Source organism: Orcinus orca, chromosome 13 (assembly GCF_937001465.1).
Source record: "Orcinus orca chromosome 13, mOrcOrc1.1, whole genome shotgun sequence".
NCBI classification, from domain to species: Eukaryota; Metazoa; Chordata; class Mammalia; order Artiodactyla; family Delphinidae; genus Orcinus; species Orcinus orca.
In genome coordinates, this window is record NC_064571.1 from 52,804,644 (window position 1) to 52,875,861 (window position 71,218).

At 50.2% G+C, this 71,218-nt stretch overlaps 1 protein-coding gene across 1 annotated transcript; it reads left to right on the plus strand.

Annotated features, from left to right (window-relative positions):
* Positions 1-1,389: 1,389 nt before the first annotated feature.
* On the plus strand, positions 1,390-54,440 carry KCNK12 (potassium two pore domain channel subfamily K member 12). The gene is made up of 2 exons (XM_004264975.4): positions 1,390-3,065; positions 53,404-54,440. Exons 1-2 carry the CDS (start codon positions 2,675-2,677, stop codon positions 54,303-54,305), a joined length of 1,293 nt encoding a protein of 430 aa, XP_004265023.1. The 5' UTR covers positions 1,390-2,674; the 3' UTR covers positions 54,306-54,440.
* Positions 54,441-71,218: the final 16,778 nt, after the last annotated feature.

Genomic DNA, 71,218 nt, shown 5'->3' on the forward strand with positions numbered 1-71,218 from the left:
CCCTTCAGCTGCATCTGGAGACTCCAGGGCCAACTCCAGGAGTGACACTTCTGCCAGAGCTGACCAGTCAAGTGGAATCCAGCCCTGGAGGCCCACAGCTAGGCTGTCCTCCCCGCCTGCAGAAGCTTGTAGAGATGGGGGTATGGTAGGGATGGGGGAACAGGCTGGGGTGACACCAGTGGTGAGCCCACGGGAGGCAAAGGCTTGAAGAGAGTAGTTGAAGTGCATTTTGCCAATAGTAAAAATAGTCTGCAATGGCAAAAATGTGTGTTTACATAAGGCTCCCACTGTGCTCCAGAAAAAGGAGGAGAGGGCTCTATATTCTCAGTGGATGAGATGTTCTCCCCCTCACACAAAGGTTCCCCTTGCCCCTTTCTCAGAAGACCACTGCGAAGTTAACCACATGCCATCCAGTACCAGTAAGGCTGGTTCTGACTATGCTAGTGGTGGATCCTCTCCCATTGGCCCCTCCCCTAACACAAAGGGGAGTATAGTTGGCTCCACCCATAAACTGGAGGAGAACTTCTAGGAAGATCCAAGCCTCCGATGTGCCCTGGTTTGGGTAAAGCAACATCTGAAGTCAGATGCCTTTCAGCTTCTGGACAGCTCTCTTGCCCAAACCCCACCCCTACCCCCTGCCTGTGGACGACTTTGAGTCCCTTGACGCTTAGGGGACTGACAATGCCACTACTTTGGGCCGGCCTTAGCTTGAGTGTTTTCTGCTGTGGAGACCAGACCGCCCGAGACTTGGGGTGGGGGGCTAGTTCTGTATTTAGTCACGGTTCACCCACCTAGGGTAGCTAAGCACAGCCTCCATAATTATCTTCATTTTCTGTTATCTGTATCGTCTCATCATCATCAGGGTCCCCCTCTCCCGTGGAAGCGGGACGGACGGAGAAGGGGCTGGCTGCCAGAAGAGGACGGTTTTCTATCCGTACCAAGGACGTTCCTCGACACAGAACTTAGAGATCCCGGCAAAGGCGGCCCGCGGAGGGCGGAGAAGCTCCCACGCTGGGGCCGAGCCCCCCGCCGTGTTTCCCTGTTGCCACGCGGCGGAGGGGGCGACGATGTACCCCCACACACACACCCTCCTCAGCGCTCAAGAACCCAGCCTTCCCGCCGCCGGCCTCGGGGCAGGCGGCTAGTGGGCTCTCCCTGCACCTCCTCTACCCACCCTGCCGCAGCCAGGTTCTTATCCAGCGTTCCCCGCCCTGGACCGGAGGGTCAGAGGGTTGGGGTGACGAAGGGAGATCCAGCAGCCGGTGGGCCCGAAGGCCTCCTCCTCCCGTGGCACCTTGGTCCTCTACTCGCTCTTGACTCCTCCCCCGTCTCTATTCCGCAGCGTCCCCTCCCTGTCAGCTCTCCGCTTCCGCGACCGCACCTGCCTTAGGGGTTGAGGGGACACAAGGGAGGTAGAAAGGGAAACCGGGGGTTTGGGGAAGCACAGCGCATCAGGGTGACCGGCTCGTCCCGCGCCGCGGGTCCCCACAGCCCCAGAGCCGCCCGCCCGGCGGCTGCGGCACCGATGCGCTGTCCGCGGTGCTGACGCCGGCCACCCGCTCGGTCGGGAGGGGGAGGAGACGCCCTCATTCTCCGGTCGCCCCGAGTCGAGTGGCCCTTTCTCCGCTCCTAAGCGGAATCTTTTCCCCAAAGGAACCCTCCGAGACCTGGCGCTGTGGATGGATGCAGGAAGAAGACGCGAGCGACAGGGAACTTAAACTTCGGACTGGAGCTGGAGAGCCCAGTGTCAGGGCATTACCGTCTTTCGGCCTCCAGCACCTGAGACCACAGGACAACATCAAGTTGAGCAAAGTTTGACGACGGCTTGGACAGAAGGGAGGGATTCCGGAGCCGAAGCGCAGGGAGGGGCTGGACGGTATTCCCTGGCGGCGTGGTAGCCAGCACCGCAGTCCGGACACCTGCTTCGGTGCCCCGCATTAGTGCAGCCAGAACGACAGGGAGGCGTCGCATCAGCCCAACTCCCCACCCCTTCTCTCCCTTCCTTACTCCCCACCCCCCAACACCCCGCCCCGGGCGCCGGTGACTCCGCCTCTCCGTGCCGGGCGGCTCTCCGGCTGGAGCTGGAAAGGGAGCGCTTCCCCGGACTCAGCTCGGTTCCGAGGCTCCGAAGCCGACGCCGCCAGCTCAAGCCCGGGGGCGGGAGCTGGACTGCCCACGGAGCCTGCGCTGGGGAGCCGCTGAGCCGGGGACGTCTCATGGGACGCGCCCGGGGTCTCTCTTCGTGCCCTGCTCTCCCGTCCCTGTCCTAGGCGCCCGGGCTCTACAGCCCGCCCCGCCCGCAGCCCGCGGCCTGTCTGGAGAGGAGTATGAGGCCCGGGGCCCCGTGGACGCCGGCCACAAGGCGGCAGGGGCCTACCTTGAGACCCCCGCGCCCGAGGGCGGTGGGTGAGGAGCCGCGGCAGCCGGCCAGGCGTCGGGGCGCAGAAAGGAGCGCCCCAGCTCCGGCGCCCGAAGGGCCGCGGGACCCGTGTGCGGCCTGAGCGCCGAGGAGGAGGCGGAGGCGCCCCGCCGTCCGGGCTCTGGAGGAGGCGGCGAGGGGCTCCGCGGCGGCCCCCGACCCCTGGTCACCATCCTCACGTTTCTGCTCCCGCGGGGGGGATGTCGCGGCCCGGGCCCCGAGCGCCGCCCCGGCCCCGGGGCTGAGCTCCGGACCATGTCCTCCCGCAGCCCCCGGCCCCCGCCCCGCCGCTGCCGCCGCCGCCTGCCGCGCCCCTCCTGCTGCTGCTGCTGCTGCCGCCGCTCGCACCTCAACGAGGACACGGGTCGCTTCGTGCTGCTGGCAGCGCTCATCGGCCTCTACCTGGTGGCTGGCGCCACAGTCTTCTCGGCGCTCGAGAGCCCGGGCGAGGCGGAGGCGCGGGCGCGCTGGGGCGCCACGCTGCGCAACTTCAGCGCGGCGCACGGAGTGGCCGAGCCGGAGCTGCGCGCCTTCCTCCGGCACTACGAGGCCGCGCTGGCAGCCGGCGTCCGAGCCGACGCGCTGCGCCCGCGCTGGGACTTCCCCGGCGCCTTCTACTTCGTGGGCACCGTGGTGTCGACCATAGGTGAGCGGCGCGCCCAGCGGGCGACTTTCCTCTCCGCGTCTTTCACGTGCCGCCCTTTCCACTGCTCGGGGCTCGAGCTGCGTCCCTCGGCTCCCTCTTCCCTTCTGAGGCCCCGCTGCCTACTTTCATTTCGCCCTCTCCTCCCCACCCGTCCCCCTCCTCCTGCTCGGTCTCCCTCTTTACTGGCTTTCGGCGCGGGAGGTGGCCTGAGAGGCCCATCTCTGGCGCGCACCCAGCGGTGACTGCCTGGCAAAGAGGCCAAACGGGGAGAACCCTCACCCGGGCGCTGGGCAGACGGGGGGCCGCCCGCGCTCCAGCACTTGCCAACTGCGTGACCTAACCGCTTGTGCCTCAGTTTCGGCTTCTAAAAAAGGACTTGGGAGAACATGTATCAGGGGCCTGCTGCTTCCTTCTTATTTCTCACGCCCCCTAGTCCTCGGTTTCCTCATCCAGGTGATTTGGAAAACCCTTCCTCTCTCCACTCACAGCGTTGTTACCTCCCTTCTCTTCTCCTTTCTTCTTTTACACGCGTTTTCCCTCAGAGTCCTCCAGCCCTTTTACCCTGGGGAAGGCGACCATTTCCCCAGACGAATCCCTAGATCTCCTTCGCCTTTTTTTTATTTATTTATTTATTTTTTTTACAGTCTACACCACCCCATTAGACTTGGAGAATAGGACTGCAGCCGCTCTGGTTCTGGTTTTCTCCTCTTGCTTCCCCCCTCCCCTCTTCCAGCTTCCCCTCCAATTTCTTGACCTCTCTTCTTTGTTACCTTGCTATCTTTTCCAACCAATAGTGGCACCAAGGGGGTAGCTTGGGTGCAGGGGGTAGTTTCTCTATACTTTCCATCATCCCTTCCTCTTATTTTTGGTAAAATAGTTCATGATTTTGCAACTGTACAAAAAATGCTGTGTAACTATTCCTCGAAGCCCCCCTGTTTCTTTCGCCCCTCCTCTGAGCCTCTCTTGTAGAGATTGTGGAGCCATCACTGCTCCCCACTCCACCCTGTCCCTCTCTTTATTCTCCTCTCACCCACTTTCCCCATCCCTCCCCCTTTCCCTGGGCCCTGGGTGTCACGTGAAACAGACCTCTTCCCGTCACTGTATAGAGTGCAGAATAAATACAAGATTTTCACTTTGGCAAGACTTTGTGTCTCATCTCCTCCTGCTTCCAGTCCCAGGGTGGAAGAAGGCCCTTGGCTGGTCATGCCTCTAGTCACCCCAAAGCACTATCCCCCGGTGGTAGTTTTGGAGGAGGGGACTGGATTCACTGGGCTGAGAGGTGAGGGATTGCACCGGCCCGCCTTCTGTGGGTGGGTTCTGGGCTGGATTGGTATGCCAGCTTAGAGACGGGGGAATGGACTAACTGGCCAGCGTAAGCCATTGTAGGTGGCTGCTGGGAGGCAGAGAGAAAGACTGCGTCCATGTGCAGGATATGAGCAGCTAGAGATGGCTCTCTGAGTGTATATGTATAGTCTACGAAAGGGCTTCCTTTCAATGAATTTTCATGTGTCATGTTTGATCTGATGACTTTAAATAGAAAAGGCAAATGTGGCCCAAGTCCAAAGTACACACAAATTGGATAAAAATACCATTTAAAAGCTATATCATGTTGTTATGGTGATTGAAGATATAAAATGACCCCCTTAAAAAAAATCCCCTTTTAAGAGCTGCATCAAGTTGCTATAGCAACTAGAGTTTTTTTTTCTTTTTTTTTTTTAAGTGCTTTAAAAGTACTAAAGATGCTTAGTCCTGGAAGATGACATCATGTGTTCATAGCTCATTATTGATTTATGCTCTTCCTCTTGTAAACACACCCTGTTGCTTTCACCTAGAGGCAACCTGTGCACAAGTTGGGCAGCCACAGCCTTTCTTTCCCAGCGGTGTGCTCTGACCTTGGCTTCCTAATGGAGCCCACAGGTTAAGGGAAAGGTGGGAGCAGTGTCCCCTTCCCCTACAGGCCATGAGTCTATCCAAATGGGGCCTCATTCCAGTGACCTGTGGTCTCTGTGCCTTTCTGATGAGCTCCCATCAATGCCTTCATTCACCGCCCAGCCATGGCTTCTACAGCTTCTGTCAGTTCTTTGCACAAAATCAAGTCAGCGTGTTGGTAAATTGTTCCAAGCCCGAGCCCTTAATCTACGAGCAGGATTGGCTGTTCTTTAGTCAAGCAGAAAGAAACTATGTTCTCTTTCTTGATTTGTGTTTGGGGATGCAGGCAAGCATTGTAGGAGGCTATGCTGAAGCTGGTGGCTATGTTACAAATGACCCAGCACATTGTTTCCAAAATCTGCTGCAGGGAGATATTTATCTCTGAGAAGAGCTGCACTCAGGACCAGAACCAGCCACTGGACAGCTCGGCATTGAACTAGCCCCTTTGCAGAGGTGCCAAGAAAGCCACACAAGTAGCAGGGTCTCTATCAGTTATCCACCTGCTGACGTGGTCTGGGGCAGTGGTTCAAATTGGTCACTTCTGTCACATAAGTTCTGCTGAATCCTGAAGTAGCATGATTTTTATTTCAGGCTTCTCTTGCAAAATGTACTTGGATGAGATTTAAGTAAAGACCTACCTACGTCAGTTTCACTTCTGTTTATGTAGTTCCTTTCCCTTAAATGCCCTGAGTCTTCAGAGACAATTATTATTACTGGTGCTTTTATGGATTCTGCAGCTCAGGGAACCAAAGCCGAATCCAAAATGGGCAGTCAGTATTCTCTATCTGACACCTCATCCAGCGAAGAGGAAAATTAGCATGCACTCGGTTTTATTTGAATATCACAGTGTGTATGGTCCAGGCAGCAGTGTGGACATTTTCTTGTATTGTATAGACCCAACTAAATGATTCATCTAGACTTTAGTGTAGAAAACCCTTTCTTCATTCATCCCATAAATATGATATATTGTGTATATCAGGCCCCAAGTGCTAATATGTTGAAAGGTTAAAGCTTATTCTACAAGACAAAGGTTGAAGCATATTCCAACATGGGCAGTTGGATTGCAGTGTTCATGGGCGCCACATCTTGGCTAGCCTCACTAATGATGATTGGAACAAGGAGGGGTCCTTTGGTCCAATCCCGTGTGGCTCAGAGTGTTAAGGGACGTGTCTCAGGTCACAGTTAATTACGTATTCAGCTGGGTCCAGAATCCAAGTTATGCAGTGTTTATTCTACCAGTTTCATTGATACAATTGGTGGGCACATTCCTGTTTGAGGCTGAAGTATTTAATAACGTGTGTGTGTGTGTGTTTGTGTATGTGTGTGTATCTGTATCTGTGTGTGTGTCTGACAGACACTACAGCAGGGCTGAGCAAAAGGACTGGTCTGTTGGTCAGGCCAACAGTTGATTAAGTCCAGAGAAAACTTGAAGGATCAGACACATCTTAGAGCTCAGATAGACTAGAAGCATCTGATAAGTCTTAGACAGCTGGGAAGGCAAGAGCCAGTACCAAGAAGGTTAGAGACAGAAATGCTAGCAAGTAGGAGACATTCGGGTAAATTCTGGTCCAAGGACAGCAGCCACTTTCTCTCTGCCTTCTCTTGCACGTGTGTGTGTGTGTGTGTGTGTGTGTGTGTGTGTGTGTGTGTGTGTGTGTGTAGGGGAGGGGAAGAAGGGGCAGGAATGGGCCTTCAGCTAGAGGGAGACACAGAAGAAAAATTCAGGTGTGGTTGTGTGTACTCATGTTAGATGAAACACCATGATGAGGTAGAATACTTGTCCTGACATTTGGCTTGAACAAGGCCCATATCCGGAGCTAGGTAATTTGCAACTGTCCATACAACATAGACCCAGTGGGAAGATTTGCCAGTGGCTGTTCAGTGGTAGTTGAGGCTGAATAGAAAGTCAGTCTGAATAGCTTAAGCAAAATGAAAATCCACTTTGTGGTCTAAATTATTCATATTGATTCCTTACACTGAACTGAAATCCTGGGCAGTTATTATTTCTGCCATTTATGCTCTATGACATATTCCCAGGGGATTGAAATCAAGTTTGTTTTAATGTAAATACATCCATTTATTCATCCCTCCATTTAACAAAATCCAAGACAAGCAGAACTCATAACCATGCATGTGTCGCCTTTGGCATGTCATCTGCATCTCCCGTGATCACATGAACTCCTAAAGAGAAAGACACTGGCTGGTGTTCTTTTAGTACTAAATAGTATTCTTGGAGTCAGGCCCTAGCTCAAAGATATTCAAGCAATCCAAAGAGTATTAATCCATCATTTCACATCCTAAAGGATGTTTTATTGGTTTACTTTGAAAAGATTAAAAGGAAACTCTCCACTGGGGTTTTAATTATGCAACTGCTGTCAGATTTACACATAGAGAAGAACATATTTCAAAGTCTCTCTCAAATGGCAGCTTGATATAAACAGAAATATTTTTGCTTCCTTTTATTAGGTTTTCTGGCAGCATATTTTAGCTATAAAGCTAAAACCATGCCGCTGTAGCCGGGATGGTGTAGGTATAAGAGATGTCACTTTTGGCACTGCATAATTTAGCTTGCTACTTTCAGAATTAGGCATACTTAATTATTCAAGTCCTAACTTTTTACTTCTTTTTTAACATGGAGTTTTTAAAATGTTTTTGCTTCAAAGGAAACTAAGACATTATGAGTCCGAAATGTCACTACCACATTTACACTCGGTTTTCTTCTGACATGTATGTAATCCAGCTGGAGGCGGCTCTGATGCCGGGAATGAAATACATTACCCAGAAGGAGAGGAGTACCTTTCCTCTCTTATTTCTCTCATCAGCTATTTGTTATTGGAAGATGATGCTATGGCAACTCTGAAGGACATTTAGGGGAAAAAAAATCCATCATTAGATTTGAAGCTGTAGATGGAGAGCAAGGAAATACATTCTAATTCACTGCTCTGTCCTCAGCACCCAGCACTGAACCCAGCACATTGTAAATAGTCAATAATTATAATAACTCCTAATACTCTGCCCTAACATAACTGTTTTCATTTTTGCAAGTTCCCCTGCAGTTCTTTGTCACCTTTTGTAGGAAAAGGAAAGGGAACTACTTGACAAGTGCTGAGCTGCTTTTGGTAACATTTTTTTATCAGTGTTGTTTCCATGTTTCTACATACTAAGTTTAATGGGTGCGTAATATTCTATGTAACTGATGTTCTGTAATTTACTACCCCTATTGCTGTGTAGCTGGGTGTGGTTCCCAATTTGGGGGCTGTTGTGAGTAATGCCACAGTCATCATCTTTATGAAGATGGCCTTTTCTTTATGCAATATCTCCTTCAGTTGAATTCCCAGCAGTGAAATTGATAGTCAGGGCACACTACCATCTTCATGGCTCCTGGGGCCAGTCCCTCTGGAGTGAAGGACTGTCTCATCTCTCCTGAGCTGAGCCTACAACCTCTACAAAGCCTAGAAGAGACTGGACAGTTACCCAGCAAATTGCCCCATGGAAACAGGCCACAGATTCACTTGGTTTACTCCAGGATTGCACTCACTCCCAGGAGCTGAGCTGACCCCTGAACAAGTCAGTGACTAAAGCATCTTCAGCCTCCCTTGCTTTAATGAGAGCCACTTCCTCTGGGACATTCTGGGTGGGTGGAGAAGGGCAGGAAGGAGAACAGGAGCAGCTGCCCGGCCATCAAAGACAGAGACGGGGTACCTGGACCTTCTTCCTTCCTGTCCCCTGCATTCCCGGGATGTCTGCCACCACTCCTGGGCCAAGCCAGTTGAGGGAGAGGGTTCTTCCCTTTGGTCCTGACTGTGCCCAAGGACCCCAGCCTGGACTGGCCCAGAATTGTGCCACATGGAGCAGACACCTACCTCTAGAGTATTCCAGCTGGAAAGCACCATAGAAATCTCCAGAACTTTCCCCAGGCATTTATACCATTTTGTCAACAAAAGCCAACAAGCAGCCTGTTACAGAAAACAGGGGAGCTGGAGCCCCACCCGTCAGGCCTCCCCTTAGGTGCCAGGTACTCCCTGAAAGCTTCTCTGAGGAGCCCTGGTGCTCCTCCAAGACCAACCTGAAGAGGGTTAAGTTAGCCTTGTTCCTCATTTTACGTAGGTTCAGAGAAGGAGAGAGGGTGTTCAAGGTTGCACAGCAAGTCAGAGGGGCATTTGCTGAGAGCTGGTGCTGACCCAGGACCTGCCTATGTGGACTCTGAGGTCCTTGAGCTCTCATGCCGCCTTGGAAAAGTTTCCTGAATACTGCTGAAGATCTCTCTGTCTGTCTCTGTCTGTCTCTCTCCCTCTCTCTCTCTCTCTCTCTCTTTCTCTCTCTCTCACACACACACACACACACACACACACACACACACACACACACACACACACACACACACACACACACACACACCCTGCAAATGATGGGACAAGTACAGAACCAGATCCCGCCATGGCTCTTCTGAGCAGATACCAGTCTTCCCAGAAGGGGTGAAAGTTGAACAGTACATCAAAGACAAAGGGGAAGAGCTTGGAGGGAGGCGGGTAGGGCATCTGAGGAGCAGCAAAGTAAGTCGAGTGCCTTGGAGGGTCCTCCAGGGAGAAGCTCCTGCTGCATCTGAAGGCTGTGGGGGAGCCTTAGGTCTGTGTTCGAAGGTGGAGTTCAGGGCTCCCACCCCCGTCAGCTACAGTGGGACTCTCCGTGCCCTTGCGTGGTGGCCTCAGATTCAGAGGAGGTGAGACGGAGCAAAAAGCCACTGTGTTTCTGTTCACAGCCCCAGCCCAGGGTCTTCCCTAGTCTCCTAGCCCTCCCCTTGCTTCTGCCCAGCTCCACTGACCTTCCCAGGATCCAGGGCTTGGCCAGGGGCTGCCAGCCAGCCAACCAGAATGTGGGGCTGAGGTGGGCGTGCTGGGCAGTCTCAGGCTCTGATCTCACCTGGGGTCAGTGGCAGGGTTTCTACGAGGTGAAGTTTGGGGAGGCATAGGGTCTTGAGGCTCTGAGGACAAAGGACTTTCCATGGGACTGAGACGGTACAGGAGAGGTGCTGGTAGAGAGTGAGAGAGAACCGAGGCCCCCCGGCTCACCCCAAGCCAGCTCTAGGCAGCTGCCACCACGGCTGTCAGGCTCTGGCCCCAGGAAGTTCTGTCCTAAACCAGGCCATTCCCTAGCCAACCGCCAGCTCTAATTCTTGGGGGACCGTAGCAGCCAGTGGCTCTGGTGACGATGCTCTGGACCATCTGTGAGTGTCACCTCCTCCCTGGGCTCGGGCAAGCCCAGCTCAGGACTAAGCTCCCAAGCTCACTAGCAGGATGGGTGTGCAGGGCCCTGTGGAGGATTAAGCTCTGGGGCACCCACTCTGTCACTTCCGCCAGATCCCAGGTGACTCCAGGATGGAGCTTCCGGTATCTTGCAATTTGAAGTTTTACAGTGTCTGGATACAATGTCATTATTCTCACAGTAACAGATATTGCCGACCAGGAAGGCAGGGTAGCATAGAGCAGTGCCTCTCAATCAGTAAAGTGCATGCAAATCACCAGGCTCTCGTCAAAGTGCAAGAGCACTTTCTGTTCAGTAGGTCTGGGTGGGACCTGAGACTGCATTCCTCATTAGCTCCCAGTGACGCCCATATTCTTGGTTCCCAGACTGCACTGGGCATAGCATGGGAAGAGAGAAGCAGCAGTGAGTCAGGAACTGGCAGCTTGGACCCACTCTGCCCCTCACTGGCTGCACGGCTGTGGGCAGGACACGACACCACGCAGGGCCTCAGTGGCTTCATTCCTAAAAGTAGGGAGTGCCGGGGTCACGTGGGTCCCTTCCAGCTCTGATGTTCTCCTATCTGGGAAGGCTATTCGCTCACATCCTCTGGTGCAGTTTAGTGCAGACTAAATGCACCAACTCTGCAGACTGGGTCCCAGTCCCAGTTCTGCCACTGACAAGCCATGTGCTCCCAGTGAGAGGATGTGCCTCTTCTTACCTCAGTTCCCTCCTCTGTAAAGTGAGGATAACAATGTTCCCTACCCCACGGGCACCTCCAAGGGTTGAATGAGCTAATCCACGTGTGCAGTGCCTGGCAAACCCTTGGAAAGCATCAGCTCCTCAGAACTGGGCAGGTCTCCTGGGTGAGCCCTGGGCTGCCACCCTGCACGGGGGGAAACCGAGGCCCAGTTCATCGCCGACCCAGCACTCTGCGTACAGCCCTCTGGGTCTCAGCCGCCCCTGCACTGTGGCATCTGCCGCCCTCTCATCGGCCGCTGTCTCTGGGGCATGTTGCTGTCCTGCGCCGTTACATAACTGGCCTGGGAGGGTGCTTTTTAAAATGCATTTTCTTTGGTTCCTCAACTAGAATGTCTTAATAATTCCTCACGTGTGTGCTCTTTGATCTTTTTAAAGAAGCTGTTTGGTGAATAACTGAACAAGTGACTGAGCGGTGGTTTAGACCATTGTCCCCCGGTACGTCTCTGCTTCTCACCCCCAGAGCAGAGCCCTGGGGAGCCACACCCCTGCCCACCATCCTGGTTTAGTGGGCTGAGGCCTCCTGGCAGTGCTTGGGCTTAGGGGGAGGTCATGGAGCTGAGACCAGCAGAGAGGCCAGATGGGGCTGAGGCCAGGCCTCGCTACGCTTCTCTGAGGCGACTCTGGTGTTGGGACTGCGGGTGGAGGAGGCTGCAGGACGGCACCGAGGTGAACAGCCCCACTTTGGGTGGGAGCCAGGGTGCTGCTTCAGGTCCCCAGGCCCAAACCTTACTCTGTACCCTTCACCCTGGGGCTACTCAGCTCCCCTGCTGGGTAGAAAAAGCATTCCCTGTCCTAGGGCAGGACAGGGGAGGCTGCCGGGCCTGCCAGCATCTTCCCTCTCCAGACTCCACCATGCCAGCAGCCAGGGCCTTTGTTCCGGGGAGAAAGAGGGTAACCGCAACATCGCTGGTCTCACTGATTGTCACCACCCCCCCCCCACACACACACACGTCGTGCTTGCCCGTTCACTGTGTTTTTACCCATGTTTATTCAGGAACCTCCCCCAAAGCCTAGGACAGCAAAGAGGATGCTATTATCTCATTTCACAGACGAAGAGACAGGCTCAGAGAGGTTAAGCGATTTGCCTGGGTTCACACAGCAGGGAGTCAATGGCAGGATAGAGGATTCAGGCCTCCTGACTGTATAGCATCCTTTCTGTTGCCCCTGAGCCATGCACGACCACAGAGAGAGAAGAGTCACAGCCCAGTCTGGGGTCCGGGGGCGGTGGGGGCAGAAGAGGTGAATATGAGGTGGTGCCAGCAAGGGCTCAAGCACAGTTTAGGGGTTTGGATTTGGCTGTGCTATGCTCCTTGTAGCCCCAATGGCTACACTGAGCTTTCCATCCTCACAACGCTGCGCCCTTTTTGAGGGAGGCTGCAGGCAGGCAAAGCATGGTGCTTCACGCAGAGCTCACTATAACTCTGGGAGCCGTTGATGGGAACTTTGGGGGCCAACTACACCAAGCTCTTGCCCAGAGAAAGGACCTCATGAGCTGAGGGCCCTCAGCCTTGCACCTGGGATAGCAGCAGTGGCCACAGAGCGGCGGGACCAGAAAAGCAAATAACCGGAAGGTCCGCACTTGAGCACATCAGCCAGGAACGTCTGGGCACACGGCCAGCTCAGGACTGTCCAAGGTCATGTCCTGGAGGCAAACCCACCCAGACATTGAGGGAAGGCATGAAACCAAGCACCTGCTGGTGCCTCCCCAGCTCTAGCCACTCTTAACTTCTGGCCATCCCTCCTGCACCCCACCCTGAACCCCAGGCACATTCCGCCTCCAGGCCATCGCTCAGGCTGTTTTCTCCACCGGGAATGTTTTCCCCTTTCTCTCCATTTTCCACCAAGTGAACTTGGACTTCAAGGCGCAGCTCAAACGAGGCCACTAAAGCGGGACCTTCTTGGAGCCCCTCTCACTGCCCCCAGACGCGTGGTCATTACCTCTTTCTATGCCAGTTTCCCTGGCAATAATACCAGCCTCTGTTCGGTGGGGTAAGGTATGGTAAAGGCTGGCACCGGACCCAGAACATCGTAGGTATCCTTTCTCCTTCCTCCAGGTCAGGAGCTCTGTCTTAGTAGTGCTTGTCACTGCTACAGTTAATGACAGTAATAGCCATATGGCAGCAGCCATGCATTGGATGACTACTGTAAAGTGGGCACCGTGTCTGGAGATGGGGATCATTGAAAAGCAAAGAGGTAGTTTCTGCAAATCATGGAGCAGAGTGCTTGGCACAAAGTAGGTGATTAATCAATGTTGAATGGATGGAATGAATAAATGAGTGTGAGTAACTGAAAACCTTGGACTGCTGGAAATAATAAAAAGAGAGTAGAAAAACCTGGGCCCAGGCTGGGCTCCAGGAACCTCCCAGCACCCCCGTCTCCCTCCCCGCCTGGCAGGTGTGCAGGAGACAGCTAGCTCATTCTGGCTGGGGCTCCCCTGGCGGACAGTGCTGTCTCCGTGGCTCTCTGAGTCAGCTGGGTCCTTGTCCTACCCTGCCTGGGGCCCGGCAGGATCACTGGATTGATACCAAACCAGACAGTTCTGAGCCTCAGCCCCCAGGGCCCCAGGAGTGGTGGGAAAAGTTCAATTCTGAACAAGGAGGCCAGGCTTCTTGGCCCCAGCTCTCCCACCAACCCAGATGCCCCATCTGGCCCTGGCCTTGGCCGCAGCTTCCAGCCACAAGGAAGCCCTGCTGAGTTCTGCCTCTCGGCTCAATAGTTCTACCTTTTCCATCACCGGCCCATGGCACACCCCTTAGAAACCAGATGTTGGCTCACAAATTGGACAGAAGTGTTATCAGTAACTAAATGCAATTCCACAAATCCGGAAAACCACCCCTATCCACACAGCCCAGCACCATCACAATGCCTCTAAAAATACTTGGGGAAGCTTTTATTGGAATGGGGTGTCCCAGCTTTCTGGAAAGTTACAGTTGAGATAAACACAAGCCCCAAATCGCACTCCGCGTGACTCTTCCCTAATGCTTTCCAAATGGCCACGACCTCATTCCCTTGCTGCCAAGTGTGCGGAATTCTGAGCACCTCGTGGTGAGCTGCTCACACCAGGACCTGCCAGAGAAGCTTCAGGGACAGCCCAGGCCGGAGAGGGAAAGGAAAACACAAAACTCTCCCCACGTTGAGTGAAACTGCGGGGCCTGATCCCCCCAGCACCCAGGAGCCTGTCTCTCCTGTTCTCTGCTCCATCACCCAGTGCCTAGCACCAGGCTTGGCACATGGGAGGGGCTCCACGAATATTTGTGGAAAGAACATAAATTTGAATAATTGGCCGTTTCCAAGATTCTCAACTCTACCTAGGCACCAGTTGAAGGAAAAGTAAAATACGAAAATCTCCACTTACAAATCAGACGATGATTCACTTTGTAAAAGAAAGCTTCAATTTGCAAAGGTCTTCACTCCGGGGCTTCTCGAGGCACACCAGTGCATTTACAGTGAGATGCAACGTGCAGCCAGTATGTCAGGAACCCAGAGCCACACCAAGTCCCCTTTACTGCCATTGCCACCTTCACACAAACCCCAAATCCCTGAGGCAGCCCAGTGGCTAAAGTCAAGGGCTTCTGGTCGAATTAGTGAGCAATACACGTGACCCAGTGGGCAATTCAGAAGTGTGTGTCTCAAGAGCTAATGCGGGTAGTGTGTCTTGTACTGACGAGCTGCCCAGGTCCACTGGAGCCGTCCAGCCGACGGAGCATATGCCCAACGGACGCAAAGTGCCTTATAAACCTCCTCGATGTGCATTGTTCAGTCAGGCAGGTGGGCATTGTACGTGTCTCCATGTTAAGAATGAAGATATCTGCAACACCAAGAGACGGTTTGCAGTGCAGTGTAGTGGCTAGGCGCAGGTGCTGAGGGCCCTGGCCTGGGTTAGGATTTCAGCTCTGTCATTCACTGGTGGGGTTGCCAGGGAACATCTCCTCCTCATTCACTGAACAAGTCTGGCTCACTGCCTTCCTCTCCGGTCTCCCAGGCATGATCCTTCCAAGACCTGGGCCTCACATTCCTTGACCATCTCACCTACAGCAATGTTTTTCTCTGTCCCACTCTGGCAGGTACTCTGTTCTACCCATGTCCTTGCTACGACCAGTGAACTGAACTGCCTTCAAAGCTCACCTTCTGATCACCACCTCCCATCCTTCCAGCTCTCATCCACTGTTGCCCCAATATAGTATTCCTTGGGCCCCAAACGGGCAGTCCCCTACTATGTTTCCATCATCTTTTCTGGGCCCTCATTTCTTCTCTAATCCAACTTAGATTCAGAGGTGCTCCCTCTGCAAGCACCCTTAACTTCCTTGCCTCTCTCTTTCTCCCTGCATTGTGTCCCTGTCTCCAACTTGGTACCATCAAAATGCCAGCTTTCCACCTATTCCTTACCTGTACCCAAGCCGCTACACATGGCTGGAGAAAACCATGCAAACATGCTGACTGGTCCAACTTTAAATTAGTGACCCTGGGGACCAGCCGGACACTGCATGCTGGCAGACCCTCCTACTACCTTCCTGTTGTGTCAGTTCACCACTTATCCCTCTTCTTCCCACCTCCAGCCTCCCATAGCCCTCACTCTCTGCTCACACTTCCCTGAGAAAATACAAGTCATCAGACAGGGACTCTCATCTTTACAACCGCTAATCCATTCATCATTCATGTGGAGCTGCTTCTTCCTTATGATAGCAGACAGATGGTCCACTTTCAAATGCCTGCTTCACTGGGTCTCATCCCCTCCAACTTTCTCAAAGACTTGTTTCTGCCATGACCGGCCCCATACATGGTCAGTGTGTCCTCCATTGGCATGCAAAAATGCTGTCTTGTCTTCCTTCTTAATAGACCCCTCCCTTGACCCCTGCATCACCTTCCAGCTACCTCCCCATTTCTCTGCTCCTCTTTACGGGAAAGCTTCTCCAAAGAGTAGTGAACATCTCCCTTCCTCCCTGGATCCACATCGATCCAGAATCTACCCCATATTTCCACTGAGTCTGCTCTTATAAGATCCCCCATGGCCTCCTTTCTGCTAATCCAGTGATGACTTCCCTGTCTTCATCTTACTCAGCCACTCGGCAATAGTTGACACCACTGGCCATTCCTCCTTGAAATCCTCTTTTCTCTCGGCTTCTGAGACATCGTGCTCTCCTTGACCCTCACTGGCTGCTATCCTGTCTCCTTCACTGAATCCCCTCCTTTGTGTGATCTCTCATTGTTAGAGGACCCCACATTCAGTCCTTAGACCTTTCTCCCTGGATTCTCTCTCCAGACAATGTCACTTAACCTGTAGGGGAAGCAAGCTTTTTTCCTCTATGCCCTTAGGTTTTATACCTGGAGTACTGCAAATTAAACTGACAAAAGACAGATTAACATGAGAAAAGTCTTATGATGTATGCATATGGAGGGCTTCATAGAAAAGAACTGAGATCCAAAGAAGCAGTTAAGCCTGAGGCTTATATACCATTTTAACAAAGAGCAGTAAATTGTGGAGAAGTGATAAGGCAAAGGCAAAAGGGTCTGGGCTTCTAGGAGTGGTAACTTGTGAGAAGGTAAATATATGGGGGAAAGGAAGGTAAGGGTTATTTTAGTAAGGTTTGTTGTGCAGACTCCAATTTGTGCAGTCTTGGGGTGAGAAGTGTCTCTGGTTATTAAGAGTTGTTCTTCTTTCCTGGTATAGTTGAGGAGGGGGGGGACACCTTCACGAAGGAAAATTTATACCCTACCTTTGGGCAGATAGGGGAAGGTTAGAGAGCTTTTCCTGAGTCTGCTGTTTCTCTATGGCCTCCAGCTCAAAATAATCCTTATGCCCAAGTTGCATATTTTGGGGTCACATCCTCTGATCCCCTTCACACCCCATGGCTTTAAAGCCCACCTATCTGCTGATGACTTCCAGAAGAATAACCCCAATCTTCCACACTATGCTTCAAGACCACAGGTCCAAGGGCCAGCTTGACATTTCCACGTGGAAGTCTAATATGTATTAAAACTTAAAAAAGACCAAACTAGAACTGTTGATTTCTGCTTTATTCCAGTCTTCCTCACCTCAATAAATGGTACCATCAGGAAGAGCTGTCCTGACGCCTCTTTCTCTCTAATTTTCCATATTCATCATCAAATCCTGTCAGCTCAATCTGTAAAATACATTCCAATTTCATCCCCTGTCTCTGTGCCCATCACTACTGGTCTACTCTGATCACAACCACTGTATGTTGCTGGGGCAACTAAATCAGTCTCCTAACCAATCCTCCAGCTTCCTTTCTGCTTCTTGACAACCTCTTCTCCACACAGCAGCCAAAGAGGCCGTTAAAAGTATACATCAGTCAAGCTCTTCCCTTATTTGAAACCCGCCAGTGATTCCCCATTGCAGGAAATCTGACTCCTCACCAGGACATGCAAGGCCCTGTGTGACCCGGCCCTGCCTCCTCTCAGCCTCACTGGTACTGCTCTCCCCTTTGCTCAACTCATTATGGTGTCCAGACTGGACTTATTAGACCTCAGGGCATTTGCATTTGCTGTTCCTGCTCCTGGGAGTCCAGCTCCCTGGGTCTTGGTATGGCTGACTTCTCAACCACATTCAAGCCTCAATATCTAAAACTAAAATGTCACCCCTTGAGGAGCCTTCTTTAACTACCTGACTATAATAGTGTCCCCCACTCACCCCCAGCCTCTGTCCATCACACTACGGTCTTATTAGAGCATGTACCACATTCCTAAATCATCCAGTTCCTGTATTTACTTGTTTGTTGCCTGACCTCTAGCCACTCCCTGCTCCACGAGAACAGGGGTCTCGTCTCCTTACCCACTGTTATATTCCCAGCGCACAGCACAGCACTTGGTGTTTGTTGAACAAATGAACAAACTTCCAAACTTCTGTTTTAACATCTATAAAATGGGAATAAAGCTGTGCCTATCTCACACGGTTGTTGGGAGAATTGTACGAGACCATGGATGTAGGCGCTTCATCTGGCCATGGCATTTAATAAGCGCTCTAATATGAGCTAGTGTTTTTATTAATAATTTGGCTGTGGTCACACAGTGAGCGGTAAAGCTGGACCCCAAATCCTTTGCTCATTCCAGCGTGTCTGAGGCCACCTCTCAGGTTGCAGGGTAGGCCTGGGGGAGCAGTGTGAGTGAGGTCAGGACCAGCCTGCCTTAGGACCAACAACAGGTAAAACTGCTTTAATAGGTTTAGGTTATATCAGAGGGTCTTGAAAGCTGGGCAGAAACGTCTTAGACTTGGCCTGGGGAGCAATAAGGAGCCATTACATGTTCTTGACGATGCTAAGTGTCTGAGAAGAGGATTCTGGCTGATTAGTCACTATACAGTTATGCCATTAAATCAGGCAATCTAGTTAGCGTAAATTGCCGGCCTCTAGACTGCCTGGAAACAACCAGCTAATTTGAAGTCCCCTGTTTTGGCTGTTCACTTTGAACATTTAAATCAACCCACTACGAGCTGTCCCCCTTCATTTTATGGGGAGCTTATGTATCTCTACAGGTGGCAAATCCTTGAGTTTGTAACAGCATCTCTGAACCGCTGTGTGATTCCAAACTCATTCAAAAGATTGCCAATGCATACTGTTTCTTCATGAGCTCTGAGCAGCTCATGGTATTTGACAGCTCTAATTTTACAGCCAGTGGTGTAGACACTTTGAACAAAGAGCAGAATTTGGCACACTTGACTTAGCAGCCGTGTACAAATCTTTCTCGCAATGATGTCTGCCTCATGGGGCTGTGGGGAGGACCCCACATAATAGGCCAAGGGTCAGTGAATGTTTGTTGTTTTGTTTACGTGTGTTTATGCTGAATATTTGTGTGCAGAGTGATTTGGGTGGAGAGGGCTAGGGATAGGGGCCGGGGATCCTGTGGCCTTTGGAAAGGAGAAGAGAAGGTACGAGAGATGTTCTCAGGAGCCGAACGGCAGGATCTAGTGACCAGCGCTCAACATGACTCAATATGACCCCCACTAATCTTGGTTCTCACTCTCTGTTCCTCCCCCATTTCCTGACATCAAGATCACACACGAAGATACAGGGAAAGGGGCTGACCATGGGCCTGGGCATCTCTATGATGCGTCCAGAGATTTGTGTGCACGTCTAATGATGGGAGGAAGGGGGATGAGGATGCTGCAGGTGCACAGGAGGTGGGAAGTGAAGTCAGGCTGAGGCTGGGGAGAAAGCCCCTCCTCTAAAGCTGGGTTCAGCAGGGAAGCCCTCCCCTCCCTGCTCAGAGGTTGCTGAGGGCAGCCCCCTGTGCTCCGCAGGTGAGAAAGACACTGGGGGAGGATGGCCTGAATGCAGTGGAGGTTGGGGTGTAGCAATGACCTTAATTCATGTCGTCTTTGTCCCTAGAAATCACCTTCACCTTCTTCTAAATCCCTGGTTTATATCTTTTTTAATGTTTTCCATAAAACTGTTTCTTCTTTTATAGCTGTTTATGGCCGAAGGGCACTCTAGCTTCAACTTGGTGCTGAGTACTCTGATTAAATCTATCCCAGCTCCTGACCCTCCCCTCGCCCCAGGGCTGAGCAGAGAGGAAAGAGCTGATGCAGACCCAGCAGAGAGAGGCCCAATTCTCTGTGTGAATGAATGAGCCAGCATCTGCAAGGCCCTGGCTGTTCTCCCTTGTACTTTTTCCAGGGTTTCCAGCCACAGAGTGGTGCTACTGAAGTGACACACATGTCATTTAGAGCTCCTCCCAGCCCCTTTGAGCTATGTGCAGGGCAGCCTGTGGTTAGAGTTGAACTTTCAACCCGTGGCTTGCCTTCCCCTGAACTGGCACCAAAATGTTTTTATGCATCAAGGAGTCTAGAACAAACTTGAGGTATGGCTGCAGTGCGTGTGTGTATATGTGTGTGTCACTGATTTCACATTTTGTGTACAACAGTGAATAAGTAGACAAAGTCCCTGCTATATGGAGCTAACATTGTAGTTGGGGAAGGCAGTCAGTCAACAAATAAGTGTCAGACAGTGATAAATGCTACTGAAAGAAAAAGGTAACAGAATGAAGAGTGATGGAAGACGGGGTGCTTTTTTTGATAGGGTAATCTAAAAGGGTCTCTGATGACATGACTCTTGAGCAAAGACATGGAGTGAAGCAAGGGAGCAAGCCATGTGGCTCCTTGGAGGAAGAGTATTCCAGCAAGTGCAAGGTCCTTAAGTAGGAGCTTGCATGGTTTACTGGAGGAGCAGCAAGGAGTCCAGTGTGGCTGGAGTAGTGTTTGAAGGAAGGTCAAGTGGGAGAGTGTTAGAATGTGAAGTCAGAACAATAGTCAAGGACTACATCACGTAGGGTCTGTGGTCCATGGCCAGGCCTTCAGATTTTACTCTGAGTAAAATGGGAGCCATTAGAAGGTTGTGAGAAGAGGAGTAAGATGACCTTATATGTGTAGGGGAGCAAGTGTAGAAGCATGTAAACAAGTTAGGAGGCTTGAAATATTTCAGGTGAGACATCATGGTGACTTGGACAAGAGTGTGATGAGCAGTGTCAGAGAAAAGTGATTAGATCTTTCAGAATATCTTTCAGAAAACATATATTCACTGGGTATAGAAATCTAGGTGGAATGGCTGTTTTGTTTTTTTTGTTTTGTTTTGGGGTTTTTTTGGCCGTGCTGCATGGCATGCAGGATCTTAGTTCCCCGACCAGGGATCAAACCATGCCCCCTGCAGTGAAAGCACGGAGTCTTAACCACTGGACTGCCAGGGATGTCCCTTGTTTTTTTGTTTTAATTACAGCATTTAGAAGGTTGTTTCCTGGCTTGCACAGTTTCTGACAAGAAGTCTGTGATTTTTATCTTTGTTTACGTTAAGTAACATGCCTTTTTTCCTCTGGCTGCTTTTAAGATTTTCTCTTCATTCACTGATTTTCAGCAATCTGGTTTGGGGTTTTTTTGTTTGTTTTTTTTCCTTTTAAAAATATTTATTCATTTATTTAGCCATGCAGCATGGCTTGTGGGATCTTAGTTCCCCAACCAGGGATCAAACCTGCACCCCCTTGCGGTAGAAGAGTGGAGTCCTAACCACTGGACCTCCAGGTAGTTCCCTCGGCAATTTGATTTTGATGTGCCTCAGTACAGTTTTTGTGCATGTGTTTATCCTACTTGGGGCTAATTGAACTTCTTGGAGCTGTGTGTTTATAAATTTTATTAACTTTGAAAAAATTTTGACCATTATTTCTTCAAATAGTCTTTTTTTTTTTTTACCCCTCACCATCTCTTGTTCGGACTCCAGTTACACATATGTTAGACCACCGATATTGTTTCACAGGTAACTGAGGCTCTTATCTTTGATTTCTTTTTTGTTTTTCAGTCTTTTTCCCCCTCACTGTGCTTCATTTTGAATAGTTTTTATTGCTAGGTCTTCAAGTTCAATCTTTTTTTTCTGCAATGTCTCATCTACTGTAAATCCTATCCAGTGAAATTTTTATTTCACATATATTCTTTATCTCTAGAAGTTGCACTTAGTTCTTTTAAACTTTTTTTCCATTTCTATCCTCGCTATGTTCATCTTTTTCTTCAAATCTTTGAGCATAGTTAATATATTTATAACAGCTGTTTAAATATCTTTGCTCATTCCCTAATCTCTGCCATTCCTGGTTCTGTTGACACATTTTTCTCTTGTTTGTGGATTACATGTTCCTTCTTCTTTGCATGTCTGATACTTTTTTATTAGAGACCAGAACATTGTGAGTTTTTGATGCTTGATTATGTTGTCTTCCTTTAAACAGGGCTGGACTCTGTTATGGCAGACAGTTAAGCTTCTTATAGATAAGTATGATCTTTTCCAGACTTGTTTTTAAGCTTTTTAAAGTCAGATCTAAAAGAGCCTTTTCTCTGGGACTAATTTAGCCACAGCATGACCTTTCTGGGGCTCTCTGGAATGCTCTGTGTATTCACTGAAACCTCTCCACCCTGGCTGATGGGAACTCAGGTGATTCCTGGCTCTGTGAGAATTCTGGGAATTATTTGGGTTACAGCTCTTTGGCAATTGTTCTTTCCTGGAAATTGTGTTTTTTTTTTTCTCCCTTGGTTTCACCCTATACGTGCACAGACTGTTATTCAGCCGAATACTCAGGGGAACCCCTGCACAGATTTCTGGAGCTCTTTCTCTTGGTAGTTCCTTCCGCTCCCGTATGCTACCCTGCAAGTCTGCCTTTTTTTGAAGCTGCCTTGTCCTCCTTGAACTCAAATCTCTGTTTCCTCAATTGCAGAGACTGCTGGGTTCTGGGTCTCCCCTTCCTCTACTGTTGTCTGAAAATTGCCTCCAGGCAGAAAACCAGGGCAATCAAAGGTCTCACCTTGTTTGTTTCCCTCTCTCAGGAACCACAACCTTGTACTACCTCTTTTCCAGTGTCTGAAAATACTTATGTCATAAATTTAGTTTCCTAGTTGTTTATGTTGGGAAAGAAATCTGGATCCAGTTATTCCCTCATGGCCTGAAGCAAAAACCAGTGATTCTGGATATATTCTGAAGGTAGAGCAGTAGGATTTGCTAATGGATGAGATGTACAGTATGAGATAAAGAAAAGAATCAAAAAGGACTCTAAGATTTTTGACCTTAACAACTGGAAGGATGGACTTGTCATTTACTGAGATAAGGGAAGCTTTAATAGAACTAAGGAGGGGGTGGTTGGGAGGGAGATGAGAAGAGCTCAGTTTTAAAAATATTTGAGATGTCTCTCAGACTTCAAATTGGATGTCAGTTAGGCAGTTGGGACTGATGCAGATTTAGGATTTGTGAGTCTATCTATGGACCAGCGGTTCTTAACGCTGCCTGCAGCAATATTAAAGTCACTTAAGAAACTTTAAAAAAAAAAATCAATGTTCAGACCTGACCTTAGGCCAATTCAATCAGAATCTCTGGGGTCAGGCCTGGGAATTGATATTTTTAAAAGTTCTTCAAGTGATTCTAATGTACAGGCGGGGATGAGAATCACTCTTCTAAGTGTTATTTAAAGCCCTACCAAATATCAACTAGGACAGTGTTCGCGACCCTGGCTGCATATTAAAATTACCTGGGGAGCTTTTAAAAGGCTGGATCATGCGCCACACACACCCCGCCAATTCAACTGCATCATACTCTCCAGGGGTGGGGCTTAGGAATTCATAGTTTGTTAAACTCCTCAGGTAACTCCAATATACAGCCAGGGATGGAACCACGGAGTCCTAGGGCATGCTCGTGGGACCCAGAAGAGAAGATGGAGGCTTACTGGTCTTGAAGGCGAAGGAAGGACTGAGCTAGAGGGAGAGGTCCCAGGCTCTCCTCAGATGTCAGAACTGTGGCTGTCCACTCACATTTAAGAATTAGAATCAAAACTCTGACTGGAAACTCACTGTGCACAGGTGGGGCTTGTGGACTCCAGCCTCTCTATAGGTCAGAGGGTGAGCAGCCAGCCATTATCGGTGTGGTGTTGCCCAGACCCAAGTCTCCCCAGGGCTCTTTGGGACAGTTCATCTCCCTCCCCTCCTTGGCTATCGTCCTCTCTGAGCTGCAGTCACCTTCACCGGTCACCATTCTCACCTGCCGTGCACCTTCCCGAACAAAGTCTGTTTAAATTCCTCATCCACTGGAAATCTCCCTCCCCCTTCTCAGTGTTTGAGCCTTTACATCCCTTTACCATCATTTGCACAGATTCTTGGGAGGGAGAGTAGATACGATCAGGTGATTAGATGATCATTTTAAATCAGAAGTCTCCCAGCCTTTTGAAGTGTGAGGATCACTTTGAAAGCTAGAGATATTTTTACAGAACCTGTCTGACAGGAGTCACATATACTTCCAGTATCCATTCATTAATAGGGAAAATATTGACACACAAATTCCTCTGAAGTAATTCAATACCACTTTTAAATGCATCTTTTCGTCATCGTAAAACCATTTACATATGTTTGGACAGCACGAGGATGTAGAAAGTTATGACAGCTGAGAACAAGACTCACTTGAACAAATCAATCCAGACGCCTTTGCCATAATTGCAGAGACATAGGCATCCAAGTCAGATGGCTGGGACCCATGGCTCTAGGCCCTGGGAAGCCACTGGAAGTTTTTGAATGGGGGAGGGGCTGTTCCGGGGGCCCTTCAGTGCTACTTGTTTTACAGCTTTTCCCCATCTGGTCTGGTCTGTAGTTGTCTCTTTCTCTGGGAGATTAACGTGGGGGTGGATTCTTCCCCAAAAGAGCACATAGGTAATGCCAGCTGGCCTCCTGAACAAATTAATTCCCCAAAGAGAACAAAAGGAGCTTAGTGAAATTCAGTCTGGGGTTGTACTCATTTCCCCACCTTCCTCTTCTCTATTCTTCCTGACACCCTATCTTTAGAAACTCTGTTCCTTGTTCTCTAACAGCGCAAATGGTCAACATTTCTAAGGCCCGTGCTAAGTGCTTTTCACACTTTATCTCCTGCAATCCTCATCACCTCCTGTGGAAGTAGGTACCATTCATGCCCACACTTTACAGAAGAAACCGAGGCCAAGAGAAGTCAAATGGCTTTCTCAGACCAAAGAGCTAGCAAGTGACCAAACTGAGATCCTAACCCAGGTGGCCCTACCACCTCTGCCATCCCACCCCGCCCTGCGCGGCAAAGTTGGTGCTGCTTGAATGATGAGGAATTAAGAGACATGAAAGGTACTTAATAAATGACTGAGGGACTTCCCTGATGGTCCAGTGGAACCCGGGTTCAATCCCTGGTGGGGGAACTAAGATCCTGCAAGCTGTGTGGCATGGCAAAAAAAAAAAAAAAAGGACTGAATTGGGGAAAGACATTGGTCTGTATCCAGACCTCCCAAAGGGTCCATCCTCTGGCAGCAGCCTCCCTGGTTTCCTCCAGGGAAACCTCCTTGACAGTTCAGGGTTCTACAAACTGGCCCAACCCCTCCAAGCCCAAGGGAGTTAATGTTCCCCTTGCTGCACTAGCTGTAGCCAAGCTAGACTAGGTACCGCATACCTCCGGGTCCTCATTACAACGTTACCTCTGCCCAGAATACCCTCTCCCATCCATCCCACTGCACTTCCCCCAAGTCCACATGCTATCCGAGGGCCACCTCCTCTGCAGAGCCCACCCTAGTAATGCAGGCTTCACCAACCCTCTTTCTTCACTTCACTTCTGCCTATGATCATCTGACCACCCGCCCGACCCCTCACTGCCTTATCCTCTCACAGCTGTGTGACTTCCCGCCCCACCATGCTGTCCAACCCTGACTTTAAAAAATAATGACATGTAAAGCAATTATACTCCAATAAAGATGTAAAAAAATATATATATATATATGTTCATTGAGCAAATTTTTGAAAACAATGAACAACTCATTGAAGGAAATAAAAGCCACCTCTGCATGTACACACACACACACACACACACACACACACACACCCCAAAATGAGCTGTCTGTAATTCATTAAGATAATACATGTTCATTAGAATTCTTGAAAAAGAAGTGAAAGGGGGAAAAAAATCCCCACATTTTCACCACTAAAATAGAATCACTACAAGCCTTTTTCTAGACAAAAATTTGGGGTCCTGCTTTTTATATACTGATATAGGACGTAGAAATAAACTTTTCAAGCATCCCTCTTGTTGGATACGTAGGGTTGCTTGGAGAGGATGTGCTGTAGTTTGTCAGAAGCATGACTGCATCCACCCACCCCCGCCCAGGACCTAGCCAGGGACCCCCAGGAGGGCCCTGCTGAAGACACTGTGAGTGAGTAATTGGGTCGTCTGGGGCGGGGTGGAAAGCGGGTGAGTTATGTTCGATGCGTGGTACATGTTAGCTACAGGGGGGCCATTTAGGAGGCTGGAAAATTACAGAGAACTCCTGCTGAGCCCACATCTGCCAGCAAAGGGCATTTAAAACAGATCCCAGGAAATTACAGTTTTTGCAACCTATGAGTTACTCAGACAGGAAAGCACACAGGGGTGATGCATTTTAGTAAGAACATGGAGAACAATGGTGCTAGCCATCCTGAAGGCCTGGGAAGGTAGGGTTTGAAAGAGAGAGGCTTTCCTAGGTGCTGCTGTCCGTAAGCAAGCCCTGTCCTTTGGAGCGGACGTGGCGAGCACTCCACACTGAGAGATGCGGGGCTCCCCTGAGCTATGAGGCCTTGAGAGACAGGCTGAGACTGCACTAAGAACTGATACGATGAGAACTCCTTTGGTCTGTTTTATCCCTGAGACACCATGTGTATGTCAAGGGGGAGGCAGGGGATGGGGCAGCAAAGGGGGGGGTTCGGGCATGTCTGTGCCTCCAGCGTCAGGGTCAAGGTCGGTTTCCTCTGAGATAGTGGAGTCAGTCTGAAAAGAAGAGGTGAAATTGGGGGTTTCAAGAATGTTACTTGGCCTTTTGCTGCCACCAAGAGCCGAGGGAGGGCAGGCCCTGGGGACTCAGCACCACATCTGCTCCTAGGAGCAGTGATGGGGCATCCTCCTGGCTCCTTGCTGGAAAGAATCTCTGCCCTCCTCCCATCAGTGGCAGAATAGCTATGAGAACTGAAGCCGGTGTACCATGCCTCACTCCTTGGCAGAGGGATGGGAAACAGAGACTTTAAAAATGTGGAACATCCTTCTCTAGATCAACAGAATCACAGCGGCAGGGGGAGAGGAGGGATGAGCCATTCCCCACCCCAGCTTGCTGGCCCAGCTCCCAGAAGACCAGTCCGGGAGCAGCGTCCAGGACCTCCTGACCATCCTTTCTGTCAAAGAGCCAACAGGGCACACGCCTGGGGGAATGCACCCTATTGCCTTCTGGGGTATCTGTCCAGCCAGGTGGCAGGAGTACCCAGAGGAACAGCTGAGCTTCCCACGGGTTTCTGCTCTGAAAGCCCCAGACAGTGTTGTCACAGACCCGCAAGGGGAGGGCCAGCCACCGTGGGGTCACTGACCCGATTTCTGACACCACCTCCACCACTTACTTGCCTTAGACCATGCCTTTCTGAGCCTCAGATTGTGCGTCTGAAAACAGAAGAGTTACAGATGCTTGTATATGCCATGTATAGGTGTATATGCCACATCATAGATGCTTGAGGGAAAGGTACATAAACTGTGGGAAAATGACCTCTAAAACCGTAAACCCCGCAGAAGCCTCGTAAGGAAAGTGATGCAGTGCAGTGATAAGAGCTAAAAAAAAAAGCGGTTGTCACGCATGCTGTTGTAGTGGGGTTGTAGCTATTTGTGGTGGTGACGGGGTCTGCTGCGTAAGGCCCTGGCGGATCTTTCTTTCATAGTTCCATGGACACCCCTGCTCAAGGAAACTAAAGTTCCCACCTCAGATAATTCCTTTAAAGAGCACGCATTCACATGTCGGCACATAGACTGACCCATGTATTTATCCACCAGGAGTAGAAAGTGTTTCCATAGCCAGCACTGAAAACCCATAAGCTTCTCCCTGCCTCTTCTTGCCTGTCCCTGCGGCATCCTGGCTTCCTGAAGGCTTGAGCTCTCCACAGCAGCAGCAGCCTGGGCGCCTCCCCCTGGCTTTGGTACTCTCACCTCACGCCATCCCTGAGGACCTCAAGGGTCCCAGTGCAGCAGCGATTTCTCTGATAAAACAAGAACCTATACAATGTGGCCAGGGTCCAGCTGAAACCTCCTGCAGGCTCCTGGCTGGCCGCAGGAGCCCAAAACAGCCCAGGGTTGCTGGGACCCACTCCCAGGAGACCATCCCCTCAGAGCTCCCAGGAGGACAGGTGGCAGAAGCGCTTTACAGTTTATGAAGGTATGAATCTAGACTAAATTTTTTAAACAAAACAAAACCCCACTTTTTATTCTGGTTTTTGAGCACCTACTAAGTACCTGGTATTGTGGTGAATCTAAGTGAGATTAGCGTCTTCGGAGGGGCCAGTGGTGCAACGGATAGAACCTTCTGATCTGTAGTCAAATGGGTTAAGTGAGATTAGCATCAGGACTTGTTTGCAAAAGCACCAGTCCTCGGTCTGGGCACGTTCTGGAGAGGCTGTGAGAGCAGTCCTCCTCCTCACAATCCGTGTGTGCCAGGTAGACTAGACTCTGGCCTGGGACCCCGAGCCCCATGGAGGGGTTAGGAGAGCCAGGCATCAAAGAGAGCTTGAAGGGAGGAGGAAGCTGGGAAGCGTGGGGCCTGAGCGTGTGGGCCCTGCTAGAGGAACCCAGCCGGTCGACAGAGGCAGCTGTTTCCTTGGATGCCCCCATCTCCCCGGGGAGGTTATTGCTCTGGGTAGAAACAGTCCCCTGCAGTTAGCAGGATAAATATAAACACAGCCTCCTTCCCGATCTGGGCTTAGAAACTGAGCTTTGCATCTGAGCTCCCTGCAGCCTCGGCTGCTGCAGAAACAGAACGAGCAAGGGTGCAGCAATGCAGGGCTTCTGCAGCCCAGCAAACAGGGGCCTGGGGTGCGGAAACAAAGTATCACAGGCTGGGTGTCTTAACCAGCAGAAATTACTTTTCTCACAATTCTGGAGGCCAGAGGTCCAAGATCAAGGTCATCAGAAGGGTTGGTTTCTTTTGAGACCTCTCTCCTTGGCATGTAGATAGCTGCCTTTTCACTGTGTCCTCAAATGGTCTTCCCTTGGTGTGTGTCTGGGTCCTAATCTCTTATAAGGACATCAGGCATGTTGGATTAGGGCCTACTTACATGACCTCATTTTACCTTAATTACCTCTCTAAAGACCCTATCTACAAATACAGTCACATCCCGAGATACTAGAGGCTTCAATATATGAATTTTGGGGAGACAAGAGGTCATCGAGGCCATTCCCCTGCCTTCAAACTGAAACATGTCAGGACTCCCCTGGGTGACGGAGAGTCGGTCTGCATTTTAAAGACCACCTTAGAGGGTCCACGTATTTGGTGGGACTACTATGACTTGGAGATTTCTGTTGCTTATTATACACGACTAAAAGCCAGCTTACTTCCACAAAGGATTTGAACAAATTGAGGTGAAAAAACAAAAATAAGCTGAACTGTACGTTCTAAGAGGGCAGGACTGTATCCTAGCACAGTGCTTGCCCCTAGCAGGCGCTCAACAGATCTTGTGGACAGGAGGAAGAGGACGAGGGAGGGAGGAAGGGAGCTGAAAATAATTAAGAATTGATGAGAGATGTGCCACGTGCTAGACACCATCCTACAGCAACTGCTCACTGCACTGGCTCTGAGCTTCTACTGAGCCGGCAGATGGGTGCTCAGCGTTCACTAAAAGGGAGCTAGTGAACGAGCGCCCCTAGGAAACCAGCACTTTGGATCCTGAATTCAAGGAGAAACACATCTCACAAGTCTTAAATAAGGGGCCTGGGCAATGATATTTTTTTCTTTGGTTTTGCAAAAGATACAGACGTGGCCCTCAGATGGATGTTTCTACCACCCCTTCCTAAAGACATGAGGTAAAACATTAAATCACAGTGAAGGCATTTCTGTGGGGAGCAGGTAATATGGTCCACGGTTGCTATTTTCTGATGACCTGACCTAATGCAGAGATGGCATTTGGAGTTCCCACAAGAGGGGACTTACTGCTTAGGGTCTCTGGGCTCGTTCAAGCCCCTAATGGGGTGAGCCTGTGCCCTCCCACTTCCCAGGCCAGACACTAAGCCCCTTGGTACAGCAGACACACCTCATGGCTGGCACACAGTAGGCACTTCATGATGCTACAGAAGTGAGTGAACAGGTGAGTGCACATGTGAGGGAATGCTATGGTCTAAATATTTGTGTCCCCCCAAAATTCATACGTTGAAACCTAACCCCCACGGTGTTGTTATTAGGAGGTGGGGACTTTGGTAAGTGAGTAGGTCATGAGGGCAGGGCCCTTATGACTCGGATTAGTGCCTTTATAAAAGAAACCCAAGTTGGTACATATATACAATGGAATATTACTCAGCCATAAAAAGGAACGAAATTGGGTCATTTTTAGAGACGTGGATGGACCTAGAGACTGTCATACGGAGTGAAGTAAGTCAGAAAGAGAAAAACAAATATTGTATATTAACGCATATATGTGGAACCTAGAAAAATGGTACAGATGAACCGGTTTGCAGGGCAGAAATAGAGACACAGATGTAGAGAACAAACATATGGACACCAAGGGGGAAAGTGGCGGTGGGTGGAGGTGGTGGTGGGATGAATTGGGAGATTGGGATTGACATATATACACCAATATGTATAAAATAGATAACTAATAAGAACTGCTGTATAAAAAATAAATAAAATACAATTCAAAAATTCAAATAAAAAAATTAAAAAAAAGAGAAACCTGAGAGAGCTCCCTTACCCCTTCCTCCAGGATTCAGCCTCCAGAACTGTCAGATATAAATTTCTGTGTTTATAAGCTATCTAGTCTGTGGAATTGTGTTATAGCAGCCCAAATGGACTAAGACAGGAAGTGAATGCCTTCAAAGCAAGATCTGACACTTGACATGCAGTTATGAAACGTTAGGTGTTTTCTCCAAGACAGAGGTCTGCCCAGCTAGGCATTCTCCCTTCTCTGACCTCTGCAAGGTGTGTAACCTGAGTGAGGAGCATGTTTACTGAGTGTCCACTCTGTGCCAAGCACAGGAGCCGCCCCATGTAACCCTTGCAGCCATCCTGGGAGGTAATACTGTCTCCATTTGATAGATGAGGACATGAAGCCTTGGCCAGTAGCTCTGAGTGAGTGCTGGGGGCTGAATGCAACCCAAATCTCTGACTCCAGGGCCAGGGATTTTAACCACTGTACTCTGATACTCCAGCAATTGACTCAACCTTCCTGTGTTAGTCTGTTCAGGCTGCTATGACAAATATGCCACAGACTAAGTGGTTTAAACATTATTTCTTTCTCACAGTTCTGGAAGCTGGAAAGTCCAAGATAAAGGTGCTAGCAGATCTGGTGTCTGGTGAGGGCCCGCTTCCTGGTTTCCAGATGGCCACCTTCTCGCTGTGTCCTCACATAGTGGAAAGAGAGAAAGGGAGCTCTCTGGGCCGCTTTTACGAGGGCACTAATCCCATGCATGAGGGCTCCACCCTCATCTAATCACCCCTCACTAGTACCTCCTAGTACCATCACATTGGAGGTTAGAATTTTGAGCTCTGAATTTTGGGGGACACATTCAGTCCATAATACTCCCTGAGGTAAAGTAAGTGAAGTGCCTGTCTTGGCTCTGGCCTTCCCAGGTGGGGGTGTCCCAGCTTTCCCCATAAGCTGCTTCAAAGGCAGTCCCCCACACCCATTCATTTCTTCCCCTTTCGGCACCTCTGCAGCCCCCTGCAGTCTGGCATCCATGAGGCTGTGCTCCCTCCCCTTACATCTACAGCCAGCTTCCTCCCCAAATCCCAGGGGAACAGTTAGGGTCCCAACTTACTAGACCCTTCTAGAAGTTTCTGATCCCCCCTCCTCATTCCTGCTTCCTCCTCTAGCGTCAGTGACTTCATTCTCTCCTGTGTCTGTGCCCTCCCTTTGGTGTCCCTTCCTCAGTCCCCTTCCAGCTAACGCCCTGCTCTGGGCAACCCCACCTCTTCGATGCCACAGCCTCTGAATTAGACTCCCTGACCCACCCCTTCAGGTGTCCTCAGCACAGCAACCAGAGAGACTGGCCTTTTTTTTTTTATTACTGTCATGTAAAATTTTTAGTAGATACACATTGATTGAGTGTATATTAACACTGTATACAAAATACAAACTGATATGCCCTCAAACATTTCCCTTGTTATCACTGAAATATTATAGGCTTGGGCTTCCCTGGTGGCGCAGTGGTTGAGAGTCCGCCTGCCGATGCAGGGGACACGGGTTTGGGCCCCGGTCCGGGAAGATCCCACATGCCGTGGAGCGGCTGGGCCCGTGAGCCATGGCCGCTGAGCCTGCGCGTCCGGAGCCTGTGCTCCACAACGGGAGAGGCCACAATGGTGAGAGGCCCACGTACCGCAAAAAAAAAAAAAAAAAAAGATTATAGGCTTGAGAGATGAGGTTGAGAGAGAGGAGAGGGGCTCAGACTCGAGGAAGTCAGATGCCACTTATGTCACATTATCTGCCATGGATTCAATATTTTCATCTATAAAATGGGACAATGATGACATTCTTTTTCCTGGGTTATGGTGATGATCAAATGAGATAAGATGTAAAAGTTTGCTCTATTCATTGTCCAGAGATATTAAAAACTGTTGATGGTTATTCTTATCATCTTAATACCTTCTAAACTGGCAGGAGATTCTGATCATAGAGGAAAAAAACAGCGATATTCAGTATCTCAGCTGTCCTTTGAAATCCACTTGAATATTTATTATATTTCTTCCTCTTTTTATAAAACCACTTGTTTATCTGTTTGTCTCTCATGTTAAAATCAAAAGAGAGTGTTAGGTTTTCTTCTTTTCTTTTTTAATTATTATTTATTTATTTTTTTCTTATTAGTCATCCATTTTATACACATCAGTGTACACATATCAATCCTAATCTCCCAATTCATCCCACCACCACCACCACCCTCCGCCACTTTCCCCCCTTGGTGTTCATACTTTTTTTCTCTACTTCTGTGTCTCAATTTCTGCTCTGCAAACCGGTTTATCTGTACCATTTTCTAGGTTCCACATATATGCGTTAATATACAATATTTGTTTTTCTCTTTCTGACTTCACTCTATATGGCAGTCTCTAGACGCATCCACATCTCCACAAATGACCCAATTTCGTTCCTTTTTATGGCTGAGTAATATTCCATTGTATATATGTACCACATCTTTACCCATTCGTCGGTTGATGGGCATTTAGGTTGCGTCCATGACCTGGCTATTGTAAACAGTGCTGCAGTGAACATTGGGGTGCATGTGTCTTTTTGAATTACAGTTTCCTCTGGGTATATGCCCAGTAGTGGGATTGCTGGGTCATATGGTAATTCTACTTTTAGTTCTTTAAGGAACCTCCATACTGTTCTCCATAGTGGCTGTAGCAATTTACATTCCTGCCAACAGTGCAAGAGGGTTCCCTTTTCTCCACACCCTCTCCAGCATTTGTTGTTTGTAGATTTTCTGATGATGCCCATTCTAACTGGTGTGAGGTGATACCTCATTGTAGTTTTGATTTGCATTTCTCTAATAATTAGTGATGTTGAGAAGCTTTTCATGTGCTTCTTAGCCATCTGTATGACTTCTGTGGAGAAATGTCTATTTAGGTCTTCTGCCCATTTTTGGATTGGGTTGTTTGTTTTTTTAATATTGAGCTGCATGAGCTGTTTATATATTTTGGAGATTAATCCTTTGTCTGATGATTCATTTGCAAATGTTTTCTCTCATTCTGAGGGTTGTCTTTTCATCTTGTTCATGGTTTCCTTTGCTGTGCAAAAGCTTTGAAGTTTCATTAGGTCCCATTTGTTTATTTTTGTTTTTATTTCCATTACTCTAGGAGGTGGATCAAAAAAGATCTTGCTAAAAAAAAAAAAAACATCTTGCTGTGATTTATGTCAAAGAGTGTTCTTCCTATGTTTTCCTCTAAGAGTTTTGTAGTGTCTGGTCTTACATTTAGGTCTCTAATACATTTTGAGTTTATTTTTGTGTACGGTGTTAGGGACTGTTCTAATTTCATTCTTTTACATGTAGCTGTCCAGTTTTCCCAGCACCACTTATTGAAGAGACTGTCTTTTCTCAATTGTATATCCTTGCCTCCTTTGTCATAGATTAGTTGGCCATAGGTGCGTGGGTTTATCTCTGGGTTTTCTATCCTGTTCCATTGATCTATATTTCTGTTTTTGTGCCAGTACCATATTGTCTGATTACTGTACCTTTGTAGTATAGTCTGAAGTCAGGGAGTCTGATTCCTCCAGCTCCGTTTTTTTCCCTCAAGACTGCTTTGGCTATTCAGGGTCTTTTTTGTCTCCATACAAATTTTAAGATTTTTTGTTCTAGTTCTGTAAAAAATGCCATTGGTAATTTGATAGGGATTGTATTGAATCTGTAGATTGCTTTGGGTGGTATAGTCATTTTCACAATATTGATTCTTCCAATCCAAGAACATGGTATGGCTCTCCATCTGTTGGTATCATCTTTAATTTCTTTCATCAGTGTCTTATAGTTTTCTGCATACAGGTCTTTTGTCTCCCTAGGTAGGTTTATTCCTAGGTATTTTATTCTTTTTGTTGCAGTGGTAAATGGAATGTTTCCTTAATTTCTCTTTCAGATTTTTCATTACTAGTGTATACGAATGCAAGAGATTTCTGTGAATTAATTTTGTATCCTGCAACTTTACCAAATTCATTGATTAGGTCTAGTAGTTTTCTGGTGGCATCTTTAAGATTCTCTATGTATAGTATCATGTCATCTGCAAACAGTGACAGTTTTACTTCTTCTTTTCCAATTTGTATTCCTTTTATTTCTTTTTCTTCTCTGATTGCCATGGCTAGGACTTCCAACACTATGTTGAATAATAGTGGCAAGAGTGGACACCCTTGTCTTGTTCCTGATCTTAGAGGAAATGCTTTCAGTTTTTCACCATTGAGAATGATGTTTGCTGTGGGTTTATCATAAATGGGTGTTGAATTTTGTCAAAAGCTTTTTCTGCATCTATTGAGATGATCATATGGTTTTTATTCTTCAATTTGTTAATATGGTGTATCACATTGATTTGTATATATTGAAGAATCCTTGCAATCATGGGGTATGATCCTTTTAATGTGTTGTTGGATTCTGTTTGCTAGTATTTTGTTGAGGATTTTTGCATCTATATTCATCAGTGATATTGGTCTGTAATTTTCTTTTTTTGTAGTATCTTTGTCTGGTTTTGGTATCAGGGTCATGGTGGCCTCATAGAATGAGTTTGGGAGTGTTCCTTCCTCTGCAATTTTTTGGAAGAGTTTGAGAAGGATGGGTGTTAGCTCTTCTCTAAATGTTTGATAGAATTCACCTGTGAAGCCATCTGGTCCTGGACTTTTGTTTGTTGGAAGATTTTTAATCACAGTTTCAATTTCTTTACTTGCGATTGATGAGTTCATACTTTCTATTTCTTCCTGGTTCAGTCATGGAAGGTTATACCTTTCTAAGAATTTGTCCATTTCTTCCAGGTTGTCCATTTTATTGGCATAGAGTTGCTTGTCATAGTCTCTTAGGATGCTTTGTATTTCGGTGGTGTCTGCTGTAACTTCTCCTTTTTCATTTCTAATTTTACTGAATTGAGTCCTAGCCCTCTTTTTCTTGTTGAGTCTGGCTAATGGTTTATCAATTTTGTTTATCTTCTCCAAGAACCAGCTTTTAGTTTTATTGATCTTTGCTATTGTTTTCTTTGTTTCTAGTTCATTTATTTCTGCTCTGATCTTCATGATTTCTTTCCTTCTGCTAATTTTGGGTTTTGTTTGTTCTTCTTTCTCTAGTTCCTTTAGGTGTAACATTAGATTGTTTATTTGAGATTTTTCTTGTTTCTTGAGGTAGGCTTGTATGGCTATAAACTTCCCTCTGAGATCTGCTTTTGCTGCATCCCATAGGTTTTGGATCATCATGTTTTCATTGTCTTGTCTCTAGGTATTTTTTGATTTCCTCTTTGATTTCTCTAGTGATCTCTTGGTTATTTAGTAACGTATTGTTTAGCCTCCATGTGTTTGTATTTTTTAGGTTTTTTTCCCTGTAATTGATTTCTAATCTCATAGCATTGTGGTCAGAAAAGATGCTTGATATGATTTCAATTTTCTTAAATTTACTGAGGCTTGATTTGTGACCCAAGATGTGATCTACCCTGGAGAATGTCCCATGCGCACTTGAGAAGAAACTGTAATCTGCTGTTTTTGGATGGAATGTCCTATGAATGTCAATTAAATCTATCTGGTCTATTGTTTCATTTAAAGCTTGTGTTTCCTTATTAATTTTCTGTTTGGATGATCTGTCCATTGGTGTAAGTGAGGTGTTAAAGTCCCCCACTATGATTGTGTTATTATCGATTTCCTCTTTTATAGCTGTTAGCAGTTGCCTTATGTATTGAGGTGCTCCTATGTTGGGTCCATGTATATTTATAATTGTTATATCTTCTTCTTGAATTGATCCCTTGATCATTATGTAGTGTCCTTCCTTGTCTCTTGTAACATTCTTTATTTTAAAGTCTAGTTTATCTGATATGAGTATTGCTACTCCAGCTTTCTTTTGATTTCCATTTGCATGGAATATCTTTTTCCATCCCCTCACTTTCAGTCTGTACGTGTCCCTAGGTCTGAAGTCTCTTGTAGACAGCATATATATGGGTCTTGTTTTTGTATCCATTCAGCAAGCCTGTGTCTTTTGGTTGGAGCATTTAATCCATTCACATTTAAGGTAATTATCTATATGGGTGTTCCTATTACAATTTCCTTAATTGTTATGGGTTTGTTTTTGTAGGTCCTTTTCTTCTCTTGTGTTTCCCACTTAGAGAAGTTCCTTTAGCATTTGTTGTAGAGCTGGTTTGGTGGTGCTGAATTCTCTTCGCTTTTGCTTGTCTGTAAAGCTTTTGGTTTCTCCATAGACTCTGAATGAGATTCTTGCCAGGTAGAGTAATCTTGGTTGTAGCTTCTTCCCTTTCATCACTTTAAGTATATCATGCCACCCCCTTCTGGCTTGTAGAGTTTCTGCTGAGAAATCAGCTGTTAACCTTATGGGAGTTCCCTTGTATGTTATTTGTTGCTTTTCTTGCTACTTTCAATAATTTTTCTTTGTCTTTAATTTTTGCCAACTTGATTACTATGTGTCTTGGCGTGTTTCTCCTTGGGTTTATCCTGTATGGGACTCTCTGCCTTCCTGGACTTGGGTGGCTACTTCCTTGCCCATGTTAGGGAAGTTTTTGACTATAAGCTCTTCAAATATTTTCTTGGGTCCTTTCTCTCTCTCTTCTCCTTCTGGGACCCCTCTAATGCGAATGTTGTTGCGTTTAATGTTGTCCCAGAGGTCTCTTAGGCTGTCTTCATTTCTTTTCATTCTTTTTTCTTTATTCTGTTCCGCAGCAGTGAATTCCACCATTCTGTCTTCCAGGTGACTTATCCGTTCTTCTGCCTCAGCTATTCTGCTATTGATTCCTTCTAGTGTATTTGTCATTTCAGTTATTGTGTTGTTCATCTCTGTTTGTTTGTTCTTTAATTCTTCTAGATCTTTGTTAAACATTTCTTGCATCTTCTTGATCTTTGCCTCCATTCTTTTTCCGAGGTCCTGGATCATGTTCACTATCATTATTCTGAATTCTTTTTCTGGAAAATTGCCTATCTCCATTTCATTTAGTTGTTTTTCTGGGGTTTTATCTTGTTCCTTCATCTGGTACATAGCCCTCTGCCTTTTCATCTTGTCTATCTTTCTGTGAATGTGGTTTTTGTTCCACAGGCTGCAGGACTGTAGTTCTTCTTGCTTCTGCTGTCTGCCCTCTCGTGATGAGGCTATCTAAGAGGCCTGTGGAAGTTTCCTCGGTTTTATGCATATTCTGGGGCATTTGTGTAACTTAAACTTTGCCCTGAGAGTGTCCATAAGAGATCTGCTGACCAACTCTTTGTCCAGTGTTTCCTCTATTTTTCCCTCTTCTCTTCTCCCACACCTACATCTCCCTGCCTCAGGGCCTTTGCTCTGGCTGTTGATTGGCCTGGAATACCCTTCCCCTAGATGTCACCTCCTTCCAGTCCTTCATCAGATGTTACTTCCTCAATGAGGCCTGCCCTGACCCACCCACTTAACACTGCAACTTGCCCCCTCCCTTCCCCAGGCTCTCCCCACCCCCTCAGCCAACTCTTTTTACTTCTTCTTTAAAGTATTCTTCTTCTTTAAAAATTTTTATTTGTTTATTTATTTTTGACTGCATTGGGTCTTTTTTGTTGTGCGCGGGCTTTCTCTAGTTGCGGCGAGCAGGGGCTACTCTTTGTTGCTGTGCACAGGCTTCTCATTGCAGTGGCTTCTCTTGTTGCGAAGCATGGGCTCTAGGCGCCTGGGCTTCAGAAGTTGTGGCTCACAGGCTCAGTAGTTGTGGCTCATGGGTTCTAGAGTGCAAGCTCAGTAGTTGTGGCACAAGGGCTTAGCTGCTCCACGGCATGTGGGATCTTCCTGGACCAGGGCTCAAACCCGTGTGCCCTGCATTGGCAGGCAGATTCTTAACCACTGCGCCACCAGGGAAGCCTCCTCCTCCTCCTCCTCCTCCTCCTCCCCCCTCCCCCTCCTTCCTCTTCCTTCTCCTCCTTCCTCTTCCTCCTCTTCCTCTTATTGTTCTCCTTCTCCTTCCTCTTCCTCTCCTTCTTTTCCTTCTTCTTCTTCCATAACACTTGCCACTTTCCAATATGCCATGTAGTTTACTTGCACATTATGTTTGTAGTTTATTATCCATCTCCCATGCTGAAATGTAAGCCTCGTGAGAGAACTTTGTCTTGATCACTCATGACTCCCAAGGGCCTGGTAGGTAGTGGGCCCTCAGTAACTATTTGTTGAGTGAATGAAAGCCTCCTTCACAGGCTCCTCTTCTGCTCTTTAAATGCTGGGGTTCCCCAGGGGCCCCCATTCTTATACTGTACATGCTTCCTGGGATGTCTTATCCACATGACCCTTGAACCCAAGTTCCAGCCCAGACCTCCAAGACTCTCTCCCACTGCCTCCACCTGCTTGGGCAAGGCATCTTTACTATTCAGCCAGCGGCACCTCCTCTAGGAAGCCCACCCAGACCTCTTCTCTTGTTTCCTGGCATTCCATGATATCTCCCATATATATAGCCAAATAAACTGGAAGACTTGGAGGGAATTTCTTTAAAAAGAAATAGTGAATAGCATCTTATGGAACGCTAAGTGCAGAACTGTCTTCAGAAAGACAAAAGCAACCTCTGAGAGCCAGGAGCTGGCCCAGCACTCACAGCTAGGCAACAGGAAGTGTGGGGGTGGGGTTCTGACCTTGAACATAAGCAATTTCCCAGGACATCTACATCACATGAGGCCGCCTTGGGACCAGGGTGGAGTGAGAGTAAAAACCAAACCACTCACCGGTAATCATGTCTGAACGGAGACCAAATAATAACATCATCCAAACCACAAAAATGACCAAACACCCCCATGTGGTTAACATGAGCGACTGCTGCTTCTTCACCAATCCCAGCTTTGGCCTTGCCCCATCATTCCCCCTTCTAGGTAAGAGTTATTAAAACACCCAATCCTAGAATTACCCCTGCTCCCTGCTTTGGTAGCATCCAATCCAGAGCAAAGCCCTGCTTTCTTGAGCCCTCCCCCAAGTCACCTAACTCAAGCCCAAATCCTGAATGAGTCCTTTCTGATACCTGCTAACGGCAATGCCCCCCATGGTGGACAGTCTCCCTTGTTAAAGTGAGTCAGTAGACTCAATTTTGTTCACCTGCAGGTGTGTACCTGGTGGCCTCTGGCAGCAGGGTATGGACAATATTGTACATCTGAGTATTCCCCCCCACTCCCATGCCTGGCACACAGCAGTTCTCAAAAACATGTTAGATAAATTAACTAAAACTAAGATGGAAACCACATTTCTGGTACGGAACATGCTGGTGGTCACTAGACAAACCGCTGGTTCTGCCAGGAAGTTAGCAGCTGTTCCTTGAACTCCTGCATTATAAAGTGTGACAGGAAACCTAAGACACGAGTCATGTCCTCATTGGCAAGGCACACAGAAACACACAAGGTTAAATAATCCTGTGGGACCACAGTCAGTAGTACAGGGGCCATTGTGAGAAGCACATAATTAAATGCCTGATGAACTCTAAGTGCTGTCAGGTGACAAATGCAATTCAGGTAGGTGAACAGAAAAGGAAAGAAGTTGTCGCAGACTTTGAGAGATGGGGAACGGCGGGTGCAAAGGCACGGAGGAGGGAATATTCATGGTATGCTTGCAGGGCACTAGGTTCTTTCAGGCTGGGATTCTGCCCGTCCTGCTCACCTCATATCCCCACAGTGCCCGACACAGAGCAGGCTTTCAGTAACTACGTGGAGGATGAATATGTGTGTGTATGGATCAGTGAGGGGACTCGTGGCCCTGAATAAGAAGGTTCAAAGAGAGGAGATGATGCTAGAAAAGTTGGGGCCTTGAATCCCAGTCTAAGAAATTCTGGATCTTCCTGTCACTTGGGAGCTCATTGTGGAGGGAGCAGGAGAGAGATCTGGGCAGAGCCGTGCTTCAATGCAATCGATCTGGGACAATGTGCAGAAGGAGAAAGAATGTTTTCAGAAAACGAGGAATCTGGGTCCCAAGTCATCAGGGCCTCTGTGCAAATGGGGGGAGGGGATTAAAGGCAAGGTCATCACCATGAGGTGGAAGGAATGTGGGATTTGGAGTCAGCAGACCTGAGTTGGAATTTCTGGGACCTTGGACAAGGTCCTTAAACACCTCTGAGCCCTAGCCTCCATCTCCTGTTGCTTGGGATCCGGTACAGACTCATGCCATAGGCCCAGGGCAGGCATTTTGGCCACAGCAAGTCCTCCTGCAAGGTACAGTTGTTTGCATGTTTCAAAACAAAATCACAGGGTCTTCCCTGGTGGCGCAGTGGTTGAGAATCCACCTGCCAATGCAGGGGACACGGCTTCAAGCCCTGGTCTGGGAAGATCCCACATGCCGTGGAGCGACTAAGCCCGTGCGCCACAACTACTGAGCCTGTGCTCTAGAGCCCGCGAGCCACAACTACTGAGCCTGTGTGCCAAAACTACTGAAGCCCACACGCCTAGAGCCCGTGCTCCGCAACAAGAGAAGCCACTGCAATGAGAAGCCCACGCACCACAAAAAAGCGTAGCCCCCGCTGGCCACAACTAGAGAAAGCCTGCGCGCAGCAACGAAGACCCAACGCCACCATAAATAATTAATTTAAAAAAACAGCAAAACCCAGAAAATCACAGCCACGATCTCTGAACCAAAGGCTGAGTCAGGCCTTAAGACGTGGAATGGAAAGAGCCATGAATGTGGGGCTTCGGACCTGAACGCTGGTGGTGTTCTCTCACTGGTCATTTCACTTCTCTGAGCCTCGGTTTCCATTCCTCAATAGTGACCGGAAGCCACACACTGCCGCAGCCTCCGGGAGCAGCTCCGGGGATCCCTCTGTGAACACACCAGCAGAGTGCGGCGCATAGCCTAAGGCTCTAGCCGTCCAGCCCCTCCGCCCCTCCCTCCCTGTAAGCCAGTGACCAACCTCCCTTCCCCGCAGGGGGGCTGGGAGCAGACCATGTGGTAGGAAGAGCCGCCGCCCTCTTTGCAGAAGGAGGCACCCTCAGCCCTCAGCCTCAGTCCAGGGGCACAAGTCTACGCCGTGCTGACCCAGCCAGGCCCTAACGGAGCCCTTTGCGCTGGCTTACCAGCCTCTCGGGCTAGGGGCCCCGTCAGCAGGCCACGCCCAGGGTTCCCCGGGACCCTCCACAGCGCTCCCCTGGCTGCAGCTTAAAGTGCAGCCAGCCAAACCGGCTCTGTGAGAAGAGGTATGGCGAGGCGGCCGGGCACTGAGGCCTAGTCAGCGGGATGGACTCGGAGCCCTGAGGAGCGGCCCCGAGGCACGAGCCTCCAGGGCGCTGGCCCCTTTCGTCACGTCTCCCCTCAGCCTGGGCGCAGAGGCCCTCCTTCAAATGTGGTTCACAGCTGCGTGGGCAGCGATGAGCCCGTGCTTCGCCAGGTGGATAAAAACTGAATTAACTGAGAGGAATCGGAACTGAGCACGTGAGAGCAGGGGCCTTTGCTTGACGGGAACCACCGCAGATTCCCTCTTCAAAATCCGCTCCTCTCTGATCTAGGATTTGAGACGAAATGTGATTCAGTTGACATCATATTGACACTTCCGGGTTGGTGGACCTGCTTTCTCCCCGCAGCAGGTGTGTCTGCCCTTCTGAGAGATGGCCTGTGCCTCACCACAGCCCTGTGTGCGTGTGGGACCCTAAGGTGGAGGGAGCAAAGGCCAGGGCTGGGCGGGCTTCAGGGCTTTCCTCATCTCACTGCCCCAGTGCGGGTTCTCGATGGCCAGACTTTTGTCCCATCAGGGACCGTCCCTGCCTCCCCTGGCCTTGGAGCCAGTCTTCTCCCCAAATTCTGGGCTGAGGCTATGGCTCTGCTCCTTTCGTGGTGGGCAGGAGGGGCGGTGAGCTCATCCCTGGAAAGGATTAGTCATCAGAGAGACAGGGACAGATCTGGGGGGCAGGACGGAGGACGGGCTCTATGTAAATGAGTCAGCTTCCCTCCAGCTCCGAGGGCCCGAGCTTGACAGCTGCTCCAGCTCGGGCCCCGGGAGAGATTGGTAAGCGGGAGCTTCCTGGAGGCAGGAGTAGTTAGCTGGCTTTTAATAACTCATTTTGCTGAATGATTTCTGGTGAGGAGAGAAAACCTTCATCCCACAGATGAAGCGCGCGGCGGGGCAGGTTCAATCAGCCCCACTGGCGAGGAAAACAGTGCCGAGGTTCGAAGTTGATTCTTGGGGTCACTTGCCCATCACTCCTAAATTACCGAAACTTTCCTAATGTTAAAAATCCCCGACCTGCAGCCTGCGGGGTTCAGCCTTCTTTTCCTAGCCCCTCTGCCCTCTCAGCCATCCCCACACACCCCCTGCTCTCAGCAAACAAAGATCATCCCAAAGGCCCCCAGAGAACAAGGAAAATTGAACAGGAGAATGGAAGGGTCCGCTTCCTCCACGTGACTTGTGCTTTTCTGTTGCCTCTTTGTCCTGAGTCAGGGAGCATCCAGCACGAGCCCAGCCCCCACCTGGCTGTGGTGGGAAGGAACCCAGCGCTGCGCCCTCAGGGAGCTGCCCATCTCGGTTACAATTTAGACAAACCCTCCAGCGGCAGCAAACGTCGCAGTCCGGTCTCAGCTTTCCCACCACAGGCCCACTCTCCGGCGTCCCCCTCCCCCATTGCCACCCTTGATTTCAGGATTGGAAAAGGTGGGGCCTCCCCACCGCACCCCCTCGGTGCAGGGACCAGAGCCTGAAGCCATCCCAGAGGGGACGCTGCCACTCACCGGGGACCGCCGAGGACACAGAGGCCCGGCGAGACGCAGGGACAGCAAGTTAGCAGTAGAGTCGTCTTAGGTGTGTGTACAGGGGGGTTGTCCTTTCCGCCGAAACTCCTAGTCCGTGGTTCGCCCGTTCCTTGCTCCACCTTCGGCTCTTCAGCTGCACTGTGAGGGCTGGGGCCTCGCCGGGGCGTTTCCCAGCTACACTTGCTGCTTCTTGAGCGCACCAGGGAGCCACCTCCTCGTTTACTCCTCACAGCAACCTTACGAAGTAGGCAGTCATCAGGCCACTTTTAGGGGGAGAAATAACGTGTCCCCATTGGCCCATCAGCAAGTGGAGGCGCCAGAGCCTGACGCCACAGCCTCTGCTCTCAACTCTCCAAGAAAGCTGCTGCCGGCCCTTCCCGAGCCTGCAGGAGGGGAGACTCCCCGAGTTTATCTTCGGCAGCTTGATGCTTCCAGGGTCTGTAAGTCTCTGCAAGGCCAGACAGGTTGCTGGATGCCAGGCCCAGATGATGAAGAAGCTTCTTGCGGTGTCAGGTGACACTCTCACAGCCACAGTGCTCCTGCAAGTTCAGCCTGAGTACAACGTGGATAGGAGGGTCTCCCAGCCTTGTCCTTCTCCTCCTGCCACAGGTTCATCCACTCCATCGGCAAGAGTTACTAAACGTCTGTGGGCTAGACGCCAAGCTGCACGTGGGAACCAGCCAGGCTGAACCCAGCCCCTTACCCCGGCCCTGTGCACGGCGCTCTCCCAGCAGGGCACACCTTTCTCAAGCCCAGGCCTCTACTTCCTCCCTCTCGAAATCCCATCCACCCTACAAGACTGAACACAGATACCTCTTCCTCCATAAGACTCTCCCAGCCACTGCACCAGGAGAGCATCAGCCCTGCTTCTGACCTAAGCTGGTCAGGGGACTAATTTAAATTTCCCAGGCGATTCCATTATGGAGCCAGAGTTAAGAACTGCTGCTCCAACCAAAAGCAACCTATGTCTCTTTCCTCCGAACTCTTGTGCATTTAACTTTCTCCCTTATCACGTCGCAAGCTCCCTCCTCTAGTTTCACACCTGGGCTCTGCCACTTGCTTGCTCTGTGATCTGGGCAAGTTATTTAACCTAAGTGTCTTTATTAAGTGTGACTCAGTTTACTAATCTCACAAATGGGAATGATAATAGTTCCCATTGTAGTTCATCAAATCTAAGACACCATCAATTATAAATGTACCAATAACGTGTACCATTGAGAATTTAGGATGCTGCCAAATACACTATGTCGAGTCATTGACCGTAAGATGCATCCTGATTTCAGGGCTGTTAAAATTTCAGGAAAAAGGCCGTGACTTAGAATGAACGCTACCCAGTGCCTCACAGAGCTGTGAGGACAGAATATGCATTGATACGCATGAAGCTTTGGCACAGTGCCCGGAAATAGTGAGGGCTCAACACGTTTCAGCTATTATTATCCCCTCCGCGTTTCCATTCGTCACTAGAGTTCTTCCAGTCTTCCTTTCATTCCCCGCCCTCCCAAAAGGTTTGGCCAGGCTACTCAGTTGTCCTCCTCAGGGGAGGGACTTGGAGAAGGATGACACGGGCAGCCTTGAGGTTCCAGGCCTGGGGCTCCAGTCCCAGGGAAGTGTCTCCTCTCAAGCGTCCAGCCCTCCTCCATGGAACGTGGCCAGGAGCTTCCCTCCTTCTCCCCAAGAGTCTGTGTCTCAGCTCCAACCACAGAGCAGCCCAGTGGCAGCCCCACCCTCTGACCACAGCCCACTCCACATCTCCCACTGCTCCCTGTTTGGAGAGGGAGAGGCGCTGGAAGACCAGGCTGCTGGCCTGGCCTCGCGTGGGCAAGGCCCAGTTCTGTGTGACCTTTAGGCTCCTTGACTGTTAAAGTGAGCCTGTTATCCCTCCTCCAGCCAGTCAGGAAGGATGCCGGGAGAGGGGGATGTTAGGAGACGCTCCCCAAAGTAGTGTGCCCAGCAGACAAGTAGGGCCATGGGTAGGGCTGCCAGGTTTAGCAGATAAAAATACAGGACTCCCAGTCAAATATGAATTTCAGAAAAACAACGAAGCATTTTTTAGTGTAAATATGGCCTGTGCAATGTTTGGGATGTACTTACATTAAAAAGTGATTTGTGGGCTTCCCTGGTGGCACAGTGGTTGAGAGTCCACCTGCCGATGCAGGGGACACGGGTTCGTGCCCCGGTCCGGGAAGATCCCACATGCCGCGGAGCGGCTGGGCCCGTGAGCCATGGCCGCTGAGCCTGCGTGTCCGGAGCCTGTGCTCCACAACGGGGGAGGCCACAACAGTGAGAGGCCCGCGTACAGAAAAAAAAAAAAAAAAGTGATTTGTTTATCTGAAATTCGTATTTATTTGGGAGTCCTGTATTTTATCTGATGAGTCCTAATGGGTCCTTTCCCCTCCTCTGCCCACCAACCCCACACCTCAGCTTTCTCACTCTCCCGGACATTTAACTCTCACCCTTGAGATGTTCTTGAAACTTTTATCTTCAGTCAACAAATAACTATCAGTGCCTAATTTATACATGATTCCCTTGCTCACTGTGGAGAACAGAAAGATGAAGACGACTTTATTAAGGGCTTATTAATGTGCTAGGCACTATTCTAAGTGTTTTGCCCATATTGACCCAGTTGAGTACAAAAATACAAATATTATCATCTCCACTTTACAGATAAGAAAAATGAGGCACAGAAAGGTCAAGTAATTTGCTCAAAGACACACAGCTAGGGAGTAGTGGAGCTAGGATTCAAACCTGAGCAGCCCATATAACCTATAGTTCCAAATAGCCAATATAATTTGGTCCCTACTCCCAAGGGGTTCCCAATCTCTCTTCAGGAGACAGGCCCCTGAAGGTAATTAATACTATAAGTCAGCTGTGCTTGGTACTCAAAATAAGGTTCACCGACCAGCTGCAGGGGCCTCACCCGGGACCAGGTTAGAAATTTTGAATTGTGAGCCCCACCCCAGAAGCTAACAAGATCCCCAGCTGGGTCCTAGATAATCGAGTTTGAGAATCACTGCTCCAAACAAGTAGAGTGACAGTCTGTTCATCCACTCAGCTGACGTGGCCCAACACCTTCTACATGCCAGGCACTGAAAAGGCATTGCAGTGTTGCAGTGACTTTTTAAAACGTGGGAAATCCTCGAGAATATTTTTAAATGCCTCATCCTTAATTCTTCATGAGGATAGAGTATGGCATTTCCCAAATATTACTCTTTGAAATACTCGAGTCACCTAAGGTGACTAAATACATTCGATGGTCAAATTAGTTTGGGGAACACTGGATAGTGTTAGCATAGCCCTGGTGGTTTCATAAATCACATTAACACGGTGAGTGCTCTAAAAAGTCCCGCAGTAAATAAACGCGTTTCACTTTACTTAACATTTCTTTTTCTTAATCATGGGCATTCTCTCCACCTCGCATTAAGTCTACTGTCTCATCTTGAGGAACACCCACTGGCAGGTTGTATTACAGTTCACAGAGAGGGCTCGCATCGGGAGGTCGACGTTCTAGAGGTGAAGAAATAGAGGCTCAGAGGAGTTAGAGTGACTTGCTTCGATCACTTGGCTCATAAGAGGCTACAACAGCAGGCAAAGCTTTGAGTTCAAGTCTGATACCATTTGCCTTGACCCTGGGATGTCTAACCAGGCCCTTAACCATCGGCACCAGCTGGAGTGTGTTTGGTCGCCTGTCACAGAAGGCTTAGGCAGGAAAAGAGATTTATGGGCTCATGTAACTGGAAGTCCAAGGGTAGGTCAGGCAGCCTGCAGTCTGGACAGCTCATTAAGGTTTTCAGGATACTCGGACAGCCTTCTGCAGTGTCAGCTTCGTCTAAGGCTCGCTCCTCATGGCCACAGGTGGCCGCCAACCACTCCTGGGGCCACCTCCTGCTCCCTCCACACCCAGGGCAGCTCTTAAAGGTGAGAAGCATTTAGGGACTTCCCTGGTGGTCCAGTGGTAAAGAATCTGCCTTCCAATGCAGGGGACATGGGTTCGATCCCTGGTCGGGGAACTAAGATCCCACACACCACAGGGCAACTAAGCCCATGGGCCTGAACTAGAGAGACAGAGAGAAGAAAACCCTGCATGCCACAACTAGAGAGGGAGAAGCCCGTGCGCCGCAACGAAAGATCCCTCGTGCCTCAATGAACATCCCACGCGCTGCAACTAAGACCCAATGCAGCCAAAAATAAATAAAATGAATAAATAAAATAAATAAGTATTTTTTTTTAAAGTAAGATGCATTTTACCCAGAAACTATCAGAGAAACTCTCCTCTCATCTGATTGGCCTGAATGGGGTCACATGCCCATTCCTGAGCAAGTCTCTGTAGCCGTGAAAATGGCCTGCACTGATTGGCTTAGGCCTATCCATCCTTGAGCCAGTTGTGGTAAGGGACTGGATCTTCCTGATTGGCCTAGACTAATGGAGCCCACCCCTGGCCGTTGGGTCAGTTCTCCAAGGGGCCTGGCTGCTACACTTTAGGTTGGGGGGGTGGGGCAATGGTTGTTAAGGAGACAGCTGCAATGTCCACAACAAGGGTGTTAGGTCACTTGAAATTTAAACCAACAAATCATCATAATGTATACTTTAAATATCTTACAGTTTTATATGTCAACTGTAACTCAATAAAGCTGAAAAATTTTTTTAAAAGAAATTTAAATCAAAATATTTGAAATTGGGCAGATTCCAGCCAGTAGGGTCATCAGGGATACAGCATAATATTGTTTCTTAAAGGAAGGGCTTTAGCCCATTCACATTAGAATCATCAGGGGACATTTGTTAAAATGCAGATTCCTGGGTCCCTCTAAATAAGCCTCTGGAGTGGGACCTGCCTTGGAATCTGCATTTTAATCATGCAGCCCAGTTGCTTGGATCAACTCTGGTTTACACCTGCTGTCCTGGGGTAATGATTTGCTCTCAAAAGTATCCCAGATTGGATTATAAATTATATTTCCCCTCCACCAAGTTGATACTGCAGAGCCAGTGGGAAAAAGTCCCCAAGGTGATGAGCTCAGGCTTCCCATCTGGCGCAGTGGAAAGGGCTTCAGGGTCAGCTCAGCCACTCACAAACGGAAACTCAGCCGAGTATCTTCGGTTCCTTTGGCCCACGTCCTTGCCTGCATTGTTGGGGTTGATGATGCGTCCCTCTCAGGGTAGCTGGAGGGACTGGATGAGGGGACATGCGTCCAGTGTCCAGCACAGAGGCTGCCACCCAGGGCCCGATTCAGACCAGTGCTGGTCTCTCCATCTCACTTCCAGGCTCTCGGAGCTGAACTCCGGAGGCCCTGTCACCAGGGCCCCATTTGCGAAGGCGGCACCAGACAGGCTGTGGGAATGAGCTTCACAGCTTTTGTCAAAGTGGCATAATAAAGCCCCCAAGTGTCTGCTCTTTGCAAACGGGGATGGCAGATCAATTGTGGCATAAACAAAATCGAGGCTTGGTGCGAACCCGGGGACAGATCACGCCCGCCCCCGCGGGGTGTGGGTGGGGGAAAGGGGGATTTTCGGGGTGGCAGGGTTTGCCTTTTCTCTGGCTGAAGCTTCAAGGCCCCTCTCCAGAGCCAGCCTGGCTCCCCAGAGCTTAGGGGACTGTTCTTCCACCCTGGGAAGCATCTGGCTAGGCAGCAGCACCGGGCACGGACCCTACTGCCCTCGGCAAGAGGTCCGGCCCAGGGGTCTCAGCAGCCCAGAGCTCTGAGCCTCTCGGCGTTGATGGGGCAGGAGGGTAGACTGTGCCCCCTCCGCCCTGCCTCTGGAGCTGAGCCGACGTGGGTCTGTAGGAAAGCAAAGGGAAGTGGAGTGGGCACAGGAGCCGGACTTCAGGAATCGGGGCAGTGAGAGGGACACTTGTGTTGGGTGCCCTCTGTGCTGGACAGAGAACCTCCTGACCTGCCTGTCCCCTTCATTCTGGGCAGAGAGTGCCACAGCCAGCCAAGCACTTGGCATCATTTTGGGCCTGGAGTCATAGCCATGAGGACACCTCAGGACAGGTCCGGCCCAGCCCCTGCATGGGGGCAGCAGGGTAAAGCTGTGCCCTGGCCCAGGGCTGAGCCACTGGCAGCAGAGGGGTGGGGAGCTGTGCAAAACCTCTAAGAAGGCAGCCCGGATCCTCTGTGCGGGTGTCTGCCTGGATTTCCACCACAGCCCTGAGCGCAGCCCGAGGCCTGCCAAACCAGGTCTTCAGTAAGTGTTTGCGGGAAAAAGGAATGAGCGGGTGGATGACGGTGCTCCAGGTGCATATCTGGTGGTGCTGTTGTGTAGAGGCCCTGGCAAAGGCCACAGCCCTGTGGGGAAGGAGAAGCATGGGTGGAAAAATAAGTCTCATTCTGGGTTCTGTCATCCAGGGGAGAGGCAGATCCTCAGCAAGAAACCCAGACTCTAAAGGGGGTGCTGGGGCAGAAGCCAGGAGTCCAGTCATGGAGGAGTTTGGAGGAATCTGGAGATGCTCCTCGAGAGTGGAGATGGCTTTTGACTCGGGGGTAGGTCAGGCAGGGGCAGTCCTGTCAGGAGCCCAGCGGGCAGATGAGTGCCCTGCCTGGGGGCAACCGGCTGGACTGTGGGCCAGAAGCAGCGGTCCCTCCTGTGCCTCAGTCCTCCTGCTGTCCCCAGGCCCTGGGTTGAGTCTGGTCTGAATTGCCTCGCTGTCTTAACTGTGCCACGGGAAGGGGGATGAGTCCACCTTGGTGAAGACATTAAGGGGGGAGCAGTGGCCCCCCTCCCCAGCAACAGTCAGTGGAGAGAGAGCCACAAGAGGAGAGTGGACTCTTGGGGACAGGAGCTGTGACTGAGGGTCAGCCACCCTGCCCACATGAAAGTGCTCTCCCAGCTGCCAGCCCTCTTGGTTTTCTAAGAGGCATGGAGGCCCTGCGGTGCCCTCAGAAGACAGTCTAGGGTGGCAGAGAGAAGGTGGATGTTAGACACCAGCCAACCTGGGTTTCAGGCTCAGCCCCACCATTTCTGGGCTGTGCGGCCATGGCAACTACTTAGCCCCTTGACCCGAGGTCTCCTCATCTGCTAAACAGGGGTGTGCCTCCCTCACAGGTTGTAGAGATGGAGCGAAACGAGACCTGCGGGGCTGGCACTGTGAGTGGTGGGCCTTTGGAACCAGTTTATTAAATGGGCTGGCACGGGAAATGGCTTTGTCTTCATCTATGGTTTTGAAGAATTCTCCTTTGGATTCCTTAACAACGTCTTGGATAGATGCTAGAGTTTTCCAAATAATATTTTTTTAAGTATTACCAGTTTTAAAATTGAGACCCATTCTCAGATGTCCAACCCAATCTAAATCCCATCTTCAAATTCACTTCTAATCAAAGCTCAGCCTCTCCCTCCAGCTCTGGCCTGGCCCCCGGCTCAGGGACCTGCAGTGTGGGAGGGGTCATCTGTTTGTTTCCTCCTGGTCTTACATCACTGGTGCCACTATCATCCTTTCTTAGCTTTTGCTGGTGGCATCACAATGCCCACGGCTAGGACAGACATACCCTTCCATGGAGCCCATTGGGTCTTTGGAGATTCCCCCCTTCCCCCCCAATACAGGGACCACTGCCCTGCACCTTTCCCTAAGTGGGTGGTGCTTCGTGTGACTACATCGCATGCTGTCCCCCGCCCTCCGCCCCTCAGGCACCCTTGATCCAGCAGGCAGCCCTCCCGGGCAGCGTCTCTTCAGATGTGGCTGCCGTCTGCAGAGTCTGCTTGACCCATGTCACTCTCCCCCATCCTTGGCGCAAGGTGCCCTGGGAGTACAGACTGCTCCCACTGATGCCCTCTTCCTGTCCCTGCCTGTGTGGGCTGCTCCGGTCAGCCTCTGACCCAGAGAACTATCGAGCACAGCGTCAGACTCCAGGAGACACTTCTGGCTCTCCCGAAACCCTCACCATGCTCCACTCCAGTGCTCCTGGGTAAGCTTTCAAGTGTCTGCAGCTCAGCCAGCATCCACTGGGAAATGAGCTGCCAGGCTGCCCTTGCTGCAGCCTGACGTTCTCTTCACCATCACCACCACCGCCATCTCTAGACCTGCGGGTACCACAGCACCCCTCCTACTTCAGGACCGTCTCCCATTATCCCTGGATAATTTCTAACCTTTCTGTACAGCCTGGAAGTGGGTAGTAGGGGTTACTAGTCACCAGACCCATTTTGCTATTTTAATCGATATGACATAGAGGTATCTAAAACTTCTCTTCAGAATGAGGGCTAACATATTACACGTCACTCTTAGCTTTAAGACTTTAGCTGAAAATTCTCAAAAATAGGAAAATCCCATTCAATATCCTCTTAGGCATAGTATTAATATTCCAGGCTCAGGATTTTTCATTTCTTTAGGAATTTAGCCAAGTGATCCCCCTACGAGAGGTGTTGTTTTCCCTTCATGAGTAGCAGCAGTGCTGTGTATGATGGTCTAAGCACGAAGCTAGAAGCCAGGACACATGTGTGGCATCTGTCCCCCACAAGCTGTAGGTCGTGTCCCCTCTGCCCCTTCTCCCTCACCTATACAGCGAGGGGCAGACCAGAATTAAGTTCACAGTTCTAACGGTCTAGGCATTTTGAAGTGTTTCTTATCATGACAGTACAAAAAAATCATAAAACATACAATTTGAAAGTTGTTATACAATAAACACCCATGTAACCACCACCCAGGTCAACAGAAGATTTCCAGCACCCCAGAGTCCCCCTGGGTCCCCTTCCAGTCACCACACCCTGCCATCCCCAGAGGAAACCCCAATTCTGACTTTTATCAAAATTACTTCCTCGATTTCCCTTATAATTTTGCCAGCCAAGTATGCATCCCTAAAAAGACACTGTAGCTTGGTTTTGCCTGGTTTTGAATTTTATGCAAATGGAATACTTCTTCTGTGTCCAGTTTCTTTTGTTTAACATTCTTTTGGTGAGATTCATTCATGCTGTTGCAAGTAGCAGTGGTTTGTGCTTTTTCCTTGCTGTATAGTAGTTCCTTGTATGAACAGACCATGAATTAGGCTGTTGGACACTTGGGTCATCAACCTAGGACTTTTTGTAAATACACACACACAAACACAAACACTCCCACTCCACGTATAATCATATCGATTCAGAGCTGATTTCTTCATGAATTCAAGAACTTGAGTTTGGCTTTAAAGTGTAGCAAAATCCCTCTATTGAGTCCCTGGTTATACTGCTACTTTGGCTTTTTTCACACTCTTACGGCCAAATTCTGAATCTAAGGACATAATCCATCTTCCTCAACAGAGGTATCATGATAAGGTTTTCTCCTAACTTGAGTCATTAAGCATAAGATGGAGACAATGTCAGGCAATTGGGCATTTCCTCCAAGGAATCTAGAAAATGATTAGCACACAAGTTTAAGGGATCATTCTGAAAAAAACTTTCTCTGGCCTTTTTAGGGAAATGGTAAGCCACACCTTTCCCAGAGCTGGCACCACCCCCACTTAACAGTGCACAGGTAGATCTCCTGACGTCGGGCATGCATTAAACAGGGATGCCCCTGAACTTCTGCTACAGAGGTGTTGACAGGTGCTACTGTGCCACTCAGACAGATGATGCATTTTCTGCTCAGACTCCAGGCAGCAGTGGATCTTCATGCTAAGGGATTACATCCCCTCCCATAACCAGAGGCAGGCAGCATGGGTCCCACAAGGACATCACAACCGGCAGCTGGCTGAGAGCTCAGGCTGGAGGAGCAGAGCTGCCACTCTGCACTGCCCTGGATGACAGGGGCCAAGCATCCTGGCAGGAAGCCAAGCCTTCTGCAGAGATCAGTTGATAAGGAAGCTCCCTTAAAGACGGTGCTTTGAACGAATGGGTAAATTAAGACTTAATTACAAGAGTCAGAGCACTGAGCAGCTGCCCTGGCACAGAGCAGACCTCTCAGGATAAAAGCCACTCCAGACACCCGGCAGCACAGGACCCAGTGGGGCCAAGACCTTTCCCTTGGCTACAAGTGTGAGCAAGGGTGATGGTGGTCCTTGGGTGAGAAGGAGCTGATGTCCAATGGCAGAGCCACGCTTACTCTCTGAAGGTTGTGGACTCATTCTCAAACAATCCATTTGTCAGTTTCATAAACTGACAAAACTCTCCCTTTTCAGAGACCATCAAATATAGCTCCCTGGACTGAACACACCCTACCTGGTCCCCAGCAATCCCATAAAATGACGCCTTTATGGAAGTCTGTCCTAACAAGGCCCAGGTGTGCCACTGGTACATTAAAAAACAATTTGAGGGATGGGAGACCAGGTGACACTTGTTCAGTTTGTGGGCTTCACAGTAGTTTGCATCTGTGCAGTGGCTTCTGTTTTGTGTTTCCTGATGGGTCCCTCCTAGTGACCATCTTGCCTCACCCGTATTGATTTATAGATCCCCCACCCCAGACGAGGGGCCATGTCTCCTCCATCAGTTTAGGGGTTGCCCAGATTAGGAACCATATCTAGTGCCACCAAGGCAGAGAAATGTCTAAATACCACTTGAGCGATGCCACTCAGCATAGGAGCCATGTCAGCACCTGCACATGCCTGCCCCGCACAGGGTGGGGACCACCCGCTCAGCCAGGACCTCGCTGATCCCCGCTCTGGTCTCCACAGGTTTCGGCATGACCACCCCCGCAACGGTGGGCGGGAAGGCCTTCCTCATCGCCTACGGGCTGTTCGGCTGTGCCGGCACCATCCTGTTCTTCAACCTCTTCCTGGAGCGCATCATCTCGCTGCTGGCCTTCATCATGCGCGCCTGCCGGGAGCGCCAGCTGCGCCGCAGCGGCCTGCTGCCCGCCACCTTCCGCCGCGGCTCGGCGCTCTCGGAAGCCGACTGCCTGGCGGGCTGGAAGCCCTCGGTGTACCACGTGCTGCTGATCCTGGGTCTGTTCGCCGTGCTGCTGTCTTGCTGCGCCTCGGCCATGTACACCAGCGTGGAGGGCTGGGACTACGTGGACTCGCTCTACTTCTGCTTCGTCACCTTCAGCACCATCGGCTTCGGGGACCTGGTGAGCAGCCAGCACGCCGCCTACCGGAACCAGGGGCTCTACCGCCTGGGCAACTTCCTCTTCATCCTGCTCGGCGTGTGCTGCATCTACTCGCTCTTCAACGTCATCTCCATCCTCATCAAGCAGGTGCTCAACTGGATGCTGCGCAAGCTGAGCTGCCGCTGCTGCACGCGCTGCTGCCCGGCGCCCGGCGCGCCCCTGGCCCGGCGCAACGCCATCACCCCGGGCTCCCGGCTGCGCCGCCGCCTGGCCGCGCTCGGCGCCGACCCCGCGGCCCGCGACAGCGACGCAGAGGGCCGTCGCCTGTCGGGCGAGCTCATCTCCATGCGCGACCTCACGGCCTCCAACAAGGTGTCGCTGGCGCTGCTGCAGAAGCAGCTGTCCGAAACGGCCAACGGCTACCCGCGCAGCGTGTGCGTCAACACGCGCCAGAACGGCTTCTCAGGCGGCGTGGGCGCGCTGGGCATCATGAACAACCGCCTGGCCGAGACGAGCGCCTCCAGGTAGACGCGTGCCTCGCCGCGCCACGGACCCTCACCAGGCTGGGGTGCAGCCGGGAGGCGTTTGCTTTCCTTCTCTCAGACGCTGGCGCTTTCTTAACCTTTATCCAATAAAATGAAACCAAAAAAAAAAAATTTTTTTTTTAAAGAAATACTATTTGGCCAGGCCTGATGTTATCAAGGGCAGGTTTTGGGGGAGCCTGTTTTCCTTATGGGCTCCCTCTTGGAGAACTGTGGTCCCCAGCAGAGTCTCCTCCAGGGAGAGAAAAAGTGGCACCCCAGACCCTCGCCCGGTGCACACGGCAGTGAGAAGAGTGCCACCCCTGGGTTTTGCAGACTGGCACTAAAGCCCGTCTCGATGCACGTAAGCAGCTGGCAACCCCAAAGCATATGGTGCAACTTTTCATGGCTCTGAATTACCTCCGCAGCATTTAGAATCCTGGCCCAGCCCAGCAGCTTCCTTCTGGTCGTCAGAAGTGATATAGTCACAGTTATGACAGGTGGGGATGGGGAGAGCCATATGTTGCCTCCTGATGTATATATATAGTACAGCCGCTACACACAGAGAATGGCGTAGTATTATGCAATGGGATGAAACACAGCAACAACTTGCGGACTGTGGCATTTCCCAGAGATTTGGGAATTGCAGGGGTAAGGGGCTTAGCAGGCCTTTCTCAGCCTGGAGTTAGTCCACTCAGCACAGCGCACAGGGCAACTCCTTTTAAAGAGGGAAAGCCTGGAGTGGCCTGCAGGGCCGGGAGCACTCAGGCTGCAGGAGCCCAGCTCTGCTTCAGCTGGCTGATCTCTGAGGCTCAGGGCACATCTCTGAATCCCCCAACGCTCCTTCCTTTCACCAGCATCGTCCACGGGAATGCTTTTCGTTATTAACCAGGAAATGTCTGAGTCTTCTCAGACAAGATTTTTCTTTGTTGGTGTGGATTTTTTCTTATCTTTTTTTCCCTTTTAGAGAGCCCGGGGGTGCAGAGCGCAGTACCCCCTCCAGCCGCCCCTCCTCTGCATCAGGGCTCTGCCAGCCACACTGGTGGGCACCAGGGCCTGCAGCACCAGGAACCAAAGCAGTCATCCTGCAAGTGTCAGAGAATTTGACTCCAGAGCCATGTGTTTGGGACACATCCCATTCTACACCCTGGTTGGCCCCCACTAATATTCAAGTGAATGTGTTTTTTCCACACACACAGTCTGTCCTGGAGGTGGAGGAAGGCAGGAGGGAGAGAGCTGGTGGATGGAAGCAATTTTAGGATTAAAGTTTTGCCCTGGATGATCCTCAAGGTGAAGGACAGTTTCTCCCAGACTCACCCTCTACCTCCTAGGAGGTCACTGACCTGGAGGAAGGCCAGATACCCAGCCTTCATTGAAGAGATGGGGGTCTTGGACTGTAAAGGAACAGTACTCTTTTGGCCCATTTTTTCTCATCCAAAAAGATGACAATCCCAAGGACAAATACCAGAGTCTAGTCAGACACAGTGTGACCCACCAATATATATACAGCTTCTGACCGGAAGTCTTAGGAAAGCACCAGGACATCTCACACCGTCTGCCCGAGAGGCATCAAAAAGCCGTAAAATCTCCCTCCCTGGCAGTGAAGGAAGCATATATGCCTGGAACACTCAAACACACACACACACGCACACGCACACACACACACACACACACACACACAGCATTAAGAGTCACACTTGAATGTCAGCCTCCCCTCGCCCCTTCCAGTTCATGGCAGGAAGGAAAAAACAAGTTAAGATCTGAGTAACTCTCCAGCTACTTTGGGTAATTTCTTTTTTGGGGGGTGAGGGATAATTTCTCATTTGGATTGGGATTGGTTTTTAAACACAGACTGTAAGCTGGGGGTGAAGCCAGTGAGGAGGAGCTGGCCAGGACAGAAGTCAGTCTTGCCAGTTCCTGAAGGGTAGGCTTCCAGAGAGCCACGCTTCCAGGATGCACTGTGACGTCAGCCAGGCCAGCTCCATGAGCCTCCCCAACACTGCCACCCTTCCCCCATCTGAGCAATGGCTGCGGTCACACTGTGCTCAGAGAGTCATGCATTGTTTAGGGCAGGGTCCTCTAACAGGACCTAGAAATAAAGTATCAGGTTTATCCCTTTAAAAGAAGGAAAGATGAAAAGGCATCCAGTTAGAGGTGTCACCTAGGCAACAGGAAATAATTTGGGGATCTGAGCTATCCAGAGGGGAAAGGAGACATCCCCATGACAGAGACATCTAGACCATGAGGACTTAATAGCAGGCAAAACAGCAGGCAACTCAGAGAAAGTGAGCCCCAGGAAGAGAACGGGAGGCTTAAGACACAGTCACCATGGCCCCTTGAGCTAGACAGGCCAAAAAGGCATCCAGGCAATCTGCTGACCAGCACGCAGGACTGCAAAGAATCCCATCCCCACAGGCGGGAACAGGACCTGCCTCCGGAGAAGGCAAGCTCATAACCTTCTCTGGCAGTCTTCTCTGTCACCACTGCTTCCTAAAGTCTATTCTGAGTTGCTCATGCTGCAGCCTTAGCTGTTTTCACTTCTTTTCCTATGCTTTGGCTTTGGAAGGAGGCAACTGCAGGCAGCTTGAGCACGCTGCTGAAGGAATTGAAAGCATGGTTCAGGGGAGCTAGGAAAGGGACCCTTCCTGCTCAGCAACCTCCCAGAGAAACGCCCGTCCTCTAGTGTACGATGGTAGCCCAGGACTCAGTGGTATGCACATATTTTTGTCCATGTTCCCCTGGTTCCCCCCTGCTGCCGACCTTTTCAATCATCATTGTCCTTTATCTCAGGCCAAAGGGCTCAGTCCCCCAGATGCCAGGGGCTGCTGGGAAAAGCCGGGCTCCCAAGGTCAGGGGGTTTGTTGGAGCCTAGACCCATGCCTAAAGGGCTTGTTTGACATCCTGCTTGAGGGCGAGCATAGAGAACCAGACCTGCTTGACAAGCTGGGATGGGGTCCTCCCATCATTTCAGGATTATAGACAATGATAGGGACCCCTTTCTTTGGTGCAGATTCTTCTGAACCTCAGGCTAAGAAAGGGCTCCTTCCTCTTAGATGCTGTGGCCTCTCCCACCACGCAGGGGTCTCCAGTCTGACCCATAGCTGGTAGCTTGCTGTAATCACAACGTCCCCAGGCTCCAAGAGTTGCTTCCTAACCTGAGGCCCACACTCACCCCTCTTGTGCTGGGGCTCTGGGGCTCCCGTAAAGGCAGCATGGGCTCTTGTCACTCGGCTGTGGCCACACAGAGGCCAGGACCTTAGACTGCAGCCAGGCCTTCTCAGAGCTGAGCAGGCAGGGAAGGAGCCGCCCTTGGTGCCCTTGCTCTCTAAGAAGGCTAGTTGGTCAGGGCCCTGTGTCCTCTGACCGAAGCCAGCACCTCCGGGCCTGGCGAAGGAGTCGGAAGGCTCAGGCAGCCGCAGGCCTTCACCTTGTGGAAAATGCCACGAAGTCCTGGGCTTTGCCAGGAGTGTCACACATCACAGCATCATGCACACACACGCGTGTACACACACACACACGTCAGCCTTAGAAAGAGCTACTAGCCCCTTTCCCCACGGAAGAGAAACCCTGGTCTGGGCCACTTTAAGGAGAAGGATTTTGCATTTTTAACTCCCTGGAGATCTGCAGGGGCCTGGAAAATTCCTCCCTGTCTTGGGGGAGTTTCATGGACACTTTGCATGTATCTGTGTTTTACACAGACGCCAGTGACCAAACCCAAGCCAAACCCTGGAAAACAGCTGCTGAATGTACACAGGCTCCTCCGCCTCTCGGACAGGCCTCCTAGCAGATCCCTCTTCCTGCGCCCTGGGTGAGGGGCCCCCGAGCCCTCCTGGCCACGGCAGCCCACAGAGGCGGAGACCACAGGAGCCGTGGGCCAGGTGGCTCCACCTTACTGTAACTTTTTACATTCTTCACAAACAAAAAGCACAATTCCACACGCACACTGTCTGGAAAGCACATTCAGACAGACGGCTTGAGGCACTTCTGAGTCCAGAAGACGCGCTGGCTGGGGCCCGTTTTTTTGTTGGAACAGTTGTTATAAAATGTGCTGGTTGGTGCCACCGAAGGCTCCACTCTGGGGCGGGGGAGGGCTGCTGACACCACCCCTGACCCCCAGGACGGGCTCATCGGCATGGACTCAGGGCCCGGACTCTCGTCCCTGGAGCAGCTCTGACACCTGCAGGTACCAAACCCAGCCAGTCTCATCACTGAAGCGGTGAGGTTTCTGCACCCACCTGGCCCAAGACCCCCTTCCCCTTTCTGTCAGCCTCCCCCCACCTCCTAGGGAAGCTTCCCCCCTTGCTTTATAAATCATTTTCTATGCTACCCATTCTCTCAGGAGGGGGTTAGAGCATGCGGGGCAAGCCTGCAGGGTTTCTTAGACAATACATTTATTTTTCCGAGCAGCACTCCAAGAGAGGGCTTGAGGGGTGTTTAAATTAACGATGAATAAAATGCAGCCTGCCACCCCTTCGAGCTGTTTGCTTTTCGTCTGTCAAAGCCACCTGCCTCCCCATCTCCCTAATCACACCTCCTCTGGGGGCGGGGGGCGGTGGGCCAAGAGACGTCAGCTCAGAGGATGAGGACGGGGCCAGGGTGGCAGCGTCCCAGGGGAGTTACTTTACAAAACAACAGTGAAATCCATCTGAGCTAAGGGCACCAATGGACCTTGCAGGCAGCCTGGCCAGACTGGGCCAAGGCAGATTCTGATGGCCAGGGCTGGAAAGAAGGTAGGGGCATGAGGAACCCAGCACTGGGGGAAATGACCCCAACTGTGGCCGTGGTTTCCAAGCCTGGCTGTGAACTAGGTTCTCTGAAGGGAGCTTTGAAAGATATTGATGGCCTAGCCCCGCTCCCACTCCCCAATTCTGATTTCAATTTTAATGGAATTTTGTGGCAGCTGCCCAGGTGATTCTAAAGGGCAACCAGGGGGACTTCCCTGGCGGCCCAGTGGTTAAGACTCCACATTTCCACTGCAGGGGACATGGGTTTGATCCCTGGCCGGGGAACTAAGATCCCGCATGCCTCGCGGCACAGCCAAAAAAATAATAATAATAAATTAATTAATTAAAGGGCAACCAGGTTCTGAAACGTACACTCTAAACACAGAGCACTCACACTGTGGTATGGAAAGGGCACGCATTCAGAAGCTAGGAGGTCCGGATTCTAGCTCCGCATCTGGCAGTCGGCTTCATCAGATCCTCAGTTTCCCCACCTCTAAAATGGGAGAATGATCTCATCCCCCCCCCACACCCCGCACGCCCCCACCACCACCTCACCATCACCTCGCAGGAGGCTGGGAACTCCAAAAAGTATAAATGCTCCACAAATACAGTATCACTGTCATAGAGGCGTTTCATGATGAGACCAGGCAGCCCCTATTGCTTCTGCAGGGGGTCCTTTCTGCGGCGCCAGCTGGGGGAGAAGGCTGCAGCCAGATCATCGCTTCTGCCCACGATGCCTGTGCAACCCTCTCCCTTTTGGTACCTCTTTAATCACTACCGCCAAACTCCACTGAGACTTCCTCTCTCCTCCACAGCCCCCTCCCCAGGTCATCTTTTTCCTTCAGTTTGCCCTAGAGATGAGAAGTAATCGACAGGTCACTCAAGTGCAGGCCCTGCCCGCCTCAATCTGCAAAATCACCCTCTGGCTCCCCCCAGCCCCAAAGATTTCATACAGCTGCAGTGACACACAGTGTACTATTTTCCATTCTGGTTTTTTGGTTTGGTTTTGTTTCAGTGCTGGTCAAAGCTATCAAATTGATTTCCTGATCTGCCTAGGAATTATACCCAGCAGTTTGAAAAACTCTAGACTGTGGTGTTTCTGGAAAGAGGCCTTTCTCTTACCCTGCTTCCAGCTGAGCCCCACAAGCTAGCCGTGCCAGTGGACAGGCCTGGGCTCTGCTCACCCATCAGTCTTCCTCTCTCTTTGGGTCTCATGCCCCAGCTGTGTAATCAATTCAGGTGGGTGTTTTAGCTGCATGAAGCGGTCCTTACCTTCCTTTCAAGCTCTAAGGCCTATGATTCCTATGACATTTTAGATCCCCAGCCAGCCATCCTGGATGGATTGCCAACCCGCTCCCTTTTATGGTCAGTTGCTCAGTTACCTTTCTGTTCTCCTGATGAGAAGATAAGAAAAAAACCTTACATTTACTTGGACAAGAGATTTGCATATTTTTTCTCACTTAATCTCCTACCAACCTTGGGAATTTGGTACTTCCCCTTCATTTTGTCCTGGGTCAGAGGGGATAAGTAATTTGTTTAGTTTGGGGCCAGGACGCCCCTGCCATGTTAGGGGCTGGAGAGACAAAGTGAGAAGGACAGTATGGCCCTTACTCCAGGCTTGTGGGAAGCTGACAGCGGACAGGGCCCCGCAGTTCTGCAGGATGAGTACTCCACATCCGCGATGCAGGGGACACGGGTGCCAGGGGCACCCACAGAGAGGCAACCAGCCCGCCAGGCAGTCAGGGGAGGCTCTCAGAGGCAGGCTGTCCAAGCTGAGCCCGAGACGGGCCACGGTGAGCCAGCTGCAGTGGGGCACAGGTGTCCCAGGCAGAAGGAGCCCTATGTGAAAAGACAGAGAGGGGAACTGTGTGCACTCCTGTGGGCCTGGAGCCTGCACAGTGCTTCCTTGACTGGAAGAAGTGGAGTCCCGGCAAAGAAAACTACTTTCAAGGCCCCTTCCTACTCCATTCTGAGAGAAATGTTCACAGAAGGGATGTTGGTGGAATCGCTGAAGAAAGGTTTAACCATAAGGCAACGAATGCCCAGTGACGAGAGCTCACCTCTGCCTCTCTGGCTTCTGCCTCTCTGGCCAATTGTGAGCAGATCTCCTCCCCTCCTTAGGGTTCCTTTTCCATGTCAGCAACCTGAGGGGCTGGCCTCTCAGCTCTGTAACTCTGAGGTCTGGGAGGAGAAATGTGAGAGTGCCACAGGGATTCTCATCAAGAACCACCGTTAGCTAACCTCAGCCGTGTGCCCAACCCAGCTTCAACAATTTGTCCCTGTTCTTCTTTGCCTATGGACTGGGCTGAGCAGGACTGGCCCTCTGGATGCAGGAGGGAAGGAACTGTGCCCCCTGAGGGCTGGCCAGCTTCCTGCTGAAAGCTGCGGCTCCAGCACACCCACAACCCTGTAAGAACCTCTGCCAGCGCCGGGTCCTGGTTCTCATTTGTACCATTCTCTACAGCTGTGCTGTCCGATGCAGTGGCTGCCAGCCACGCACAGTTCTTTAATTTTAAATGAATTTAAATTAAGTGGAATTAAAAATTCAGCTCTGCAGCTGCATCAACCACACTTCAAGTGCTCAGGAACCACATGTGGCTCATGGCTACCATACTGGCCAGCACAGATGCAGAATAGTTCTTTCACCGCAGCGAGGTCTGTGCTGCAGTGCTGCTCTAGAGGAGCTCTGCAATCAGAAAGCTTGAACCCCATGGGGGATCTGCGGCTGGGGCTGGCGGAAGTTCAAGTGGAAGCTCTTCCCCAACCACCAGGCCCCATTGTGGTCTCCTCCACCTCCAAGTGGCCTCTTCTCCGTTGTCCCTAGGGAAAGCCCTCCTGCTGCTGTTCACCGTGGGGCGCCCACCCCTCCCCCACCCCTTGGTTACCCCTTGAGGCCTCCTTTAGGACTTTATACCACTGTGGGTGACATCCACATTGGTAAAATGGGAGCCTCTCCCATCACAGCCCCCATAGATGTTGGGGCTATGGGTAGATTTCTTCGGGATGCGTGTCCTCACACATGAGAGCCCTTGGTCCAAATACATATGTGTATGCACGGGCACACAAACATTTCTATTAGAGGCCTAGTTCCAGGAATTGCTGCAAGTAAGACATGAAGCAAAACTTCATAGAGCTGTTCCCTTTGATCTGAACATTCATTGAGGAATGTTCTGGCAGAGAGGGAACAAAAAAGGAGCACTTGCTTGATTCTGCAGATGGAGGAAAACGAGGCCCAGCAAGGAGAAGCTCACACAGCAATTCACTAGCCAATCTCCAGCAGCAGCCAGACGGCCTTCCTGCTTGGCCCACAGCTCTGTCCAGCCCATTTGCCTGGTCTTGTGTTCATTCATTCAACAAACACATATGAGCACCTATTGCATGTACGCTTTGTGCTAAGCCCTAGAGCAGTTATAGTCAATAAGACATGAATCCCGCCCACTGTGGTCGAGCAGCTATGACATGGTGGTGGGTGACCACAGAAGGAGGTACAGCCAGGGCTTGGGGTTGAGCCCCACGCCCAGCACTGGGTGGCTCTGTACTTCACCCCAGCTCTAGTCCTGTGGCTCCCCATTCCTCATCCTTTCCACCTGGCAAAGAATAAGATACATTCTTCATTTATCAAAATGTCAGCAGCCAGTTAACACCAGAGTTTAGAGACCTCTTCTACCCACACCCCAACCTTTTTGCTCCTCCACCTAAAATTGCTCCAGGTTCTTAAATACCTTCTCACACCCAGGTCGCAGTACTACTGAGTTGCACTCAGTAGGCACAAACCATGATTGTGGGGCTTGTTCGTAGCTGGAATCATAGCTGTCTGCAGGTGAGACTTCAGGTGTGTTGAGAAGGCCTGTCAAAGTAGATCCTACAGCCTTTGTCTTTGTCTGCCCAGGATGCTCTCCTGTTTCCTTCTTATGGGAACAGTATCCCTGTTGCTCTATCCTTTGCAAAAAACTCCAGCCCATCTCCCTGTGGTCTAGCAGGCCTGTGGATCACAGGGTGCCCTCCTGTGTTACTTACCAATGCATTCAGCTGCAATTAACAGACAGCCCAACAGAGAGTAGATTAAAGAAGGAGAAACAGGGCTTTTTTTTTTTTTGGCTGTGTTGGGTCTTCATTGCTGTGTGCGGGCTTTCTCTAGTTGCGGCGAGCGGGGGCTACTCTTTATTGCGGTGCGCGGGCTTCTCATTGCAGTGGCTTCTCTTGTTGCGGAGCACGGGCTCTAGGCACATGGGCTGCAGTAGTTGTGGCACGAGGGCTCTAGAGCGCAGGGTCAGTGGTCATGGCCCACGGGCTTAGTTGCTCCACGGCATGTGGGATCTTCCCGGACCAGGGCTCGAACCCATGTCCCCTGCATTGGCAGGCAGATTCTTAACCACTGTGCCACCAGGGAAGCCCAACAGCGGTTTATTTGATGACGACAACCAGAAGTCTGGAGGCAGGTGGTGTGGGGTGGTGCGTGTCTCGGTGATGCCCGCCGTACAGCTAGCTCCTCCTCTCTTCTGCCCTGGGGTCCTTAGCATGCTGGCTTTGGTCCTCGTGCTTGTGACTTCAGTAGCTACACCTCCAAGTCTCACATCCATGTTACCAGCAGCAAGAAGAAGGAAGGGAGAATTCCTAGCGAGCCTTTTCCCAGGCTTCCCTAGGGACTTTCTGCTGGCATCTTATTAATCAGAAGAATGTCCCATGGTCACCACTACCTACAGGGGAGGTCAGGAGATGGTGCATTTTGCTTTCAATCCTCTATACAGAAGGACAGCAAGGGCAAGGGGACTGGGATGGTGTGGAGTAAGACCACCTACGGTCCCTGCCACCCTCCCCTCTAGGCTGGATCAATCATGGTCCCACAGCCTTAAAGACACAATCATTGGTCTAAGGAAGGGCACATGCCCCCGGCCAGGCAAGCAGCTCCCTGGCCTTACAAGGACTGGAGGTGATAGAGTGGCCCTTTCTTCTCTTGGAATACAAGTTAGGCCTAGTACACCAGTCAGGGTAAAGTTAATACAACAGAATTCAGTTCAGCTGGTTTAAGTGGAAAAAATTTATTGTAGGTGATAAACTGACCTGGCCACTCAGCCCACTGACACTGACAACCTGACAGAGTTACATACTACGACTCAGGCATGTGACAGGGCCCTGATGCCATAGTCCCCAGGCAGGGTCTTATGTGCTTAGGAGAGACATCTGGACACCATAATCCTGAGACAGGCACCACTCGTACACAACAGGCCACCACCATTCCCCAAATGCTTACAGAGCCAACAACTCTAGCCAATATCACTCAGAGATTTTGCTTTCCTACTATGGGACAGTGAGGGAATTTGCAGCCTTTTTTTTTTTAAACTGAGGTATAATTGACATATAACATTATATTAATTTCAGATGTATAACATAATAATTTGATATTTGTATACACTGCAAAATGATCACCACGAGAATTCTCGTTACCAGCTGTCACCATACAAAGTTACAAGATTTTTCTTCTTGTGATGAGAACTTTTAAGATCTACTCTCTTAGCAACTTTCCACTAGGAAATATAGTAGTATTAACTGTAGTCACCATGCATTACAGCAGTCTTCTGGTTTTAAAAGACCTACACCAATTCTCCTCCTCAAGAACCTCATCCAGGGAATTCCCCGGTGGTCCAGTGGTTAAGACTCGGTGCTTTCACTGCTGTGGGACCAGGTTCGATCCCTGGTTGGGGAACTAAGATCCCACAAGCCACAGGGTGCGGCCAGGACAAAAAAAAAAAAAAGACCCTCATCGAAACGGCCTTCACGGCCTTCCTAGACCCTGTCCTGGGTCAGGTTTCCTGCTTGGCAGACAACTTTTTCACTCAGCACTCTACTTTTGGTCTCTGATGGGCTTCATTTTTTAATTTAACCTGGGCTGTTAAATGGCCCATCACTGGAAAAGCTGAAAAGACTCTAGGTTGGGCTCTCAGGACCAACTCTCAGGAGAGACACACCCACAGGGTGGTGCTATCTCTCTTATGACCAGGAAGCAGCCCTTTTCATGAAGCCCACCATGAACAAGAAGCCACTCCCCAAAAACCAGATACACCCGCTTGCCAACAGAAAACAGCAGAAGCATAGGCTCTACCTCCAATCTTGTGCAAGTGCATCTAACATTTGGAATCTCATCCAGAATGGTAGCTGCAAGAGAGTCTGGGAAGTGTAGTGTTCAGCCTTCTAGCCTCTGCAGTACAGGGCAGCCTGCTTTGAGGAGGGTGGAATAGATGCTGAATGCCTGTCTGCCACATCCTGCCTGCAGGAGCTGTCAGCCAGCACTCAACCCCCTCCTCTGCCACATGGAGGGTCTGCCTACAGGAGGAGAGGGAAGCCACCGTGCAGAGGAAGCAGAGGCTGGCCTAGCCGCCTGCCTGAGCCCAGCTGTGCCCCCTGAGGCCTAGTGCCTGCAGTTCTTCCTTCAAATCTGGGAGCCTCCTCAGCCTTTCTTTACCAGTGTAAACCTGTAACTTCCCCTTTGCCTGTGGGCTGAGTTAGGTTACCCTGCAACCAAAAAACTTTGGGCTAACACTGTCTCTTTACCCCAGATTAACTCCTTCCCTGTGTTCTGAGGGCTGAAATGCCTTTTACAGAGATAGCCACTTTCATAGGAAAGTTCAGTCTTGGAATGCAGACTCGCTCTGGGAGAGTGAGTACAATAACACTTCACACTAAAGTGTAAATGACTGACGGTGGAGCCTCTCCTGAGACCAGGTTCTGATGGAGCAGAGGGAGGGAAAAGCCCTGGCTCCTGGCATATGGAGATGGGAGCTCTACTGATCCAATAAAGGCCACAGAAAAGGCCATTTGAAGGCATCATGGATCAACCTTGCTGACTCAGGCTTCAGAGAACTGAAACTGAATAGAAGCCCTAACACTCCTTCCCTTAAAAAACAAATTTCCAGGGCTTCCCTGGTGGCGCGGTGGTTACGAGTCTGCCTGCCAATGCAGGGGACACGGGTTCGTGCCCCGGTCCAGGAAGATCCCACATGCCGCGGAGCGGCTGGGCCCGTGAGCCATGGCCGCTGAGCCTGCGCATCTGGAGCCTGTGCTCCGCAACGGGAGAGGCCACAACAGTGAGAGACCCGCGTACCACACACACACACACAAAATTTCCAGCCATCCTGTTACATTTCTAACAAATGCTCAGTCTCCTGTGTTGACTTAATGTTTATGTGACAGGGTCTCTGCCAGCCCGGCTTCTAATTCTATTAACCAAACACCCCAACATTTGCAGGAATCTCTCAATCTGTCTCTCTCTTCCATGTTCCAACTTCCCCAGATTCTCTTCTGAGCATCCAGAGCTTGGGGCAAGAGGGCGGCAGGAGGGAGATTCCTTCTGGCTAGAAAGCCAGGAGCATCTCTGTTCCAGAAACTTGGAAGGTCTGCCTCTCCCCAGCCCTCCAATTCTCACCCCACTCTCCCTAACAAGGAATTTTCTTTTTCATTGGTTAAAAATTGAAATAACAGAAAGGGGAAAAATTATTACTATTGCAATTTTATTCATCCTAAACAAGTTAATGAAAATGATGCAAAATGCTGGAGGCAGAGTCAAGCTTTCTGGCCCGGAGATGTCCTAGGGTGCAGCCTTCTCCTGAATGTTACAGTCCCCCTCAACCCCTTTTCCTGAAGGCAGCAAGACCCCCTCCCTCCTCCCACAGCCTCACGCAGTGAGTGCCCCATCCTCTCTGCACCGTGACTGGGGGGACCGCACGTGGACTCCAGGCTGGTCTTACACCCGCTGCTCCATCATTGATGCAATGGAGGAGCTTCACTCCTGCTGCAGAAACTCCAGAGAGATTTGCCACCAATTTCAGCGCCCCCTTAGAGGCGGTGGTGAAATCAGCCATCTGACCACAGAACGAGCAAGACAAGCATCACTGCCATCTTATTGCCGCTCCAGCTCACCCACTGCACACTGGGGAAACTGCTCAGAGCCACACAGGTTGTGGACGAGGCCAGATTCCAGCCTGGGCTGGCCACCTCTCTTCTGGAAGGGAGATCCAAGAAATCCTCCCAAACTACGGATGCCTGCATAGCCCACCATGCTTTAGTCTGACCCTCCTGTGTTACAGATGAGGAGCCTAGGTGGAGAGAAGTGACTTGGCCAGAGTCTCTTGGTTGTATGTGGGAAAAGCCTGGACCAGAAGCACATCTGTTGGCACCTCTGGCACAGAGCCTCTGCTTTTTCCATGATGTCAAGCCATAGCCAGGGAGAACATGGGAGAACATGGCCTTGACCCATACCCCCAAGGAGATGCTCTCCTCTGCTGCTTACAGGTTCCCTCTCTTCTAACATTTCTCATTTCAAGGCCTTCAAGGTCTAACCCCAGGTGACCCCAGCCCACCTGGACAGTCCCCCAGACAGCTGCCTGGAGAGTCATCCAGATCCACAGAAGACTTTGTACGAACAAGAAATACACCTCTGAAATGTCAAGCCACTGAAATGTGGGGATTGTTTGTTACTGCAGCTTCGCATTGCTTACCCTGACCGGTACACACTTGTTCATCTATAGTTGTTCTCATCATGGTTGAGTGTATGTCCCCACCTGCTCCAGGAGCTCATGATCTCCCCCAAGAACAAGGCCAAATTGTCCCCCCTTTTACTGTTTACTTGGACAAGTCATAGCCTTGTTGGGGATTGCTTTTCTCAACCATAAAGTAGAGTTTAAAATGTTAGCCCACATCTCTCAGGGATTTTGTGAAAATAAAAAGAGACATAGCTTGGTAACAGCACAACTGTTAAGTATAAAATCTCTTTACTCCCCATTTCTCCATCATCAACCCCCGACCCCATCTGCCCCAGTGCCCATGTCAGGGCCCAGTCCCCACCAGTGCTTACTTACTGCTCACTGAAAATGAAGTGACCAGCACACCACCTGAGACATTCAAGAAAAGGTGCAACCCCCAGGCAAGTCAGCAGCTGCCTCTGGGTTGAGATTTCAGACATCTCTTCCCCAGTTTCAACAACGGTACCATTTGAAGAAAAAACAGTGCTCCCCCACCAGCATCTTGGTGCTGAAAATTGGCAAGACCACCTGCTGTAGGACTTTGGAAACAAACATGAGGCTCAGACCCCGGCTCCTTTGGTCAGGTGTCCCCAAGACCACCCTCGGGTCCAATGATTCACTAGAAGGACTCACAGAACTCAGACAAGCGACTCTACTCACAGCTGTGGGTTATTACAGTGAAAGGATACAGATTAAAATCAGCAAGAAGCCAGGAGAAACCAGGTGCAAGTACTCAGGCATCCTCTCCCAGCAGAACCACATGAACAGCACTTAATTCTCCCAGTAACGATGTGTGACAACATGTACGAAGTATTTGCCAACAAGGGCTGCTCACCTGAGACTTGGGGTCCAGGGTTTTCATGAGGGTCAGTCACGCAGGCAGGGAGCACCCACGGACTGACCTTAGCTACTCAGCCTTCAGCCCCTCCAGAAAGCAAACCAACACAGCACTGTCCAGGGCCCAGGTGGTCACCACGAATCACACTGTTAGTGTAAGCTATGTAGCGTGGCTCGAGCTTCCAGGTGTGCAAAGACACTGCCATCAGGCAGGATCTTCCAAGGGCTCAGAGGTTACCTCCCCAGAGCAGCTAAGGGCCAGGCCTTGAGAACCTGCAGATGTGAGCACCCCCAACCTGCAGAGTAGACCCTTTCCTGCACACACCTGCACCTGGGCCCAGTTCTTCATTGGAAGGTGGACTCTGCCTCCCTGGGTCATGCCAGCAGAGGCCAGTGGCCAAAATGGGCAAGAAGAGCACTGGAAGCACAGCTGGGCTCGGCTCCACGGCCCCTTCCAGCAGAATCAGCACCAGATTCCAGCCCCAAAGACCCTCTCTTCCCCGAACAGGGACCTGAGGGGCTGATGTGTTCTCTTTGGTGGCCATAAAAATTGTCCTGCTGCGGCCATCAGAGGTGACCCTTATCCCTTCTACCTCCTGACTCTCCACGTGAGTGGGAAGGACCCTGACATGTTCCTCTCGCACGCCCACTGGTGACATCACTCCGCTGTATCACTTTCACACACGTCCCGTTTTCAGCTCTTCTGGAAGGTAGAAGTTCTCTACCAGTGTTACAGCCCCTAGTAATGTCCCCAAGAGCAGGCCCGGCTGTCTCTTTTTCCTATAGCTCTCTCGCTCAAGGAACCATGGACAATCCTTATCAAAGGGTACTCACGTGGCACTACACAGTGTCATACCCAAAAGTACCTCTCCCCACAGAATTCCGAGGTCCAGTGCAAGTGCCTTAAGTCTTTGCAACCTCACGAGGAGTTTCTTCTCTACCTTGTCAACATCCTGGTGGATGGAGGGGGCGATCTCTTTCCTCCATCTTGGGGCTGTTTTCCCCCCCACCAACTCCAAAGGCCACAGGGACCCCCGATCCCTGTACAAAGATATGCCAATACTGCCTGGGCCTGCCAGAGCTGCCACATAAGCAAATGAGCCCTCCACAGGGATGCAAGTAAAACAGGGTTATAATACCCCATGCCCAAAAGATGACATATGAGAAAAATTATGTCTACCGTTGGAGGCCTTATGAATAGAAATGAGGAGGATTACTATTCTTTTGCTGACAGAAACTTTTTCTCCACAATATGACTTGAAGTGTAAATAACCAGGGAGAAAGGAGATACTGTGATTTCCACTTATACTACCACACAAATAGATGACTGACAATAGAACCCTTGCATGGGGCTGTTTATGGCAGAGCTAAAGGCAGAAATAGCAGGCCTCACTGGTACCACGAGGGGCTGGGAGTGGGGAGGGGGTGGGAGGGCACAAAGGTCCAGCAGCTTTGTGGTTGGTTTGTCAGCAGCTCAGAAGCCCAGCCTCAGAGACAGGGCAGTCATGGCAGACGGTTCCATCAAGGGTGGGCCTGCTGACGGAGCCCCACCCCACACGTCACCTAGACTGGGCTTCTGGGAGGGACGGGCCCACAGCCAGGGTGGCGGTGGGCTTTGGGGTCAAACCACAATCATGCTGGGCTGTCACACCAAGGATTCAGTCTCCAGAACCGAATGTACAGGCTGGGCTCCCAAACCGCTCTGCCCACTGGCTCGCAGCCGGCCCCATCTCCTCTGGGAGTGACACCAGGCCTGGCAAACATTGTTCCTGGGCAGTCCCCAGCTCCCGCAATGAGACCTCATCTCAGTCCTCCTCTGAGGCCTGTCCATTCAGGTGACACCTGCTCTCAGCTTGTACACTCTGGAATAAGCACTGAGAAGGGGGTGATCTGCTGCCTGCCTGGGGGAAGGCAGGGCTGGGGGACATGGGAGGGGAGAAGGACCAAGATAGGCAGGGTCAGCGGGCCTTGGCCTGGGCCCCACCTGTTCCAGCACACAGCATTCCAGGACAGGTCTGTTGAGGCCACACCTGTCCTCAGACTCCCCTCAGACCAAGGAGGAGAATAGTCTTCTGAGGCTGACACTTGAGTCACCTCAAGGCAGCTCTTGAGGTGGGGAGGAGGGAGGGGGAGGGCAGCTCTTCCCTCAGCCCCTACGGCAGACCCTCCGTCAAGCCCGAGCCTACTCCACTTTAATCCAGCACCCACATGCTTTCTGAGTCAATGCTCTGAGTAAACAACATCATAAAAATCAACTTTTGGTGTCTACTTGGTGCTGGGTTGACTTCTAGAGTGTGGTGTGATTTTCTATTCAGACTGACCTGGATGAGGGTCCCATTAAGCAAATTCCTTAACCTCTCTCAGCATCAGTTTCAACATCTTGAAATGGAAAAACAAACCTACCTTACTGCATTGGTGTGAAATGATATTATAAAGTACCAGACACAGTGTTTAGCACAGACACAGTTCCCTTCTTATCTTCCTTTATCAATCCACAAATTCTACTTTTCCTGTGCCAACCTGACTATAAGGGGCTACCCAACCAACCATTCATCCAGCCATTCACTGTTCCACCCACCTACCCATCCATCTACCTATCGATCTATTCATCCATCTATTCACCCATCTACCCATCCATCCATGTATCTATATTACATCATTTTTTGAGCACCTTCTATGTACAAGCCACTGCAAGTTGTCCACAGAAGTAGATATAGTAATATACAACCTAGAAGCGAAAATTAAATATTAAGACCAAGATACAAATGACTTGGCAGAAAATGAAAAGTGTCTTAAGGGAGGTACAGAGAAACTGTTGGGAGATTAAACATTCCCAGACCTCT

Excerpts from the sequence above, each read along its gene's own strand:
- KCNK12 (XM_004264975.4), top strand. The coding sequence starts at position 2,675 with ATGTCCTCCCGCAGCCCCCGGCCCCCGCCCCGCCGCTGCCGCCGCCGC. Across the intron at positions 3,066-53,403 it reads CACCGTGGTGTCGACCATAG|GTTTCGGCATGACCACCCCC; the intron begins GTGAGCGGCGCG and ends TGGTCTCCACAG.